This window comes from Pinus tabuliformis, chromosome 3_1 (genome assembly GCF_031772625.1).
Source record: "Pinus tabuliformis cultivar Carrire ecotype Pingquan chromosome 3_1, CPIR1, whole genome shotgun sequence".
NCBI lineage: Eukaryota > Viridiplantae > Streptophyta > Pinopsida > Pinales > Pinaceae > Pinus > Pinus tabuliformis.
Window position 1 is genome coordinate 263223472 of NC_142301.1, and position 72089 is coordinate 263295560.

General features: G+C 39.0%; 2 pseudogenes; both read right to left on the minus strand.

Annotated features, from left to right (window-relative positions):
- Nucleotides 1-13715: 13715 nt before the first annotated feature.
- LOC149186804 (L-gulonolactone oxidase 2-like) lies at nucleotides 13716-16648 on the minus strand (annotated as a pseudogene).
- A 55355-nt stretch (nucleotides 16649-72003) lies between these two features.
- The window catches only part of LOC149186805 (leucine-rich repeat receptor-like serine/threonine-protein kinase BAM1 pseudogene), a 1084-nt pseudogene continuing 998 nt past the window's right edge, over nucleotides 72004-72089 (minus strand).

Genomic DNA, 72089 nt, shown 5'->3' on the forward strand with positions numbered 1-72089 from the left:
GGTAAGTGAGCTTCAGTGCAAGTAGGCCCATGTCAGGGTGCATCTCAGAGCACTTAGGTCCACTTTGACCTGGATTGGGCGATATTGAGTGAAATACTCATACGGTTCTAGGAATATTCTTATCTTCTGGAGCCTTCTAGAATATTCCCACACTTATCATCTCCTATGAGCTCAAAATTGGATAGGGAATGAGTTAAGTAACCTCCTATCCTCTCATTCCTTCCTCCATGGAAACTAACTCTAAGTTTGGAAGGCCATTCAATACCCTCATTTATGACCAAACCTCCTCCATTTCCTATAAATTGAGCTCTCATCTAAGTGATCAATGGCTGGAATTTGAGAATTTGTAAGGAGATATTGTTGGTGTGAGGTTTGAGATTATAAGAAAGTATTGTTATGCTGTTGGAGTGTTGTGCTTTTGATGTGATGTTGGTTGGAACCCAAACTGGAGGAGTGACATTGGATCGAACTTCATAGTTGTAACTCTTCCTTCTACTTAATAAAGTTGTTTACACCTCTTCCCATATTCTTGTCTTTATGTATGATGATTATATGTGTACATTCTTTCGATTCCATTTTCTTATAGTAGATATATCTCTTTCTTTGCTTTTTGTCCTCTATTTATGATTGCGGGGACTTTTCGAGTGGATTAAGTTCAAGAAGGAGCAACGGGAACCATACAAAGGAGACAAAGGGAAAGTAAAAGATAACAAGTAGGTCCCTTGTATTATTTATATTCTATAGAAAAAGGTTAAGCTCTTTAAATTTTTTGTTCTAGCTGTAGCTACCCACCTAGGGAAATTGTGTTTATCGGTAGATGCAAAATTTCACATAACACTCCCTTTGCAACTTAGCCTCTTCATATTGGTTATGGAAGTGGACATGGACTAGTTATCCATCATCCCAAGTCTTAGAAGGATCGTGATAATATGCTTACCTAAATTCTACCACACTTCTAGTTCTAAAAATTAATGTATTCAGCCAATATCCTTCAATCAAACTCAGATGTCAACTCCTTCTTACACTAAATCAAGGTTTGACAGTTCCCTCTATCATGGAAGCAAATCCTCTTCCCATTATTGCTCCCTCTTCATGTAAGTCCTTCTTCTCCATAAAAAACAAGTTGTGTAGTAACAAGATCAACCAAGACTCATCATATTTCCATCAATCCAATAATGCCAACACCAAATCCCTAGGGTAGCTCTATGTACACTTCTTCTTCCTCAATTAATCCATTGAGAAAGGTCATCTCTTCATCTACTTTGTGTAATTTTCAAATCAATAGAAATGATAATAGTTCTAATAGAAGTGTACCTGAAAACTGAAGAAAACGACTTGCCATAGTATTCTCCCTTTTTCTAGGAGAATCCTTAAATCTTTCTTTGTAATTCTCTATGTTGACATCTATCTGATGTAGTAGCTACAACACCCTCCAAAATTTTGGCTTGCATGCAAATTTCAAAGACTACCTTGGATCTTGCAATTAATCATCCTTGGTTACTTGTTTGTAAGTTGATGATCTCAAGCTTCCCCTCCTTGACCTTAAGAGTTGTTCATGTTCTCATCTGTATGCAGGATGTGTCATCTTTGGGCATAGGGATTTTTGTTTGTCATGCAAAGGGAATGTTGTTTTTCTTCGAGGGAAATCATGTGCACATGAGTTGTTATCATCACATAGACATGTTTCACACTCACTTCACGCGCTCTTCTCGTGAAGGTTGTTTCATCAAGCAGAGTATCTTTTATCCATTCTAGATGGTGTTCGTTGTATCACTAAGTGGCCGTGTGTGATCATAGTCGATTCCTATCACTGCTTACATATGTGTCATTGATATCACACTTAGCCATTTCTCGAGAAACCTAGCCTCATCTAGCTTCCCAAAATTGTACACTTTGCTTCTTCAACCCTCAAGATTTATCCCTTGCCTTCTGGAAATGCATAGTGCATAGAGAACCAAGCCTCCCTTGGCATCCAAAATTGTGCAGTGATTTCCCCCAGTTTCTTTTCCCCAGCCAGAATCCGTTGTCTCTAGAAATTGCATAGTATTGTCCCTCAGTTGCTCAATTTGCCCTACAACCTGAAACTACGTAGGTATGTCCTCCGGGAACTCATCCCGTGGCAGTGCCTTGTATCCAGAAACTGCACAATATTTTCTCTCAGCTTCCCAGGCTTCACTGCACTCAGAAATTGCACAAAGGTGTCATGTGCCTCAAAACTGCGCAGTGTTTTCCAAGCTGCCCTGTATGTCTTACATACAAAAACTGCGCAGTGTTTTCCAAGCTACCCTGTATGTCTTGCATACAAAAACTGCACAGTTGGGCCTCCGAGGGCCTCATCCCGGCAGTGGTCACTGCGCACTGAAGCTGCGTTGATATATCTCTCAATGGCTACAAGAAAAGGTGACATGCTGAGATCACTCCCAAGGAATTGAGAAGAAGGATCAACAGACTAAGTGATGGTAAAGGATCAAGACCGCATGTAAAATCTGTGAGATGCATGATCATCTCGGAAGTAAGAATGGTAAGTACAAAATACCTTTCAAAGTACACCTCCTAGTTGAGTTTACAAGATTTTGTGTCACTATCATATCATCCCATCTTCAATAACATGCATGTGTGGAAACAAAAAATTCATTTCATGTGTTTCCTCTAAAAGTCTTGCTTCCTTTTCGCTTGTTTGATCAACATCGTCTTCGGCATCTTGATTGTTATTTAATGCTTGTGAACTTGTTCTAGTGATATCAAAGGTTTTTCTTTGCATGTATAAGTCGTGTTCTTTATGTAAACATCTATCACATTCACAAACGAATTTGTAAACAATGTAGCACGTGTCATCATGGTCGTTCAATGATCTATCTCAAGTGTCGCACTTGTTGCTCTCAACCTTTAGACAGTCACACTGAGACATGTTGTCTTGTTGGTTTGAGGTGTCTTGTCATTGAGTCATGTTGAGTGTGTTTTCACAAGGTCATGTATACACAATCTCACTCGCTCACACATTTTTCCGAAAAATTGTCGATCAGACCACGCTCCATCAGCTGAACCTCCACTAAGTTGCATTGTGCAACATCAGCCCTCCGTGACCAAGCATCGTTGCCTAGAACTGCACAAAGATTGAGGGTGCCCTCTAGGTAGTGTGCACTACACAATCCTAGAATCAACTTGGCTGACTATCACCCAGAATAGTGTAGAAGTTGCCCAAGAATCCATCTCAATTTCCGCTTCCCTCAAGCCTACCTACCACACCTCCCGCTAGTCAACTAGAGAATTTGATTTAAGCAGTGACCTAGGGCTGCACTCATCCCCAAAACTACACAAAAGTTGTCAACCTGCCTACCTGCAATTCCTGAAGAAATTGCACAAATGTGAGGGACAGACACCCACTGCCTGTCACTGCACTTTCCTAGGAAATTGCACAGTTTTTTCAGGCAATCCCCTGCTGGCTTGCTCGCCATTCCTCCCAAAAATTGCGTAGTTTTTTCAATCAATCCACCTATTTCCCAACACCCTACTCAACTTGGAAACAACATAGACATCAACCTGCTTGACTGCCTCCCAGATCTGCACAATTTTGACCAGCAAACTCCCACAGCTCGTTCTCAGCCTCCTCTAGAAATCAGCACAATTTTCACTACCAGTGGTCCTTGCTACCCACACTTCCTTCCTAGAAAAAATGTGCAATTCTACCTCCTAGCTAAGCCATATCTCGTATATGTGACTGTTATCCTGAACTACTCATCACAGCCTCCTAGTGACGTCTATGTAGTTTTTCTTGATAGTGTCTCGGAGCCTCGGATCTTAGCCTCACATGTCATCTGCGGAGCCTCGCATCTTAGCCTCACATGTGATCTGCGTTGTTTCAGAGCCTTGTCCTATCTCCCGGCCACTTGCAACTGGAAACAAAAGACGATGCATCATGTTATACTAGGGGATTCTTTTATTTTATGTCGTATCATCACAAGTGATTGCAAAATTATGTACAGGGATGATACATGGTGCAATGACGAATGGGACGAATAAGGAGTGCATGATAGAAGACTTGCTCGGTGTTGGACGAACACATGAAGCATATGAAGTAGGAAGAAAAGGAGACACATGCACATGCATGAACCATCAAGCGAACGCCAAGAACATTAAAGACTCTGTGCACTCTGCCATGCAGAGGTGAATCTATGGTACACCACAAGCACAGTCATCACTCAGCAACATAGTAGTTCGACATGAACAACACAACCCGCATGTGCATACCAACAGTTTCATGTCGAGTTGTGTCAAGAGTCATCTCAGCCACACCACTACTTTGGGTCATACTTGTGTAATCAATGTAATGTAATGTGGAAGTCCAAGAGACCCATGTATGTAGTTAAAGAATCATGTAAGTTGAACAATAATGTAATTCGATCAATCACGAGGGAATTCGAAGAGTCATAAGGGTCAGTTTCACCCTTGGCTAAATACACCCCTCATTTTTACATGCAAAATACTTTTCGCCTTGGCTCCTCCCACATAGCCTTGAGAGTCTGTAGTCTTTTCTTTGCGGATCGAGCAATGGCTCCAACACCCCGCTATCGGGGTTAGTGATGTATGGTGTATGGATGTGTCTTGGTAATTTTTCTTAATTTAGAAGCATGTTAACATGCCAACACATTTTCACACATGTATTATATTTGTTTGTAAGACTATTCTTTGGATGCTTGTAATGCATGTTGCTTTAAACTGTACTAAGATAGTTGAACTATTTCGATTGTTTTAGTGCATATGTTGTTGGAGATTTGTTGTATAAGTTGTTAATTTTGTCTTGCCCGTGTGGACTACTTCGTCGGTCACTAGATAGATTCATTCTTGTAGACTTGTTATAATGACCGTCACACTCGTGTGGACTACTCCATTGGGTGTTGTACATGTTATCTGTTCACTTTGTGTTTGTGATTGTCACATCTGTGTGGAATACCTCCCCAGAAGCTGCGCAGATGTTGTTGTGTTGTGTTGATCTAACTAATTTGGGACTATTCCCTTTCAACTTGAGACTCATTGCGACCCTCTCCCTCTACAGTGAAAGAACTTAGATACAAGTGACACTAAGCACTCACTAGGCACATGAACCTCACTGTTTGAAGACTAAGTATACCACTCTCATGTGCTAACAATCAAGAGCTAAGGCATATCCTTAAGATAAGAGCTAAGGCATATCTTTAAGATAATGGAAACTGGGCCATCATACCAGATGGGACTCCCACACCAAACGGTGTGAGGTCTACTTGGGACTTCATACCGGGGAGATCCCCTGAATGTTGGTGGGTCTAGCACCATCAAAATTTCTGGCACTAGAAGGAGGGCCAGATGACAAGTTGAGTCCTCAAAATCAGTTTTGAGTCTTCACATATTTATCATGACTAACCACAAAATTTCTCTTCCGGAGTGTATGTCTTATGGAAACAACTTTGAAATCTCAAAAGAGCTTTGGAATAACTTGTCACGTAAAACATACAATGGTGAAGGTGAAGAATCCTTTCTTAGACACACAATTGGCATTATAGGATACTGTGAAAGGCATGAAATCTATGAAGATTACATGACCTGCGCATTGTTCACATACACGCTTCGAGGGCACCCACTGTTATGGTGTGCCATTTTGCCCAAAAAATATATTCACTCTTCCCATCATCTGCTTGCAGAGATAGCCCATGCTTTCAATCATTTTGACTGTAAAGCACTCAATCAAGAAATTCATAAATTATGGAAAGCACTTTATGAATCCATTGAACAATTTCTCATGCGCTTTCCTAATCTTGCATATAGATTCACTTTTCACGAAACAAGGTCCATACTTAGAACTAGAGTTCTACCAGTGTGTCCCCAATGTTGTAGCAGCTATACCACCCTCCAAAATTTTGGCTCGCATGCAACTTTTGGAGCCTACCTTTGATCCTGTGATTGATCGTCCTTGATCACTTTTTGGTAAGCTGATGATCTCAAGCTTCCCCTCCTTGATATTAAGAGTTTTTCATGTTCTCATATTCACGTAGCAAGTGTCATCTTTGGGCATAGGGATTGTTGTTTGTCATGCAAAGGGAATGTTGTTTTGCTTCAGGGGAAAGCATGCAAACATGATTTGTTATAATCATAGACATGTTTCACACTCACTTAACGTGCTCTTGTCACGAAGGTTGTTGCATCAAGTAGAGTATGTTTTATACATTCTAGATGGTCTATGTTGTATCACTAAGTGTTCTTGTGTGATCATAGTTGAGTCCTATCACTATTTATATATGTCTCACTAATCTCACACTTAGCCATTTCCCGAGAAACCTAGCCTTATCCACCGGAACTATGCACTTTGCTTCTGCAACCCTCAAGATTTCTCCCTTGGCTACTGGAAATGCGCAGCGCATAGAGACCCCAGCCTCCCTTGGCATCCAAAACTGTGTAGTGGTTTCCCCAAGTGTCTTTCCCCCAACCGGAACCCATTGTCTCCAAAAATTACGTAGTATTGTCCTTCAGCTACTCAGTCTTCCTGCAACCTGAAACTGCATAGATGTGTCCTCTCGGAACCAATCCCATGGCGGTACCTTACATCCAGAAACTATGCAATATTTCCTCTTAGCTACATTCCACTCAAAAATTGCGTAGAGGTGTCCTCTTAGGACCCCCACCCCGCAGCAGTGTCTTGTGCCTCAAATCTACGCAGTGTTGTCCAAGCTACCCTGTCTATCTTGCATACAAAAATTACACAGTTGGGCCTCCCAGGGCCTCATGCCGACAACAGTCACTACTAGCTGAAGCTGTGCTGATCTATCTCTCACTGACTACATGAAAAGGTGACATGTTGAGATCACTCCCAAGGAGTTGAGGAGAAGGACCAAGGGACAAAGTGATGGAAAAGGATTATGACCGCATGCAAAATCCGTTGAATGCATGATCATCTCCAGGTAAGTATGGTAAGTAAAGAAAACATTTCTAAGTACACCTCTTAGTTGATTTTACAAGATTGCTTGTCATTATCATATCATCCTGTCTTCAGTAATATTCATTTGTGCAAATGCAAAAGTCATTTCATGTGTTTCCTCTACATGTCTTGCTTCCTTTTTGCTTGTTTGACAAACTGCCATCTTCGACATGTTGATTTCTATTTCATGCTTTCGACCTTGTTCTGGTAATATCGAAGGTTTTTCTTTGTGTGTATAAGTCGTGTTCTCTATGTAAACATTTATCGCACTCACACACGAAGTTGTAAACAATGTCGCACAAGTGTCCTCACGATCGTTCAATCATTTATCTCAAGTGTCGCACTTGTCTCTCTCAACCTTTAGACAATCACACTGACACATGTTGTCTTGTTGGTTTGAGGTGTCTTGTCATTGACTCATGTTGAGTGTGTGTTCGCAAGGTCATGTATAAATGAGTTCACTCGCTCACACACTTAACCATTTTTTTGAAAATCTATCGACCGGACCACCCTCCATCAGACAGACCTCCACTGAGCTGCACTGTAGAGTCTCAGCCCTCAGTGACCAAGAATTGTTGCCCAGAACTATGCAGAGCTTGATGTTGCCCTCCAAACAATCTACACTGCACAATCCTAGAATCAACCTGGTTGAATATCACCCAGAAAAAGTGTAGAAGTTTCCCAAGAATCCATCTCAGTCTGCGCTTCCCGCAAGCCTACCTATCAAGCCTCCTGTTGGTCAACTGGAGAATTTGACTTAAGCAGTGAATCAATGCTACACTCATCCCAAAAAATGCGTAGAAGTTGTTAACCTACCTGCCTACACTTCCTGAAGAAATTGCGTAGACATGAGAGACAAGAGCACGATGGTTGTCATTGCACTATCCCAGGAAATTTCATAGTTTTGTCAAGCAATCCCACTGCCAACCTGCTTGCCACTCCTCTCGAAAATTGCACAGTTTTTTCAAGCAGTCCACCTTCTGCCCAGCATCCCACTGAGCCTGGAAACTGCACGGACATCAACCTGCTTGACTCCCTCTCGAATCTAAACACTTCTAACCAACAAGCTCCCACATCCAGACACTGGCCTCCTATGGAAATCTATGCAGTTTTCACTACCAATGCTCCTTATTACCCGCACCGCCTTCCCAAAAAAAATGTGCAATTCTGCCTTCGAGCTGAGCCATATCCCGCACATGTCACTGTTGTCCCGAACTGCTCATCCTAACCTCCTAGTGACCTCTGTGTAGTTTTTCCCGACAATGTCTCGGAGTCTCGCATCCCGGTGTGACATGTGCTCGGCGTTGTTTGAGAGCTTTGTCCTCTATCCCGGTCAACTGCACCCAAAAACGAAAGACAATGCATCATGGTAGACTAGGTTATTTCTAGATTTAATGGTACATCATGAGCACACTCATCAATCAGCAACACAACAACTCGACACAAATAGCACAACCAGCATGCGCATACCAAGAATCTCATGTCGAGTTGTGTCATGAGTCATACTTGTGTAATCAATGTAATGTAATGTGGAAGTCCAAGAGACACACAGATGAAGTTAAAGAGTCAAGTAAGTTGATTAGTCATGTAAGTCGAACAGTCATGAGGGAAGTTGAAGAGTCACAAAGCTCAATTTCACCCTTGGCTATATATACCCCTCATTTGTACATGCAAAAGACTTTTCACCTTAGATCCTCCCACATAGTCTTGAGAGTCTATAGTCTTTTCTTTGAGGAGTGAGAAATGGCTTCAACGCCCCGCTATCGAGGTTAGTGATGTATGGTGTACAAATGTTTCTTGGAACTTTCGCTTAATTCAAAAGCCTGTTAACAAGCCAGCACATTTTCACACATGTATTGTATTCGTTTGTAAGACTATTCTTGGGACACTTGTAATGCATGTTACTTTAACCTGTACTAATATAGTTGAACTATTTTGGTTGTTTTAGTGCATATGTTGCTGGAAATGTGTTGTATCAATTGTTAACGATGTCTCGCCTGTGTGGACTACTCCACCGGACACTGGATAGATTCATTCTTGTAAACTTGTTATAACGACCTTCACACTTGTGTGGACTACTCCGTTGGGTGTTGTACGTGTTACCTGTTCACTTTTGTTTGTGACTGCCGCATTCGTGTGGACTACTCTACTGGCAGTTGCACAGATCCTATTGTGTTGTGTGTCTCTAACTGAGTTTGAACTATTCCCTTTCGACTTGAGACTCACTCTCACCATGTCCCTCTGCAGTGAAAGAATTTAGATACAAGTTACAATAAACACTCCTCAGGCATACGAACCTCATTGTTGGAAGACTAAGTATACCACTGTCATGTGTTGACAAGCAAGAGTTAAGGCATATCTTTAAGATAATGGAAACTGGGCCATCATACGAGATGGGACTCCCACACTAAACAGTGTGAGGTCTAGTTGGAACTTCATACCGGGGAGATCCCATGAATGTTGGTGGGTCCAACACCGTCAACACTACCATATACTTGTAGATCCACTTGGAATTCACCATTGAATTTCTTCAAATCTTGACACAATCTTCATTATGGCATCCTTCAAACTAGTTGACCTACCTTCTTCCTCTAATATAGGAACTCTTCTAGTCATCATACATGGTTCTAGATGGTAGTACAAATTCTCCCTCTTGAGGATAAATCACTCTAGGAGAATCCTCTTGTCTCAATCTTTGCTTTGTTCTTCACAATGATTTCATCTACCACCAAATGCTTTGAAACCTTTACGATGTACTTGCAGCCCTCATTAGGACATCATGGAAGAAATGATTATAACCTAGAAAAAGGAAATTAATACAAGAAGCTAACTGATAATAAAACAATCATAATTAAGTAAGTGAGATATAAAGTACTTATATTTTGAGGATTGTAGGGAATTTTCAACTCCCTCTTGATCCTTGTCTTCTTGCATGAATGAAATCCATCTGCAATTTCATCATCCTCTTCCTCATCATCAACATGTTGTTTTTCTTTTCTTTCTTACATGCGCTAGGATTTAATCTTTCAGCGGAAACATTGATTTAGGTATAACTCTAGGGTTTTATCCACAATCTCTAGGGTTTTCTTATCAAAGAATTATAGATTTCTAGAGTTTATAAATCAATTCTTCCAAGAAGGGATCATAGAACAGGATTTATGACTTCCCTTATTTTATGTGAAAGACCCCTTCATCTCCCTCTTGCTCCTAGCCTACTTGCATAAATCAAAGATCTATTTGCAATTTTATCAACCTAGTAAAACTTGTCCTTATCATTAGTTCTTAATGATTTTGTAGTGTCATTCTTGGATTTCTCCTAATGTGGATGCTCATCATCACCATTTCCCTTCCTCTTCTTATCGCCCTTCCCTTCAGTACATTTATTTTTATAATGACCAAACTTGTGGCAATCAAAACATTAAATATCCTACTTTTGAGGGGTTGGTCTTCTACCTGCATTCCTTTGAAATTTTCTAAATTTTCTCCTTCCTCTACTATTTTTAGAGTGGGTTGTAAACGCTTAATAGTGATCATCTTGAGGACTTGGAATCTTCCCCTTTGAGAAAAGTATAGATTCTTCTTGGGTACATGAGGTACATAGATCCTCAAAACTTGGAATCTTTTCTCTACCACAAATACTAGATGCAAACAAGTTCCATGAGCTAGGAAAACCATTAAGTGTTGTAGCTGCAAGTTCTTTATAAGAAATAATTGCTCGAAGTTGATCTCTTAGATGAGAGATCCTTATAAAATATGAGGCCACAATATCATCTCTTATCATTTTAACATCATGAAGCTCATTCTTCAATCACATTACTTAACCAATGTTGTTGATAGTATATAATCCAGCCAGGGCATCAAAAGCCTTCTTTGAAGTGTCAAGATTTGAGACATATGGAATCAAATGATATTTAATAGAATCCACAATAATACTCATGGTTGTGATGCCATCCTTCATGTATTCTTTTTCCGTTCATTATTTGAAGGTTTAGTAACATTTCCCTTCACAATATCCAAAACATCATTGTTTGCAAGAATGAGATCAATCGTTATTTTCCAAGCCCTAAAATTTCTAGATCCTTCCAACTTGTTCTCTAACTTCATAGTGGAACCCATGTTTATAGATAAACAATTGAACTGTAAATATAGGTCTCTTCAAAAGTCATATTAGTGCCCTTTTTTTCACCAAAAATCTGACACTATGTTGATTTTTCAAGTGCAATAGATACAAGCACTATTTTCGGAAAACTAATAATTACTTCTAATGATATAGATATTATTTTAGCACTTTTAGTTTATCATTAAGCAATTACACTTTAGAAACTCAACCATAAAAGAAATAGGACAGTAGAGATAATAATGCACAAAGACAATGCAAGATTTACCATAAGAAAACCCAACAACCTTTTCCTTGGATAAATTCTTCATTTCAACAAGAGATACATCTATTTCTTCTTGTTGGGTTGTGTTATATTCTTTCCACAACTAGCCGCCCTAGTTAATCGGGGGTTAGAGGGGGGGCGAAGCCCCCCCTTCATTATGCCAACTGCGCAGTCGGGGGGTCACACGGGGTTTGAGGAGGGTGGTTAGCCCCCCTCTATGGGGTCCAAGGTAGCACCCTAGGTAAAAAAATTTAGACCCTATATTAGTTTGGGCGGAGCTACCTATGGTTTTGTGCATGGTTTTCGCACATGGTTTTGGGCGCGATGGTTTTTGATCCATGATATTGGATGCTTCGGCATGTATATATGTGTATTGTAACATTGAAAGGAACATAATGAAAAATCAATTTGGTAGTCCGGGTTTTGGGATGTAGGGGAAAACCTCTGTGTATGTTTGTTTTACGTGTTATTCTCTCGCTATTGTTTATTTTCTATGTTTTAGAATTTGTATGCAGGTAATTTCTATGCGGGGTTAAAACCTACACTTCTAGTCAAATACAAAGTCAAAATGGTGAGTAATACAACCCTGGTCAAACCTAGTCAAAGTTCTCATAATAGTCGACTCTAGTAAGTCATGTGAACTTCTTGTTACTCATGCACACATTTTTTTACTCATGCACACTTCTTGTGACTGATGTGTAGTTCTTGTGACTCGTGTGCACTTCTTGTTCCCTCCCTAGACCTCGACTAGTAATATAACCTTGGTCAAACCTTGGTCAAATTGACTAGCAATATAACCTTGGTCAAACCTAGTCAAACTTCCCATGATACTCGACTTCAGTAAGTCATGTGAACTATGCGTTACTCATGCACACATGCACATTTCTTGTTACTCATGCACACTTCTTGTGACTCATGCATGGTTCTTGTGACTCGTGTGCACTTCTTGTTCCCTATGTCCTTCGCATAGATAAACAACAGAATAGATGAGTGATCTGAATTATGTGTCAAGAGAAAGAGGTCGAGTGCCTTATTTATAGTATTTTGGGAGGCTGAATGGGTGTCACCTCAACTGGGATCGATTTGACTTGATGGAGGGCCGACTTGATTATCTTGGAGCCAAAATTTTAAAATTTTCCCTTTTGAAACTAACATGAAGAACATGTGTTATATTTATCATTACATATATTTGAATGGCTAAAATATTAATTATGAAGACATGCCATATCTATAGAATTCAATAGAAAGTACTTGTAATTTCGATTTGTTAGTTCAATTTTCGCACGCAACGTTATATTTGTTTATGTACCTCTTGGGTTTGAACCAAAAATGTTGCTTAATGGAAGAAATTCCATAATTTATGTGTTACTGAATGCCTCAAAGTTTTTGTTAAATTCCTAGACCTCATAATTGCTATGAGCCAAATCAACCCTCTAGTAGTTAGGTCAGTTATCAGTCGTGGACAGTGTATCGTATGAAAAAAAAGTCAATTATTCTTTTCATGGAGAGAAATGCATAAATCACCAAGTCATTAACAAATTCAGAGTAGTGAGTGAATTCCTGGATGATAACCAATATTGTTTCATCACATGTCTACTTGGAAGTATCAACATGTCAATTGTAAGCATGATAGCATATGTTGACCTTGAATATTGCTGACATCTCAGAGTTAGGAGAATTTATTAGTGAGACTAAAACATATGGCATTAAAATTGAAATGAGACATTAATTTTTTTTTCCAATCAAGTATTTACAAATTAATTTTTTTAATTCGAATAAAAATGTATTATTTATTTCTAAAGTTTAACATTAAAATTTACATAAGTCAAAATTAAACTAATAGCAATCAAATCACAAATAGATTAGTAGAAGCCTACTAATAACAATACATATACAACTATACACAAAACTTTTATCAGGATAAAAATATAAAAATAATTCATATATTATGTTTTCATATTTTTATTTTTTAATAAAAAAATATTTACTTTTTAAATTAATTAAAAATATCATATTTAAATTTAGATGATGAGGTTAGATTATTTTATTAATATAAATATTACACTCCAATTTAGAATATGGGTTTTATGGTAACCATCTTCATATGCCAACATGCTCATATCTGGTAAATAAATTCAATATAATATTGATCACTTAAACCGAAACTTCAAAGTCATTGTTACATAATCTTCCTAGTATATTATTAAAATGTGGGAAACCTTTCAATTATTTTTTTATTGATCAAAATAGGGATCAGATTCCATAACCTTTCCATAAAATGAACTCCTTATCGTGAGTTTAGACCGAGGGAGGATGTCACCCTTGATGGACAATGACGTCTCTTACATTTCTCTCTTTCGTCACATGGTCACATGGGAACGCCAAAATTATTGCATGGGTTTACAGAATGTGAGCATATGCACTATTTCGCGCATGGTGGGTCTGTGGACAGGTTGCTCCTCTGTGCACAGTATAGCTACGAAGAATATATGCATCGCCTCTTCCTCAGGAACGTTACTGAGTTTGGCATCAATAATCTTCATAGCTTCTTCTCTTTTCCAGCTCGTCATCTTCTTCGCCCACCCTCTTATGTTCATGCCTTCTTCATATTCTCTTTCATCCACTGATTTCTTGCCACTAATCAGCTCAAGCAGAACCACTCCGAAGCTATACACATCGCTCTTCTCGTCCACTTTCAGTGTGTACCCGTACTCTGTGTAAATTTAGGAATTAAAATTAAGAATTTGGTCCCAAAATTAAAAGGTAGGGAAAATGTGAAACAACAATTTACCTGGAGCTATGTAGCCGAAGGTGCCTGCTACTGAAGAAATGCTTTCCGATGCACCGGAATGATGCAAGATCTTGGCGAGGCCGAAATCTGCAACACGGGCTTCAAAGTTGGAGTCAAGAAGAATATTAGTGGATTTCACGTCATGATGAAGGATGAGTGGGTGGCAATCATGGTGAAGATAGCACAAACCCTTGGCAGCTTCCACTGCGATTTTGTATCTACTTTTCCAATACAAATCCCCACCATTGTTTCCATGAAGCAGTTCCCCCAGGCTTCCATTAGTCATGTATTCATACATGAGAAGATTAGTGTCGTGGTTGGAGATAATGGCCAACAATCTAACTATGTGCCGATGGTGGATTTTTCCCACTGTCTTGATCTCCACAGAGAAACCACGATCATTTGAAGAGGCTGTAGTACCCATTAATTTCTTCACTGCAATCTGTTGGCCATTAGGCATTATACCTTTATACACAACTCCCGCGAAGGTGGTCATATTGGAAGGTGGTCATATTCCACGACCTAGCGGCACTTTCTTTCTTGATGGCGGTTGCCTTAGATTTGTAAGATTTTTGAGATACACAGATCTAGATCTGCAAAACAATAAACAAGCTTGCAAGAGAAGGAAGGAAGCGAGCAAGAATTGAGAAAAGAATGAAAATTGATTCTACAATATTAGTTTTAGAATAAATACATAAAAGCAACTAAGTTAAGCTTAGTTGTACATGCAATAACTAAAGCTAACTAAAGCTAAGTGTGCTTTATCTTATGTTAATGTGTACATGTGCCACATGCAAGCAATAAGTTAACTGGAGCTAATCTAGGTGCATGTACACCAACACCCCCCTTAAGCATAACTTAGGTGAGTGTGATGCAAAATGAATGAGTCCCGGCAACACGGCCATTTTAGGTACCCATATACAATGCATAAAAAAGGAGGAAAGAGGGAAAACCAAGTGGGAAGAAAACCCCCCCTCAAAATATAATGCAAAAGTAGAGAAAAGACAACTGCTAGGCAGTTGTGTCCTTCACCCCGAGACGATCTCGCAGGAATCGAAACTTCTGCTCAGTGAAAGTCTTGGTGAAGAGGTCAGCAGTTTGCTCTATCTCTTTGTACACATTTTCGTTCCATTTGGGCGTCTTGGCTTCTCTCGGACGATAATATATCAATTCCAGTGTCACCAAATCCTCTGCTGGTCCCAAATATGCATCAGATTTCTTAATAGACCGAAAAGACACATAGATTTCACACATGCTTTGAGGATTTAAATCTCTGAGCTTCTTTATATCGATAATTGTTTCTGGGAGGCGTGAAATGGGTACTCTCAGTTCCACGTCGAAATCGAAGGTAGTCGGAACCCGGCGGTCCCACGAACAAACAGTCTCATTGTTATCTAAAATCTTGTTGGGAGTGCAACCAGTGTGATTGTAATCGTGGTTGTTATAGGTGCCCTGGCATCCTCCAGAAGACTGCATGCGATGATTGAATCCGATGACCGGGTACCCTGTGAAGCCTTTAATTTCGTCGTTCCAAAACCCGCTGCCGTTAAACGTCAGTTGCTTAATTTCTTCTCCCATGAAAGAGCACAATCCGGCAGAATCTTCTGTAGATTGGATTATGCCATTCAGATGATCAGAATATTCAAGGCTGGCTACGCTAGATGGAAAATGCCCAATTGCAATGTTAAGGCCGTCACCAGGAACTTCAACAGAAACTCGATCGAATGGTCTAAACAGCGCCTTTTGATGAAAGGGAAACCAGAATAAATCTGCGAAATCATGAGCCCTCAGGAAATGGGCCGCTTTGTTTTGAAGCTCCTTATCATCGCTTAGATTCGGCCTACTTAAAGAACGCTTGAACATGGGTTGCAGAGCGAAGGTGACTTGCGAGATTACTCCCAGCGTTCCCAAAGATAATCTCGCAGCGTTGAGCTCATCTTCATCTATTTCGGTACTCAAGCTGAGGACTTTGCTGTACCCCTCTGATGGAGATGTAGGCACCACCAATCTCATACCCACCACATATTCATAAACATCGCTCCCTCTGCCCACCAGACCGCTGTCGTGGGCTCCCGTAGAAACAACGCCCGCCGCAGAGACTCCGTTCTAGTAAATCATGGCGGGAAGAGCCAGGCCTTCCTTCGCTGCTTCCTCCATAACGTCTCTCATCATGGCGCCACCTTGGACTATAATAGTCATGGCACCCTTGTTCACTCCAATGACAGATGCATAGTTTTCGGTTGAGATAATCAATCCATGGTCTCCAACACACACTAGCTTTGAGAGGCTATGAGCCAGAGTGCTTACCACTTTGATCTTCTGCTTCTTTTTCACAGCCCGGGCAACAGCATGCAGAATCTCGGCTCCTGTTTTGGGTGAGACAGCCTCTGCAGCTCTGCAAATGCTGCGATCCTCCCAAATGCCTTGATAATTAAAGATCTGGCATCCTCCTCCATTGCTTTTGCATTCGACTGAGGGAGGAGGCGGGCACAACGCCTTGCCAGATGCAATCTTCAAGTTGGTTTGCATGTCATAAATGCTCACGGAATCTGGGGTAAATTCCACTTTCCTTCTGCTGCCTGTGTGTGTCATCTGATACACTGAGAGAATATTCACAGAAAGCCTTGGAATATGCAAGACATTTTCAAAACTTCCATCTTCGAATTGCACTCTTCCTTGTCCAGTTGCTGCAACTGCAGAATTATCCCCCATGAGAATGGGAGGACCTGAGTATGCATGTAGAGAAGAAAAGGATTCCTTTGAAGAAGCCATATGATGTGAAGCTCCTGAATTGATGATCCATTCTTGTGGTGCAGAATGAAGAGCAATCAAAGCATGCCCATTACCTCTTGGATCTGGTGCTTTTTCTCCAGACTTCTTCTTAGCATTCTCAGGAATGTGGTCTCCAAGATTGTGTTGCTGGAGTGTCTGTGCCATAAGATCTATAGTCTTCTTCATGCATGCAGATTCAGGATGAAAACCACGGTGGCAATAATTGCACATTGATTGCCCTTTCGTTCCTTTCCTTTCCTTTGAGCCAGATGATCCATCAAGGGGTTTGGGATGTCCTCCCTTTCTTGGATCAGGATCCTTCTTCCCTTTTCCTTTCTGATGGTCTTTGGAATTTGCCTTTCCTTTTGCATGCACAGTAAGTGTATGCGCTTTGGAATTTTTAAGTGTGCCCATTTTGATGAGCTTATCTTGCTCATGCATCAAAGACTGAATAAAAGAATCCAGTGAGGGCATCTTCCAAGCTGCACCAGTTGCAGATTTGACTGTGTGGAATGTAGAGACGAATACTGCATACTCTAGACCAAGTTTTGATAAAATGGAAAGAATCAACTGATTTTCTTGCTTGGATTTGTCGATCCCACATCCTTTCAGCTGAACCAACAAGGCTTTATACCTTGTGAAAAAATCTTGAATGTTCTCAAAGTTTCTCGGATCTAATGAGTTTAACTCATTTCCGAGAATGTGACCTTGCATTTCATCCTCTTTTCCAAAAAATACTTCCAATTTTTTCCATACTTCATTTGGAGTTGAACATGATTCAACATGAAATAGCAGTTCCGGAGAAATAGATAAACATAGGATGCCGAAGGCCTCGTCCATGCGATTGAAATATCTTGTTTTCTCCATTGCCGATGTCGGTTCAACTTCCGTTTCCATGGTTATTCGAAATAAGCCTCTACTTCTGAGATGAATTTGAATCTTTGGCTTCCATTCGAAATAATTATATGGACTGAGAATTGCCGATTGTGGAAACTCCAATTTAGACTCCATTCTTTGTTGTTGCTTCAATCTTCTGAACCTGCAAATAAAATTGCTTGTGCACTGATTACAAATCCCTGTGCTCTGATACCATGTAAGATTTTTGAGATACATAGATCTAGATCTGCAAAACAATAAACAAGCTTGCAAGAGAAGGAAGGAAGCGAGCAAGAATTGAGAAAAGAATGAAAATTGATTCTACAATATTAGTTTTAGAATAAATACATAAAGCAACTAAGTTAAGCTTAGTTGTACATGCAATAACTAAAGCTAAGTGTGATTTATCTTATGTTAATGTGTACATGTGCCACATGCAAGCAATAAGTTAACTGGAGCTAATCTAGGTGCATGTACACCAACACAGCTAGTCTAAGTGCATGTACACCAACAAGATTTGACTGACAAAAATGCTAACACTAGAGAGCAGAAGAGTAAAAATCCCAGAGCTGAGAGAGCAGAAACAAGTCCAACCTCCATGTGTGCTGACCTGCAATGGCCCAACTGTGATCCACATAAGTAGGGGTTCCCTGCAAACCAGCTTTTATTGATATGTGAAAACAGACTGCTCTCTAGAATACGGCCGGACAAATTATTATAAGAGAAATCCAGATATGTCAAACTACGCATGTTCTGCAATTCTTTAGGAATGCTCCCGTTCAAATGATTTCTGGATAGGTTCAGATAGTTGAGAACGGGAATACTGACGATTTCCTGTGGGATGGTACCACTGAATTCGTTCTGGCTAAGATCAATCTGTACCAGAGAAATACAGTTGCTAATTTCTCTAGGAATTATACCAGAAAACCTGTTTTTGCTCAAATTTATAACCTCAATCTTTCCCAGTCGACCAATCTCTGGTGGAACATTGCCTGTTAATTTATTTCCATCGATCCGAAGACTAGTCAAAGTAGATAACTTACCAATCCCCGTAGGGATCATACCAGAAAGCTTGTTATTGCTGAAATCGATCTTTTCAATATTCTTCAGTTGGCAAATCTCTGGTGGAATGTGACCTGTTAATTGATTCCCACCAATCAGAAGAAAGTACAAAGAAGGTGACTTACATATTGATGAAGGAAGAGAGCCACGAAGACGATTATTGGAAATATCCATTGACCTTAGAGTGGAGGATACATTGCCCGGTATGCTCCCAGTGAGATAGTTGCTATGCAAATCGATCCATAACAGCATGGGTAAGTATAACAAGCTTGGAGGAGTTGAACCATTGAAATAGTTTTCCCCCAACCAGAGATATTCCAGAGAATTGCATGTGCCGAGAGAGTAAGGAATCGGGCCAGAGAATAAATTATTATATATATCTAAACCCCAGAGCCTTTCGCCCTTACAGAGATTCGGAGGGATGGGAGCAGTTAGCTTGTTATTGAAAGCTAACAGTGCCATTAGCTATCCACCATTGCCGAGTTGGTGAGGAAGGGAACCTGTGAAATTGTTCCCCGAAATATCTAACAACTCCAACTTTGGCAAGTCCCCAATGAAAGATGGAATCTCGCCTTGCAGTCTGTTGCTGGACAGATCCAATGCTCTCAACATTTTCAAAGCGGCGAGTTCCACGGGTATTTTGCCAGAGAGAATATTAGAATGTAGATACATGTGTTCTAAGTTCACGAGTTTGCCGAGCTCTGCAGGTATTTTTCCACTCAAATGGTTTCTAGCCAAGAAAAAAATTTCCAAATTTTTGAGCTTCCCATACTGGCTGGGAATGCTGCCTGAGAAGTAATTATATCCGAGTTCAACATGCCTGAGCTTGACGAGATAGCTCAAATCCAGCGGCAATGCCCCTGACAAATTGTTGCTCCAGACACCAAGGACCTCTAGGTTCCTCAATTCTGATATGTTGGAGGGGAGGCTTCCAGTGAGGGAGTTAAAGAAGACGTGGAGGACCTCAAGGTTCCTGAATTTTGATATGTTGGAGGGGAGGCTTCCAGTGAGGTTGTTAGAGGAGACATCTAGTGAACGGAGGGTTCGTAAATTTGTGACTTGAGTGGGGAATGGACCTGAAATACCCATGTTAGAGAGATTTAGAGCCACTACTCAACCCATATGGTCACATTGGACGCCAGCCCATGAGCAATGGACGGTGTAATTGGAGGGTCTCCAGCTATCTAAGGCATGATGAGGATCAATCATTTGTCCTTTCATTGAAATAAGTACTGCGGCATCTCCATGGAATGAAGAATTGGGAAGAGCAGATGATGGGTCTAGAAAAAGGGCAAGGAGGAACGCAGACAAGTGGAGGGCAAGTTTTGGCAGCCTCATCTTCTAATGGATGAACCTACGATATCGACAACGCTATTATTGTCACTGCAACAGAAAAGAGGTCCAACAACTAGAATCTAAAACTATAAGAATAGCAGAGTTAAAAACGATGCAGAATAAATATGAAAGAGAGCATGCAAACCTACCCAATAGTTTCTATAAAATTGTAGAAATGGACAGAGCAGAGGCGTGGTAATGAGAGAATGAGAAGAAGATACTGATCTTAATGCGGTTGCAGAGGAATGGCAACCACGTGAAAGCAGAAAAGCCGAGGTCGCAACAGATTGGCTCTTGATCCTGAAAACGGTGGAAACCAAAGACACCCAAAATCAATACGAAAGAGACACATATATACAGGGCATAGAGCCAGAGAAGTTGTAACTATGGCTAAAGAAAAGCATTGAGAACATGGGTAGTAAGTATGGTGGATTAAACAAAACTAACAAGTTGCAATCGTTGTGCTGTGCAGGCCAACGGAATCACACTAGTCATCAGAAATCTTTCTATTTCAATGCTTTCTATTTTATTTTAATTTAATTTAAGGGCGATTTTTTAATTTAAGGTAGAGGATTTGTCGACTTATTTTTTTATTTTTTAAATTGGGGAAGTCTTCTTATTTCAACTTAAGCTAGATGAGGATCTATTGACCTTTTTTTTTTTTAATTGAGGGCCTAGATTGATTCTCAATGGAATATGTTCAGCTTATGCTTAGTCTTAAGCTTATAAACCATTGTAGTGTATTAAAGAGTTTGTTAGGTTGCATTGACTTTTAATAAATTTAAAAAATTAAATTCTTGCCACCCTACCCACCAATTTCCTAGGGATTTGATATTATTAAAATTCTAATAAGTTTTTCCATGATGAACTCCTCATTATTATTTATAACATTCATTTATATATCAGGTAAATGTATGCATTAGTAAGGTATTCTTCCTGTTGCAATAGTTTTTTTGGTCATATATCAACCACATTAATATTTTTAATGTGGTTGTACTAGTTGTATACTCGGTATATATTTTGTCTGAATGTTTATCAATAGTGTGTTACAGAGTTTAATAAATTTAAAAATTTTGATGTCCAAACCCCCACCAATTTCTTAGATAAGATAAGATAATTGTATTTATGTCCAACTAATGACCACAAAGTAGGTCAAAGGCACTGTTGAGTACAATGATATCCATAAAATGCGGGAGTACCAAACGGTCTTCTATAAAAAATACAATGCATGAATATAAAAGGTACAATGCAGGAACATAAAAGATACAATGTATGGAATGCCTTGGCGAAGAGGATCAGAACCATCTCTCCTAACATTTGATACTCAGTGAAGAGTGCTGAAAAAAATTCCACAAAGTTTGTTGGCCCGATGAAGGGTCAATGTGGGGTACGGATTGTCCACTAAGTCGTTGTCTGGGGAAGTTTGTGCACTGCTGAGGTCTGGAGGACCTAGTCCATCTCCCAGGGATGGATCTGAGATGATTTAACTGTTGGGGTCTCGTGTGGTGGGGTGAGGTCCCACGAATCCTCACTGGTCTAGAGTCTAGATATGAAACAGTATAAATCGTTCTCTTTGTGCCCTTGTCTGAAGGTAGTACCCTGAAAAATGTCATGATCCTCTATGTGGGGTCTGATCTGATGGGAGGCTAAAGAATATGCGCTCAGAACCTAAGAGCCTCCTTCATATATAGGGCCAAGCATCTCTGATTGGGATACTTGAAAAAGTATGTAAGGGTCTGAGAGTCTCTGAACAAGCAATCAAACCTTCCTCTCATCTCGTAGTAGATAGGGCATCCAAAAATGAAGTGCACCTCGGTCTCTACTTTCTGTAAATGACATACGTGACATATTCTATCTGGCCTATCAATCTGGTGGTCTGTCTCTACCCGAAGACTATGAGAACCTACTCTGCACTGGCCTAGAGGAATGTGAAGAGCATGCATCCAATGGTGAAACATATACTGAGGTCGAATAATGAGCCCGTCTCTCAACTCCAAGAAGTGCTTAGCGTAGAAGGCCATCTTTGGGCGCAACCCTCCCGAAGGATTGACCCAGGCGAACTACTTGTAGATGTCCTCCCTGATGATCTTGTTCAACTCTTGTCTAGTAGGTAGAAGGTGACCAGGAGCATCCAAGGAATATTGGAAAGGAGGGAGACGATCCAACTGAATGCCCACTGACTCTAAGAAACCTGAAACTCCTGTAAACCAACATCTAGCCCCACCCGAGGGAGTAGAACGAGAAATATTCTCAGAAGAGCAATATGCCAAGTAAGGGTAAGGGTCCCTACTCTTTATCGAGTCTGCAAATCCCCGGACACAATGCAAGAATGAGACCACACTGAAGACTGTCTCAAGCCAAAAGGGTTGAGCTCCAAACTCTACAAGGATAATGTGCGAAGGTATTGTTTGTTTGCATCTAATGATGCTATGGAGAAGAAGAGTCTGGACTCTCTCAATTGAAGCCCAATCCGACTCAAGTAAAGACGGTCCCCAAATCTCTAAGCCATATAGAATAGTGGGACAAATCAAGGTGTCCATGAGGCTCATCTTGGATGAGACATCCTAGAAGTAATGTCGAAAGTATTGTCTCTCGAGAAGGGCTAAGGATCCATATCCTTTGTTGATCTGAGGCTGAAAATTGGTTGCAAACTGAAGTGGGGACCTGAGAATTGCACCCCCAAGCACGTATATGTGTTGGTGATCTCAACCTCCTCCCCTCTGAATAGGAAGTGAAGGTCTGAAGTTTTCTTCACCCCATTGAAGATTATAACCTTCGTTTTACCCAAGTTGACCATCAACTGTCGAATATTGCAAAACAAAGCTAAGGCATCCAACTGCCTCTGCAATCCTTCTGGAGATGAGGAGAGGAGGACCACGTCGTCAGCAAATAGTAGAATAGATATCATGACCTCGTGAAGAAGGCAACCATCAGTGTCCTGGATATGCTTGTGTAGAAAAGCCTCTAACTCATCAATATAGATCCCAAATAGGGTAGGAGACAATGGGCAATCCTATTTAACCCCAATAGTGCTTTGGATGAAATCAGACATCCCATGAACCACACGAAGACAACCAAGGACGGACTCATATAGAGATTTTCAAAGCAAAACTAATTTTAGAAAAATTGTCTTTTATCTTGATTGTAAAGAATAAAAAAAATTCTAACACCTTTTCTTTATCAAGACATGGGATTCTTAAGAGTATCAAAACTAATAATAATATTTTTGTTACAATAGTTAATAATAATATTTTTGTTATAATACTTTTCTTTATTATATATTTATTAATAGTAGATAAAAATGAAACTTTTAACTATATGAACCACGAGGGATAGCAATTTCTTAGTGCTGCCCTGCTGGGGGGCGGGCAGGCATTTACATGGCCAATCCAATAAAGTCAAGTGCCGGCATTTCACAAGTGAAGTGAAAGAAATGCCCTTGTATTTAAGAGAGTGCACTTGTTCCAGCGGCCTGTAGGAAATCCACACTCACTAGTTCAGTCGGCACAAGCGGCAAGCCCGTCTTCTCTCTGGCATTTACCTAGCTTGACCTTGCTACGCGGACCTCCTCATGCATGTATGCTGACCTCTATCTACCAACCTCTATCCACCCCTAGCTACCTTCATAAATTTCTACCTAGCTCCCTCTCCACTTTATTGGCTAACCCAACCAAGAGAATTGATATAATCCCATCTCTACAAGACAGGCTAGTTGGTCTAATCACTGGGCTGGTTACTATACCCTAGCTGTTCCTGCCTGCTATACCTCGCATACTCTAACTAGCTGCTTGTTGGGCTGCTAAATCTACTACTTACTTACTACGAGTGATACTTTGAATGGTACATATCCTACCTACAACCAATCGATACAAGCTATCTAGCCATACAAGCTACCTATACATCCTATCATCCACACAACAATACATACCCATCGAAAGAGAACTCACCTGAAAAGCTAGACTGATCCCAATGAATTAACCATACAAGCTAGATAGACTTAACTAGCCCTACATCCATGCTAGTTAACCCCAGAACCCTACCCATCAATCATACAAGCTATCTAACCCCCTACCCAGAGGATATGAGACCGAGATAGCTAAAGGTACAGATACAGATAATACAGGTACAGCTAGAGGTGGGACAGCTACAGCTGATGCTTCCTTTGCTTCTGGCTTTCTAACCTTGGGAGATGTTGGGCGAGGTGGCAGGTCAACCACCGGTGATACTGCTTCTCGGTCAACTGAATCCGTAACTCGGTTCGCTGTTGGTGGATCTGCTTCTCATGGCACAAGCTGGGACGCTACCTTGTGTATCTCTACACGAAGACATGAACCTGGAACAGGGGGTATGCTACATATAATCTCTAAATAGTCCAAAATTGCAGCAAAGGCAAATATGAAGGCGAACGATCCCTTGACCTTAGCTACCCTTTCTCCTGCTTGAATCCTTTATGTTATTGCTTTAACCTGGTTTAAAGAATCTGGATCCACTCGAACAGAGACTTTCGGTAAACTCAATCAATTTTTTATTCAAGTCAATCAATTGCCTTTGCTTCTTACGCTGGTGAATTAATGGGTTTTGGTTCTTCAACCGTATATGCCACTGGATGATCTGCTGGGTAATTCACTGGCTCCGGATCAATTGCACCCGGGACTGGGTATGGATAATTTTTATAATTTTTTTCTTAATAAATTATTGTATGGATGCATTAGGCTGCAATTATAATTAAGAGTTTAGTAAAATTTAACAAAATGAATAAATGCATAGATTTTCAACGCTTTTTTAGTTTATTTAATAAATTTATTTTAAATTTAAAAAATCTACTTAATCAATCTATTTTAAATTAATTCAATAAATGTATATTTATATTATATATAAAAAAATACATTTAATCAATGTATTTTAATCTAATTAAATAAATGTACATTTATTTATTTAAATTATTTTCATTATTTATTGCAATGAGGCAAGGATGAAGATTGCCTATGACCTCTTATCTATTTTGCAATCTCTGTAGCTTGGTTTTAAAATAACACAATTTTGCTTATAATTAATTCCCTGTTATAGTATATTAAAATTACATACTTCATTCTACTATCTTGTAAATGTTAGCAAAAATAATGATTCTATGATGCGGAATAAACACTTAAAAAAGAATCGAAAACCTTAATGCCCAATTAATCATACCTCCAGCCATTGATGTTATTCACACTCCGATACCAGGGTTTGCTTTGCTTGTTTTGAACGCAGAAACAACACTCAACGCTATGAATCTTTAAATATGGCTTTGGCATATGATATTACCATTGTCGCATGAAACACGCAACGCATCACAATGTTCAACAAGTGATGAGTGCGCAAAAAACCCTGATGCATAACACAGCTCTTGAAATCGTATGAAGAATTATTCAGAAGGCTGAGATGTGGAGAAACTGGATGCAAACTGTTAAGAGCCAATGCCCAAACTGAAAATTTGTTGGCCATTCAGTCACATTTATTAGAAAACACGCACAATGTATTGATCTCGTCATAGAATTCAATACGATTAGATGAATTTGAAGAGTCAATAATGGTCAAATATTGAGTCTATTTCCAAGGCAAGTACATGGCGAACAACAATGAGTTCCCTCAAAAATACCAGCATCTGAAACTTCTCCGTGGAAGAACCAAGCCAGCTTTCTGTGTGGCACTTCCAAGCTCTGCTCACTCTAACTTGATGGTGTAAAACTGAAGGGGATTGAGTTAGTGAGCTTGGGGACCAAACAGAAGTATTTGTAGCCAAGCTTCCATCAAGCTTCTGTTGGCTATGTGTCAAGTGTTCCACAGATCATGGTAGAGAACAGCAGAAGGAGTAATGGACCACTCCAAGAGCTCCCAACAAGAAATTAATTTAACTATAGTTGATTTCTGTAATTTAAGGAAATCAATGTAGTTGGTTTCAATAAATGAAGGAAATAACTGCAGTTGTTTCCAAATTATTGGCAGCAGTTGAGGAGCCATTAATCGCCGTAAAGGGATCATGCATTCTCCCACTTGGTCCATACTTCCAATATTAATGTTTCATCTTAAAACCCATTGATAATCTGTAGTAAGTAATAGATACATGAATCATGGCGATAAGTCCTCTTGATGACGAGTATTAACTTCCATGTATTACTATGTATTTATTTCTATTAAAATTTATGTGGCAACAATTTCTTAATGAATAAACCCTATGTTTATTCTTGGTCCTACACAGATGAATTCTCTCAAATCAAATTAAGGTGCACATAAATATGAGAAAAACATCACAATAATTAAGAATTTCATTAAAATAACATTGTCCATACAATGAGAAACTACATAATGGAACCAAGTCCCATATTCATTACATGATCCTTGAATTTCAACGGTGGCATGCCCTTAGTCAAAGGATCAGCGATCATCAACTCAGTGCTGACGTGCTCAATGACCACTTTCTTTTCTTTAACACGTTCCCTTATAGCTAAATACTTAATGTCGATGTGTTTATTTCGACTCCCACTTTTGTTGTTTTTAGCCATAAAAACAGCAGCTGAATTGTCGCAATACATTCTCAATGGCTTAGAGATAGAATCCATAATTCTAAGCCCAGAAATGAAACTCTTAAGCCATACACCATGTAAAGTAGCCTCAAAACAGGAGACGAACTCGGCTTCCATAGTGGAAGTGGCAATCAAGGTCTGTTTGGCACTCCTCCATGATACAGCTCCACCGGCCATCATAAAAATGTATCCTGATGTTGATTTGCGTGAATAAACACATCTAGCAAAGTCAGAATCTGAGTAGCCAATTACTTCCAAATTGTCTGTCCGTCTATACATAAGCATGTAGTTTTTGGTTCCTTGAAGGTACCTCATTATTTTCTTTGCAACTCTCCAGTGGTCTAAACCTGGATCACTCTGATATCGTCCCAACATTCCCACAACAAATGCAATGTCAGGTCTTGTGCAAACCTAAGCATACATTAGGCTTCCAACAGCAAAAGCATATGGAATGTTCTTCATTTGTTCCCTTTCAAAGTCGTTCTTTGGGCATTGGTTCAAATTGAACCTATCACCCTTCACAATGTGAGCTACACTTGGTGAACAATCCTTCATATGAAATCTCTCTAAAATTTTATTAATATAGGTTTCCTGGGACATACCCAAGAAGCCTCGAAATCTATCTCTATGGATCTCAATGCCAATGACATAAGATGCCTCACCCATATCCTTCATATCGAAATTTTTAGAGAGGAATTGTTTCACCTCATGCAACGAACCCTTATCATTGGTTGCTAGAAAAATGTCATCCACATATAAAACAAGAAAACAAACTTTACTCCCACTGACTTTCAAGTATATACATTGATCCATAATGTTTTCTACAATACCGAAAGAAGAAATTACATTATGGAATTTCAAATACCATTGGCAGGATGCTTGTTTTAAACCGTATAATGATTTCTTAAGCTTGCAAATCAATTGCTCACCATCACTAGAGGGGAATCCTTCAGGTTGTTTCATATAAACCTCCTCCTCTAGATCTCCATTGAGAAATGTCGTTTTCACATCCATTTGTTGCAGCTCCAAGTCAAAATGGGCTACTAATGCCATAATAAAATGCAAGGAATCTTTCTTAGATATAGGAGAGAAAGTCTCCGTGTAGTCGATTCCTTCTTTCTGAGTGAATCCCTTAGCAACAAGTCTTGCCTTGTATCTCTCAATGTTGCCCAATGAGTCTTTCTTTGTCTTAAAGACCCATGTACATCCAATGGCTTTTGCACCATTAGGCAACTCAACAAGATCCCAGACTTCGTTACTCTTTATAGAATTCATCTCTTCCTTCATGGCATCGTACCATAATTCTATTTCTTTGCAACTCATGGCTTGTGAAAAAGACTCGGTATCATTTTCGGCTCCAATGTTGTAGTCAGATTCTTGCAGATACACAACATAATCATCAAGAATTTCTGATCTCTTTGGTCTAGTAGATCTTCTTAATGTTGTACCATCATCTTCCTAAGAAGTTTGTGGTTCAACTACATGTTCAAAAGTTCTTGGCAACTCTTACACTAACTGATCTACTGGAATATCGTCAGCAGCTTGTGGAACTTCAACAATTGGTTGTTCAACACCAGTTTGTACTTGAGGGGTGCTGTGAACAATAACCAATCTATCACTTGAGGTGGAAGGTTGAGATTTTGAATGATCCTTCTCAGAAACTATGTTCCTGGTTTGATCACTCCCACTGATCAAGTCATTTTCAAGAAACTTTGCATTTCTTGATTCCACAATCCTATTGTTGTGAGATGGACAATAAAATCTATAACCTTTATACCTTTCAGCATATCCAATGAAATACCCACTGATGGTCCTTGGGTCCAGCTTCTTCTCTTGTGGATTATATATTCTCACTTCAGACGGGCATCTCCAAACGCGTATATGTCGCAAACTCGGTTTTCAACCTTTCTATAATTCAAATGGCGTTTTAGGAACAGCCTTGGTTGGAACTCGGTTTAATATATACATTGTCGTCTTAAGTGCTTCAATCCACAAGGATTTAGGAAGATTGGAGCTGCTAAGCATACTCTGCACCATGTCCAATAATGTTCGGTTTCTTCTTTCTGCTACACCATTCTGGTCGAGTGAACCATGCATGGTGTATTGGGCAACAATCCCATGCTCTTGAAGAAATTTTGCGAATGGCCCAGGTGCTTGTCCATCTTCTCTGTATCTACCATAATATTCTCCACCTCTATCTAATCTCACGATCTTAAATTGTTTGCCACATTGTTTCTCTACTTCAGCCTTAAATATCTTAAAGGCATCTAACGCTTCGTTCTTTTTATGAAGCATGTAGAGATACATATATCATGAGTAATCATCTATAAAAGAGATGAAGTATCTCTGACCATGTGAGTCCATGTCTGGACTGCATATATCAGTATGTATGATCTATAATATGTCTGAACTCCTATTGGCACCTTTCTTTGACTTGTTGGTCTGCTTTCCCTTTAGGCAGTCCACACAAGTCTCAAACTTGGTAAAATCCAGGGTATTAAGTACCCCTTCATTTACTAATCTTTTAATTCTTTCTATGGAGATATGACCTAATCTCCGGTGCCATAATTTATAGGAATCTTCATTAATAACACATCTTTTAATGCCAGTGTGAACATGCATTGAATCATAAGTGGCATTGTCTTGTAAATTAATGCAGTAAAGACCATTAGACAAAATACCATTCCCAACACAATCAGATTTATAAAATAAACTGAAGGATGTTTCTCAAAAGTTAAAGGAATATCCAAAAGGTACAAGTCTTGAAACTAAAATAAAGTTTCTAGAAAAACTTGGAACATAAAAGGTCTTTTCTAATTCTAAAACAAAGCCACTACTTAAAGTAAAATAGCATGTTCCTATAGCTTCCACATGCGAGCCCATCTTGTTTCCTGATAAGATGCTTTGCTCACTTCCCACTGGCTTCCTTAGGTTTTTCAAACCCTGCAAGGAATTCAAAATGTGAATTGTTGATCCATAATCAATCCACCAGGGGTTTATATTGACATTAACCATATTAGAGTCATAACAAACCAACAAGATTGGATTACCTTTGTCCGCAAGCCATTTCTAAAATTTGGCGCATTCCTTCTTCATGTGTCCCTTCTTTTCACAAAAGAAACACTTGGAATCCTTCTTGATATCAGCTTGGGGAGGTACTTTACCTTTCCCTTTCTTATTAGCTTGAGATTTTCCCTTTCCATGTGTTTCCAGCATTGCACTTTCTCCTAGTTCCATCACCAGTCTCTCTTCCTCTTGAACACACATGGTCATGAGTTCATTAATTGACCATTTATCCTTATGTGTGTTGTATGAGATTTTGAAGGGTTCGTATTGGTGTGGAAGGGTGTTCAGAATGTAGTGCACCAGGAAGGACTCTGATATTTCAACCTCGAGTTTCTTCAATTGAACCACAGTGTCCCTCATTTGCATGATGTGCTCACGCACACCTTTCACACTGGTGAGCCTTAGGGATGAGAACTTCATGATTAGGGTGCTTGCTAGTGCCTTGTCTGAAGTGACGAATTGATCATCAATGGCTTTCAGCAAGTCTCGGACCTTTTCATGCTGATCAACGGAACCACGAATACCAGCTGAAATTTTAGTCTTAATGAACATCATGTTTATACGATTAGATCGCTCCCATCGTTCATAAAGTGTGATGTCTGTTATAGTGCTGGTATTAGTGAGTTCCGTGGTTCATCTTTCCTAATAGCATAGTCTATGTCCATCCACCCCAAATGAAAGAGAACTCTCTCCTTCCAGACCTTATAATTATCTCCCTTATGTTTAGGGATATCACAACGAATTTCAGAGAAAATTGCAGGTTGTACAACTGCATAAAATTAAAGATCACATGCTTATGTTAAAAATTGAGGCCTAAATAAAGTTTCATGCTTTACCAATGTAAATCATGCTTAAAATTGAATCTAATGACATAAAAATTGTCTGTGGACTAAATTTTCAATTCAAGCAGATTCAATTATTGTTTATGATAGAATTTATCAAATTACTCGCTTAATTCATAATTCTAAAGGGTATATTATGATCATAATTTGATATAAATTCTATCTTAGAATTGAACTTTATGATAAAATTATTAATTCATAATTCCTGTGGGTAAGTTATGAATATTTTATCCTAATTAATTATATAAATATAATAAAAATTCTTGTGGGATAAAATTTATTATATTTAGTATAATTAATTACAATTAATGTCTAAATATTCTTTATGTGATCCTAATCAATCATAATATATAATATTATTTAATTAGAGACGATGTGGCTATTTTCTAATCAATTAAAATTATATGGATCACTAGATATTATTTCTTTTATGCATAAAAAATTAGCTTGAAATAAACTATAATATTCATGCATAACATTCAACGATGGGTCTCATATACTCATCCAAATAGCATGTTTTGATTTAAAACAAAAATAATCAATTCATACAAATTAAATACGAGCATAGTTAATAAATTTTGCACAACAATTTTCCAAAATGCATATAATTAAATAAATATTATAAGCAAAAATTAGACATATTTTCAAATAAATGTCTTAATTCAGAAATTTCTTAAAATATAACATTAGCATAATAGAGCATGTCTATAAACACCAAGGAAAAGATAAAAAATTGCTCTGATACCATATGTTAGCAAAAATAACGATTCTATAATGTGGAATAAATACTTAAAAAAGAATCAAAAACTTTAATGCCCAATGAATCATATCTCCGGCCATTGATGTTATTAACACTCTGATACGAGGCTTTGCTTCGCTTGTTTTGAACGCAGAAACAACACTCAACGCTATGAATCTTTAAATATGGCTTTGGCGTATGATATTACTGTTGTTGCATGAAACACGCAATGCATCACAATGTTCAACAAGTGAAGAGCATGCAGAAACACCTGATGCATAATACGGCTCTTGAAATCGTATGAAGAATTATTCAGAAGGCTGAGATGCGGAGAAACTAGATGCAAACTGTTAAAAATCAATGCCCAAACTGAAAATGTGTTGACCAGTCAATCACATTTATTAGAAAACACGCACAATGTATTGATCTCGTCACAGACTTCAATATAATCAGATGAATTTGAAGAGTCAATAATGGTCAAATATCAGGTCTATTTCCAGGGTAAGTACATGGCGGACAACAATGACTTTCCTTGAAAATACCAGCATCTGAAATTTCTCCATGGAAGAACCAGGCCAGCTTTCCATGTGGCACTTCCAAGCTCTTCTCACTCTAACTTGATGGTGTAAAACTGAAGGGAATTGAGTTAGTGAGCTTTGGGACCAAACATAAGTATTTATAGCCAAGCTTCCACCAAGCTTATGTTCGCTATGTGTCAAGTGTTCCACATATCATGGTAGAGAACTGCAGAGGGAGTAATGGACCACTCCATAAGCTCCCAACAAGAAATTAATTTAACTGCAGTTAATTTCCGTAATTTAAGGAAATGACTGCAGTTAATTTCAGTAAATGAAGGAAATAACTGCAGTTGTTTCCAAATTATCAACGGCAATTCAAGAGTCGTTAATAACCGTAAAGAAAACTTACGATAAAATTATAATATGTTTAAGCACCACACTATTAAAATAATACAGAGCTATTTATATTTATTAACCTATTACCATATATTAAAATGTATACTCCATTCAATCTTGTAAAATTATAGTATGTTTCAACACCACATTAAATTGTAAAATTATAGTATGTTTCAACACCACATTAAATTAAATTTCTACAATAGATACAATGTCACTAACTACCATGACATATGGTTGGTTTTGTGGTTAGATGTATATCTTCCCACAAATCTTCACACCAATTTTTTTTCCCTTCTTGAAATCTACGCTGCCAATGATGTGTTTAGTTTAGGGAAGAGAAACCTATTATTTAGGGAAAGCTTATTCTAATTAATTTGTGTCAAAGCTACCCTTCATGATGTATGTGTAATCTGGTGACCCTTCCAATTCTAATTTTGTCTATAAGAGACAATTCGCTACTACGTATGCTTCATGTCTTGGGAATGTCGGTTATATGGGTTGTAACATTATTTAATAAGAAAGTATTTATCATGTAACTAAAAAATAATATAGATTAATTAGATTAAAATCTTAAATAAATATAGTAAAACATTTAACTTATTTTATTATGATTTTTTTAAAATTTTCCACTTTAAAATTTAAATTTCACTTTGTATTTTAAAAATTGTAAGAACCAAAATCTCATCTGGTTAGGAAAAAATGAATCTGGAATGCTCAAAAGAATTCTATGTGTAAATTACCATTTATTGGAAATTACTATTTATGGTTTAATAATATTAGGTATAATATAATTAGTTTGGGTGACTAGCTTTAGGTTTTTTTTTATATAAGTGCTAACATTTTTTTTCATTAGGATTCTAGATTTTCTCTTTAAAATAAGTTTTAAACTATAAATTTAATAATAATAATATATTTATATTGAGATTCATTAATAATTATAATGATGATGATGATAATGATGGTGGTTAATGTCCACTGAGACCAAACTTTGGTCTATCGGATCTAAAGAAAAGAAACAAATTATTTAGTTTGATTTAAGATTTTATTCCTATGCTCAAAAAGCTTGGAGAGAAGCCTCCCGAGCTCACTATAATTTTGACATCGTAAAAGGCTAGGAAGGTTGGTATTGTGACAAAGATTATGAAACTGAGATCTAATGTGGTTGTACGCGGGGCACTCTAAGAGGAAGTGGTTTTCATCCTTGATGTCCCTATTCTCACAGAGATGGCAGATGTTACTAATTAAACATTAATACATTTATATTAATGTTTAGGTTAAAGTTAATAATATTAAAATTTATATTTATATTAAAGTAAAGATTATTAATAATAATGATTTTTGAGATTCAAAAACGGTCTATGATCGAGAGAGGAGCGAAGCGAAGGCGACTAGGGTTTCAGTTTATTGAGGAAGTTTTTCCCCATGGATGGGTGCAGAGGAGGGAGCTCCACTCCCTCCTACAAGGAAGCGGTGGCTAACAAGGGCAAGAAACCTCTGGATAAGGGCAGAGGTAATGCTGAGGAAGCAAGAAGAAACAGGGAAGACGAAACAGAAGGTACCAAATCGAAGGAGAATGATGGCACAAAAGACAAGGAGGAAAATGACAAAAAACAGGGAACAAAAGACAAAAATTAGAAGGGACCGTGTAAACCCAAGGCTGAAATCACTCCTAGAGTTGTTTTAAATGATCCGACGTTGCAGGCGCACAGGGATCACATGTGGACTTATGCAATCATATGAAAATTCATGGGATTATGGCCCACTATAAAATCTTTACAAACATAGATAAGATACCACTGGAAGCCTAAAGGGAGCATTGATCTTCATCTAGGGTCCAAGAGATTCTTCATTGTGGTGTTCACTAACATTGAAGATAAAGACAGAGTGTTTGAAGGCGGGCCCTACTTCTATGCAGCAGCAGGGCTCTATATGCAGCCATGGATGATGAATTTCCTACCGGAGCGGGAAACTTTTACTTCAGTCCCAGTTTGGGTAACAGGGAAAATTTTAAGAACCCCCCTAAATTTATAAATATAATAAATGGGCGAATCTCCATGGTATGTAGGAAAAATGGAAGGCGATTTTATCAATAATATAATATGTATATATAATTTTTTGGAGAATCTCTCACCAGGCATGGCAAATATTTTACTCAATTATAAAATATTGTAAGATCTTCGCGAGTCTTTCAGTAAATAATAAAACTTTGTAAAGTCCTAGTGAATCTTAGCATAGGCTACATGCTGGTTTAATTCCCCTATTTAAATAGGCTACATTCCAGGTGAATACCATGGGTCAATACCATGTGCCATTTTGGTGAATACCATGGGTCAATACCATGTGCCATTTTTATTTTTATTAATTCTAATATTAGGGTTAATAATGGTTTTTTTGCATGGTATTAATAACAATCTAGTCCATGGTATTTGTCCCATAGTATTTTGGCCATAGGTTTGACCTAAATATAACCCATTTTTTGAGTGTTCGTAAATATAAGGTGACTTATGGAGTAAATATAAAAAAATGTTTTATTTGTTTACCATACCTCTCGTTTATTTATATTTTTATTAATTTACTATACCTCTTTTACAAATATGGTGTTTGGCCCATAGGATTGACTTAAATAAAACCTCTTTCTTGAGCCTTCATAAATAGAACGAGGGTTATGGACTAAATATAAAAAGAGGTTTTATTTATTTACGATACGTCTAGTTTATTTATATTTTTATTTATTTACCATACCTTTTGAGTAAGTATAAAAAGACGTTTTATTTATTTACCATACCTCCACTTTACTTATATTTTTATTTGTTTACACCCTTACATGTATATAAGGTGACTTATGGAGTAAATATAAAAAATGTTTTATTTATTTACCATACCTCTCATTTATTTATATTTTTATTAATTTACCATACCTCTTTTATAAATATGGTATTTGGCCCATAGGATTCACTTAAATAAAACCTATTCTTAAAAATGGGCGAATGGATCCACTTAAATAAAACCTATTCTTGAAAATGGGCGAATGGAAGGTTCTAAGTCCTAATTTCAAGGGCTAAATTTACCTTTTTTACCCTCTCCCTTAAAATAAGGTGGGCTATTTGAGGTGATTTGTAAAAATGTACTATCATACAAAATATTCGCCCACTAAAAATTTAAAACCCCTTAATTTTGCCAAAGGGCGAACATTCGCCCCTAAAATTATCCTTGTTGGGTAAGACTCTATTCTATACCTGTTGATTATTGGCAAACGGAATCACTAGCTGCCATAGGCAATAAATTAGGACAGTTTGTCAAAGCTTCTGAAGCCACAAGGAGGGGAAAATATACCTCCTTGGCAAGGATCTGTGTGGAGATGGATCTATTTGGAGCTCTTCCAAATGAGGTCATCTTGGAGGTTTTTGATGAGGAATGGGTGTAGACAGTCGACTACAAGCATATTCCATTTAGATGTCGTAGATGCCATGAACATGGGCACCTTCTAAGAGACTACCCTCTCAATAAAGAAGAAATCAAAAGAAAAACTAACACAATGAAAGACACAGACAACTTTCACAAAGTAGTTCATAAAGGAAAAAGTGGCAAGAAAGGGCCAAAGCAACACCAAACTAAAGGACAAAAGGTTAGTCAGAATTAGTTCCAAGTTCTTGAAGAGGATGAAGAAATAGCAGTAGAAGATCAAGTAATGAATGAAGGTTATGAGAAGAAGGAGAAGGAAGAAGATAATGATCAGACATAGGAAAACAAAAAACAGAAAGGGATCATGATGAGTGATTCAGAACTAGAAATGGATCAAGAAATGACCCAGAGTGAGATGGAAACAAAGGACAATGAGCTACAGGAGATTCTTGACAGAGAAAACCTGGATCTAGAAGGGTTCTTGAATCAGGGAACAACTGGCGAGGTAGAATCACTACCACAAGAAGAGTTCAATCGAATACAACAGTTATTCTTATTAAAAACTCAGGCAAAGGGTTTGGAGGAAGTAAACAACATTGAAAGACAGAGTAATGAAGGGGTGAAAGCAGTAAAAACAACTCCGGGGTTAGCATCGAGAAATCCAGGAAAAAAAGAGGCAAGAAAAAGCAGAACGAGCTACTGATGGAATGTGGAAAGCTTATGGTAGACTCAGGTAAGATGAAAGATCTAACCAGTTACTCCTTTACCAATCTTTAATTATGAAGTTCACAACTTGGAATATTAGAGGTCTAGGCAGCAAGAGAAAACAGAGAATGCTGAATAACAGAATGAAACAAGCAGCTCTGGATATAATTTTCGTCCAAGAAACGAAATGCTCCATTCAAAAGTTAAGGAAAATCCATAGTAAATGGCTCAGTAGATTTGAGTTTCTAGAAGTTAAAGCAGAAAATACAGCAGGGGGTATCCTCACTCTCTGGAATCCCCAAAAAATTGGAATAATTGATGCGGAGGCATCAAGGAATTATTTATCAATGGTTATACAGCCTGTAGGAGACAGGGACACTTATCTAGTCACGAATGTTTATGGCCCTCAAAGGTTGGATGACAAAATCAGGTTTATAGAATCCTTGGTGGATCTCCAGGTCAGGCATGCAGGATTACCTTGGGTCATAGGAGGGGACTTCAATATGATCAGATCTCTCTCGGAGAAAAAAGGGGTACAAGAGCTCTAAATAAAGATTCCTCAACCTTCCAAACCTTTTCAGAAAACATGAAGCTTGTTGACATTGAGACAAACAATGGCCTCTGCACATGGAACAATAAAAGAGGAGGGGATTCCTAGGTAGCCTCCAAGTTAGATAGATTCATGATCTCTGAGGATCTCATGCTTATAGACAAGGAAATAATAGCAGGAATTCTCCCTTTTGGAGGCTCAGATCACTGGCTGGTTCAAATGGAGATCAAGGGCATAGGTACCCCAAGAAATTGACCTTTCAGATTTGAAAATATTTTGCTTTCACACCCTGAATTCATCAGCAACATTGAAAAATGGTGGGCGGAAGATTTGCATATTCAGGGATCAACAATGTTCCTGCTACACAAAAGATTAAAGCACATCAAGCTGAAGCTAAAAGCTTGGAACAAGAATGAATTTGGAAATATTTTTGCAGGTAAGGAATCTGTGGAAAATAAAATTTTGGAGCTCAACCAAGCTTTGATCAAGGAAGCCTTTGATAAGAACAATAATTATCAAGTAGAGAAACATCATCAAGAATGGGAAAAGTTGTGTAAACAAGAGGAAATTTTTTGGAAACAAAAATCAAGAGTTCAATGGCTAAAAGAAGGAGAGTGTAACACTAAATTTTTCCATAGATCCACCATTGCAAATAGGACTCACAATAGGATCTCTTCGATCAAGGACAAGGATGGGCAGATACATCAATCCCATGAGGAGATAGAAGTAGTGCTAGTTAAGCACTTCCGAGGTATTTCTCAGGAAAACATCTTAGTAAGGGAACCTTCCATCAAGGACTTCACTAAACACATCCCTAAGTTGGTATCCAGAGAGGATAACTGTAATCTCAATAGACCTGTAACTAAAAAGGAGGTCAGTGAGGTACTCAAGGAAATGCAAAATAGCAAGGCTCCAGGTCCAGATGGATTCAATGTGGATTAAATTATCAATCCGGGTATTGTAAACTGATGAAGTGTGGTGCACCATATGTGCTTAGTTAACCTTTTTCTTACTTCGTTGTTTTATATTTTATGTTGTTTTTGGGGTTTTTTTCTTGTTGATCTCCTAAAGTGTCTAATGCAAATGGAAATCCTATTCTAAGGTCTTAAGAATGCTTTTAAACGTCAAGTATGGATGTAGATTTTAAGACAAGGTTTATGTCCCTTATGGTAACTTCCAAAACTTAGCACTTCAAAAGATCTCAAAACATGCTATTAATACTTGAACAGGAATGTAAATATGCAGCTACTTAAATCAAACAAAATATGAAATATTGATCATGAAATCACTGTCTATGCGGCCCATCTAATTACAGAAATAAAATCTAAACTATTGCACTCAAACAAACCAAAAATTGCAGACTAACGAAAGCAAGATCAATTTACTTCACCTATAATCTGATAGCTCGCCAAGTAGCTTTTCCGGGTTAAGCCATGGCTCCAGAGATAACGTTAATAACATGAAGAATTGATATCTAAATTACCTACTTGCAAATGAAAGTAAAGTCAAGTCACTTCACTTATAATCCGATAGCTCGCCAAGTAGCTTTTCGGGTTTAAGCCATGGCTCTGGAGATAACGACAATAACATGAAGAACCTGATATCTAAATTACTTACTTGCAAATGAAAGTAAACTCAAGTCACTTCACTTATAATCTGATAGCTCGCCAAGTAGCTTTTCGAGGTTAATGTTGGAAATAATACTGAGAGGGGGGGTGAATCAGTATTATCTAGCAATTTACCAAATCTTCCTTATTTGATTCTTTAGAAATATTCTTGTATATCAGTACCATAAAACAATGAGCATGAATAAAGAAAATAGACAGTCACACCAAAGAACACAAGATGTAAGGTGGAAACCCAATGCGGGAGAAAAACCACCTGCTGCAATATGTCTCTATCTTCTTTCAAGAAATTCTTTTTACAATGATTTTGTACTGGTGCAGTCCTTTACCAGCACGCAGGCTGCAACCTGCAGAGAGCTACAACTCTCTCTCGTTTTCCAGACTCTCCTGGAAGGGAGCTACAACCCCCTACTTCTTTTCATGAAGAATCAAATGATCAACAAGTATACAACAGATACAGTCTACGACAGATATTAGATCAGTAATTACAGAAACAACCCAGAACACCTTATGAACAGAAATATACAGTCAACAGATCATCTTAAGACAGGGACGCATATTTTCTTTCTGTGGCCTGCGACTGGACGCAGTGTACCTTATGCTGTTCTGTGTGCAGACGCACTGTTCCTCTTTGCTTTTCTGCGACCGACGCACACAGAAACACTATCGCGCCGCATCTTTCGCTTCAGAGACGCACCCAATACCACAGTCGCGCCGCGCCCTTTGCCTCAGAGACGCACCTGAGCCTTTACTGTACTGCGTCCCGGCGCACTTTCCCTTCACTGAATCTGCGTCCCTTCAGATATAGAAGATAAGAGGACTTCAGAACCAACCCAAACACTCAGATCCACAGATCTGATCATACGCCATATAGATCGTAGTCCATTAGAAGATTCGCCCTTATAGATTTGGACTAGATCTCACCAAGAGATATTCAACCAAGATGATGCTTAATCCAAATGAACTCCTTTGCTTTATATAGGCAAGCTTCTCCCCAAAGCGTGGAACAATACCACGAGCCGACACCATAGAAACACAAAAACCGTCGGCTAGATACCACACAAGAAACCCCCACGTGCTTTTCTCTGCCTTGAAATGTGTGCACTGGGCGGACGCACCTCCTGAACGGCTGGCCTGCGTCCCTGGACGCGGGTTCTGTATGGTATACCTGCGGGGACGCACTTGCTGAACATATTTCCTGCGTCCTTCTTGATTTACCACCTGAATGAGTTTGCCATCAAGGACAACACCTGAATCATAATGCCAACAAACTCCCCCTTTGGACTTGATGGCAACCACATAATCTTCAGCGTCATCATTCTCCCCCTTTGACATCAAGGGCAAAGGGTATGCTCCCCCTATGCTCATGCTTCTCCAGATCTGTAACCAGAAATCCATCATGAAGGAGACAGAGACATATTGCAGCTATTTCCAAGATCTCCTTCTCCATAATGCCAACAATGCATTATGTGCTCCCCCTGAGCCTATACCATCAATAGGAAGATGATCAACAGTGAGATGATGCATCAACAACCCCCAGCTTTTGCCTGAGGTATTCAAAAGTGTCCCTGGGCAACGGTTTGGTGAAAATATCAGCAACTTGTTCCTTAGAAGGAACATACTCCAACTTGACCTTCTGTTCAAGTACTTGTTCCCGGAGAAAATGGTACTTGATTGGTATGTGCTTGGTTTTTGAATGCATAACCGGATTCTTTGAGATGCTGATTGCACTTGTGTTGTCACATAAGATAGGAATAGGAGGTGTACAAGTGATTTGATAATCCTGCAAAGTCTGCATCATCCAAAGAAGTTGGGTGCAACAAGATGCGGCAGCAACATATTCCGCTTCAGCTGTAGACAAGGCAATTGAACTTTGTTTCTTGCTGAACCAAGATACCAGTCTGGAACCCATAAAGAATGCACCACCACTTGTGCTTTTCCTGTCATCCACGCTTCCGGCCCAATCTGCATCTGTATAAGCATGAAGAGTGAGATCTGTATCTCTAGGATACCATAGGCCATAATTTTGAGTCCCTTGAAGATATTTGAAGATTCTCTTCACTGCTTGAAGATGAGTCTCCTTAGGATTTGCCTGAAATCTTCCAACTATTCCAACTGCATGCATGATGTCTGGTCGGGTACCTGTCAAATATAGTAGACTTCCAATCATAGATCTGTAGGTTGGTTGATGTACTGCTGCAGATTCATCATTTGCACTGAGACTACATCCTGTGACCATGGGTGTACATACTGGTTTTGCATCTTCCATGCCATATTTCTTCAAAATCTGCTTGAGATACTTGGTTTGAGATAAAAGGATTCCTCCTTTCTTTTGTTGGATTTGCAAACCAAGGAAGTATGTCAGTTCTCCTAGCAAGGACATCTCAAATTCTTTCTGCATGACCGAGGCAAAGCTTTGACTCATAGCTTCTTCATTACTGCCAAAAATAATGTCATCTACATACACAACAAGTATTAGTAATTTGTCATTTTCAACTTTTATATAAAGATTGCTATCTGCTGAACCTTTTGAAAAACCTTGTTGATGAAGATATTTGTCCAACCGGTAGTACCAAGCCCTTGGAGCTTGTTTGAGACCATAGAGAGCCTTTTTTAATCGGCATACAAGATTTGGATCGTTTCCAAGAATGAAACCATCTGGCTGTTCAATGTACACTTCTTCATCCAAGTCTCCATTCAGAAAGGCTGATTTCACATCCATTTGAAATACTTTGAAGTTCTGACAACTTGAGAGAGCAAGAAACATTCGAATGGCCTCAAGTCTTGCAACAGGAGCAAAAGTTTCTTCAAAGTCTATTCCTTCTTGCTGTGCATACCCTTTACAAACAAGTCTGGCTTTGTTTCTAATTACTTCTCCATTTTCATTCAATTTATTTTTGAAAACCCATTTTGTTCCGATAACATTCTTATCCTTTGGTCTAGGAACCAGCTCCCAAGTGTTGTTCTTTTCGATTTGCTCAAGTTCTTCATCCATTGCTTTCACCCAACATTCATCTTTGCATGCCTCTTTCACATTTTGTGGTTCAGTAGAGGAGAGTAATGCCAAATAACTTGAAGCTTCTGCAACTGTTCTTCTAGTTTGTATACCTGCTTCTTTTTGTCCCATGATCTGAGATTCTGGATGGTTCTTTTGAACATATCTGGATGGAGTCTTTTCTTCTATTCTTGTTCTTTCTTCTGCTTCTTCGTGAGGTCCGTCTTGAGATTGTTCTTGCGGTTCTTCTTCTTCATCATTCTGTCTTTGAGGGTAGCTTTCATCTTCTTCAATGTCTTCACGATGTATTTGCCTAGGAATGTATCCTTTCTCATCAACCACTACATCAATGCTGTCAACAATTCTGCCAAGTCTTTTATTGTAGCATTTGTATGCTTTGCTATGTGGAGAGTAGCCAAGAAGAATTCCTTCATCTGCTCTAGGATCAAGTTTGCCAAGCTGCTCCTCAGTATTCTTGATATAGCATTTGCTCCCAAAGATTTTGAAGTGCTTTACCGAAGGAGTTTTACCACTCCAGAGCTCATGAGGAGTTTGAGTGCTGTTCACTCGGACATTTGTCTTGTTGAGAATAATAACTGCCGCATGTGCAGCTTCACCCCAGAAGGTTGCAGGAGTTCCTGATTCATCAAGCATAGCACGAGCCATTTGCTGGATTGTTCTGTTCATTCTTTCCACTACTCCATTTTGCTGAGGAGTTCTAGCTGTAGAAAATTCTCTCCTTATCCCATGTTCATCACAGAAATCGAAAAATTCATTTGAAGTAAATTCTCCACCTCTGTCGGATCTGAGGCACTTAATTTTGTGACCTGATTCATTTTCAACCAAAGCTTTGAAGGATTTGAATTTTTCGAAGGCTTCATCTTTGTGCTTCATAAGTCCTAACCAAACAAACCTGGAGAAATCGTCAATAAATAATATCAAGTATTCCTCTCCTCTAGGTGTTCTTTTTCTGAATGGTCCACATACATCTGTATGTACTAGCTCAAGAGGCATGCTGGCTGATCCTTCTTTCTCTGGAAAGTTAGTTCTGGTTTGTTTTCCAAACTGACATGATCTGCATATGGTGTTGTCAGGAATTTTGATATCTGGAAGATCGCGAACTGCCTGATATTTGCAAGCTTTCCTTATTTGTGAGAAGCTTAGATGTCCCAACCTTCGATGCCATAACCAGTGCTCTTCATCCTTGCTTAGATAGCATTGTTGTTGTCCTTCATCAAATATGTATAGATTATTTGGAGTTCTTTTTCCTTTGAGAACTGTTTTACCTGTATCAAGATCACGAACAAGACATCCATTTGATCTGAATATAACCTCGGTTCTTTGATCACACATTTGGCTTACACTTAGAAGATTATGCTTTAGTCCATCAACAAACAAAACATTTCCAGCCTTAACATCTTCTTTTAAAGGAGCAATACCTTTTCCTTTTATAGTTGCAGGAGTATCATTTCCAAAAGAGACTTTCTTTCCCTTTTCTAAATTAGAATAAGATTCAAGTTTTTCTTTATCACCTGTCATATGCTTTGAACATCCACTGTCAATGTACCATAGATTTTCTTGTCCTTCTGCATAGAATGCTATCCCACATCTTTCTGTTTGAGGTTCCTTTATTTTCCATGTTTTGGTGCCTGAGGCTTGTTCTTTTTTTTTGTTCTTGTACCTTTCTTTCCGGAAACCTGCTTCTGCATTCAAAGTCTTCATGTCCAAAATTATTGCAAATAGAGCATTCAACTTCATTTTCAAGAGCTGAAAAGTTGTTATAGGTCCTTTTTGTAATCCCTGTCATACTTCTTTGTTTTTGAGCTTCCCTAGTCATGATTGTTTTATACGCAACACATTGAGCTGCTTTGTGACCAAAGTTATGGCAAGAAAAGCATTGTCCATTGAAGAAGCTTCTGCGATTATTGAATCTACCAGCCAACTGATTGTAATTTCTATTTTCATCTATTCTTGAACCAAATTGGGAAGATTTTACCTGTGGCTGGTTGTGGCTTTTGTTCACCCTTAAGCTGGATTGCCCCTGATAGTTTCTGTTTGACGTTTGTCCCTGCTTTACCTGATGATCTTCCTTGTGCTCTTGCTCATTTCTTCTTGCTGCATCAAGATAACTTTTTGAAGTGGATGCTTGAGAAGTTTCTCCATTATAGCCCAGACCTGTCTTATTTAGTGGAGACCGCTGCACACTGATAATCTCATTCAAAGTTTCAGATCCTTTGACAAACTTGAGATTGATAGTTTTTGTTTTCTCAATTTCTTTTCTAAGACCAACAATTTCACCTTCTAATTTTTCAAGATGTTTTTCCTTTTCATCAATTTGAAATTGTAGAGTATCAATAATCATGTTCTTTTCTTCTATACATCTCTTGAGTCTAGTAATTTCATCATAAAGTTTATCCACATCTACAGCATCCTCATAATCATCATCTTCAAATGCCATTAACAATCTGTATTTGTTACCTTGTTCATCTTCATCACTGTTTGATAAGCCATCACTATCTTCATGGGTGTAGTAGCTTTTCTTATTTGCACTCTGTTTCTTGTTCCATCTAACTGGTTCCTTTCCTTTATCCTTATAAGAGCATTTTGCAGCATAATGACCTACTCTTCCACAAGCAAAGCATTTGAAAGGTAGCTTACCTCTGAACCTTCCAGAACCCCTTTGAAGATTTCTGACAAAATTTGATTCTTCTTCCTCTTCTTCTGGAACATGACTTGCTTCATAGTGATCTTCTTTGCCTGATGCTTTAAAAGCAGCTTCCCTTCTGTCTGATGGACCTCCCTTTCTCATTTCATAAGCAGTTAGAATTCCATGTAGCTGAGACATAGTGAGAACACGGAGATTTTCCTTTTCCTCTACTGCAGATACTTTAGATTCAAACTTGGGGGATAAAGATCTTAGAATCTTTTGAACTACTATAGTCTCTTTTATTTCTTCACCCAAATTTTTCATACAATTAACAATCTCATCTACCCGAAGAAAATAATTAGCCACACTTTCATCATTATACATCTTGAGAGTCTCATATTGAATCCTGAGAGTTTGAAGTTTAGCTTCTTTTACCTGTTCATCTCCTTCATAGCTAGTGATCATTTTGTCCCATATCTCTTTTGCTGATTTGAAGTGCATGACCTTCATGAACTCTGTTTGGGATATACTTCCTAATAGAGTACTGACTGCTTTTGCATTTGTTTCATACTGCTTTTTCTCAGCTGGATCTGTAGGAGTAGCTGAAGGAAAGGCATAGCCTGATTCTACAATGTTCCAAACTTCTGTACCAAGAGATTGAAGATATGCAGTAACTCTTACCTTCCAATAATTGAAGTTTGTCCCATCGAAGACGGGTGGCCTGATTGATGCTTCTCTCTCGTAGTTGCTCATGATGAACGATCTACCTTCAAGCGATCAAGCTTTTCAGAAGGACCTGCTCTGATACCAATTGTTGGAAATAATACTGAGAGGGGGGGTGAATCAGTATTATCTAGCAATTTACCAAATCTTCCTTATTTGATTCTTTAGAAATATTCTTGTATATCAGTACCATAAAACAATGAGCATGAATAAAGAAAATAGACAGTCACACCAAAGAACACAAGATGTAAGGTGGAAACCCAATGCGGGAGAAAAACCACCTGCTGCAATATGTCTCTATCTTCTTTCAAGAAATTCTTTTTACAATGATTTTGTACTGGTGCAGTCCTTTACCAGCACGCAGGCTGCAACCTGCAGAGAGCTACAACTCTCTCTTGTTTTCCAGACTCTCCTGGAAGGGAGCTACAACCCCCTACTTCTTTTCATGAAGAATCAAATGATCAACAAGTATACAACAGATACAGTCTACGACAGATATTAGATCAGTAATTACAGAAACAACCCAGAACACCTTATGAACAGAAATATACAGTCAACAGATCATCTTAAGACAGGGACGCATATTTTCTTTCTGTGGCCTGCGACTGGACGCAGTGTACCTTATGCTGTTCTGCGTGCAGACGCACTGTTCCTCTTTGCTTTTCTGCGACCGACGCACACAGAAACACTATCGCGCCGTGTCTTTCGCTTCAGAGACGCACCCAATACCACAGTCGCGTCGCGCCCTTTGCCTCAGAGACGCACCTGAGCCTTTACTGTACTGCGTCCCGGCGCACTTTCCCTTCACTGAATCTGCGTCCCTTCAGATATAGAAGATAAGAGGACTTCAGAACCAACCCAAACACTCAGATCCACAGATCTGATCATACGCCATATAGATCGTAGTCCATTAGAAGATTCGCCCTTATAGATTTGGACTAGATCTCACCAAGAGATATTCAACCAAGATGATGCTTAATCCAAATGAACTCCTTTGCTTTATATAGGCAAGCTTCTCCCCAAAGCGTGGAACAATACCACGAGCCGACACCATAGAAACACAAAAACCGTCGGCTAGATACCAAACAAGAAACCCCCACGTGCTTTTCTCTGCCTTGAAATGTGTGCACTGGGCGGACGCACCTCCTGAACGGCTGGCCTGCGTCCCTGGACGCGGGTTCTGTATGGTATACCTGCGGGGACGCACTTGCTGAACATATTTCCTGCGTCCTTCTTGATTTACCACCTGAATGAGTTTGCCATCAAGGACAACACCTGAATCATAATGCCAACAGTTAAGCCATGGCTCTGGAGATAACGTCAATAACATGAAGAACCTGATATCTAATTACAGAGATGAAAGTAAAATCAAATCACTTCACTCATAATCCGATAGCTCGCCAAGTAGCTTTTCGGGGTTAAGCCATGGCTCTGGAGATAACGTCAAATGACATGAAGAATTTGATATCTAAACTAACTAACAACAGCAAATAAATAAGACTGAAATCAAAGCATAACTGAAATTGAAAAGCTTAAGAAAAAGTTCAGCAGAGAGGCAAATCTCATGTCACTATTTGATGCAAAAACATGTAAAGAAAAACTAATCTACAATCAACTGGTTGAACACACTTGCATGAATTAAAATTGCATCAATGGAAACTCTAATCTATCAAACTTGAAAGCAATCAAATGACATAATGAAATCAAAGCAAAATTACAAAATAAAATCTACTGTACCTTACATTCTAATGTGCTCCATGACATCTACTTCACATCTCCTTCCATGTTGAAAACATCGAAGCTTTATTCAAATTATTCAAAATTACAAAGTACAACAAAGCTCTCCAAAGCTTTCCAAAGCCATCAAGGAAGAACTACAAACTCCAAGCTAAAGAACTAAAAGCCAAGCTAAGCTAAGACTAACAAGCTAACAAGCTAACAAATGAAGGAGAGAGATCTCCTATTTATACAAAAAGATGAGAAGCCATCTCATTAATGAGAGTCCATGAATCTCTCCCTCTACCTATAGACTCCTAATCAAAATAGGAACTGATAAGACACATGTCTTCTTAGAGTTTCAATACAATTAGGAGATGTGACACATATCCTCATGATCCCATGATTCTTTCCACTCAAATTCTAATTTGGCCTTGGAGTGCCACATAAGGGTCTTCTAGAAGCCTCCTTTTGACCTACACATGTCAACAATCTCAACCCACTTGTTAGGTATAAGCATATGCACATTATTTTCTAATTTTTAACCACAAATTCACTTAAAAAGGCTAAGAATTAATAAATTTTGGAAAAACATAAATGTAGCCCAATGATAATGAAAGTGGGATGAATGTGGTGACATAGTAGTGAAATGGAGGTGAAATGGAGGTGATATAATGGGCATAATAATGAAAGTGTAATGGAAATGAATGACATTTTCAAGACCCAATAGCGGGTAGGCCCATGTCAGGGTGCATTTCAGAGCACTTAGGTCCACTTTGACCTGCGTTGGAAGATATTGAGCGAAATCCTCATACAGTTCTGGGAATATTCTTATCTTCTGGAGCCTTCTAGAATATTCCCACACTTATCATCTCCTATCAGCTCAAAATTGGATTGGGAATGAGTTAAGTAACCTCCTATCCTCTCATTCCTTCCTCCATGGAAACTAACTCTAAGTTTGGAAGGCCATTCAATACCCTCATTTATGACCAAACCTCCTCCATTTCCTATAAATTGAGCACTCATCTAAGTGATCAGGGGCTAGAATTTGAGAATTTGTAAGGAGATATTATTGGTGTGAGGTTTGACATTATAAGAAAGTATTGCTATGTTGCTGGAGTGTTGTGCTTTTGATGTGATGTTGGTTGGAACCCAAACTGGAGGAGTGACATTAGATCGAACTTCACAATTGTAACTCTTCCTTCTACTTAATAAAGTTGTTTACACATTTTCCCATATTCTTGTCTTTATGTATGATGATTACATGTGTACATTCTTTCGATTCCATTTTCTTATAGTAGATAGATCTCTTTCTTTAATTTCTTTTTGTCCTCTATTTATGATTGCAAGTACTTTTCGAGTGGATTAAGTTCGAAAAGGAGCGACGGGAGCCATACAAAGGAGACAAAGGGAAAGTGAAAGATAACAAGTAGGTCCCTTATCTTATTTATATTCTATAGAAAAAGGTTAAGCGCTTTAAATTTGTTGTTCTAGGTGTAGCTACCCACCTAGGGAAATTGTGTTTATCAGTACATGCAAAATTCCACATAACACTCCCTTTGCAACTTAGCCTCTTCATATTGGTTATCATGGAAGTGGACATGGACTAGTTATCCATCATCCCAAGTCTTAGAAGGATCATGATAATATGCTTACCTAAATTCTGCCGCACTTCTAGTTCTAAAAAGTAATGTATTCAACCAATATCCTTCATATCAATCTCAGATGTCAACTCCTTCTTACACTAAATCAAGGTTTGACAGTTCCCTCTATCATGGAAGCAAATCCTCTTCCCATTGTTTCTCCCTCTTCATGTAAGTCATTCTTCTCCATAAAAAACAAGTTGTGTAGTAACAAGATCAACCAAGACTCATCATATATCCATCAATCCAATAGTGCCAACACCAAATACCTAGGGTAGCTCTATGTACACTTCTTCTTCCTCAATTAATCCATTGGGAAAGGTCAACTTTGCATCTGCTTTGTGTAATTTTCAAATCAATAGAAATGTAATACTTCTAATAGAAGTGTACCTGAAAACTGAAGAAAATGCCTTGTCATAGTATTCTCCCTTTTTCTAGGAGAATCCTTAAATCTCTATGTTGACATCTATCTGATGTAGTAGCTACAACACCCTCCAAAATTTTGGCTTACATGCAAATTTCAGAGCCTACCTTGGATCTTGCAATCAATCATCCTTGGTTACTTGTTCGTAAGTTGATGATCTCAAGCTTCCCCTCCTTGATCTTAAGAGTTTTTCATGTTCTCATCTGTATGCAGGATGTGTCATCTTTGGGCATAGGGATTTTTGTTTTTCATGCAAAGGGAATGTTGTTTTTCTTCGAGGGAAATCATGTTCACATGAGTTGTTATCATCACATAGACATGTTTCACACTCACTTCACGCACTCTTTTCATGAAGGTTGTTTCATCAAGCAGAGTATCATTTATCCATTCTGGATGGTCTTCGTTGTATCATTAAGTGGCCATGTGTGATCATAGTCGATTCCTATCACTGCTTACATATGTTTCATTGATAGCACACTTAGCCATTTCTCAAGAAACCTAACCTCATCTAGCTTCCCGGAATTGTACACTTTGCTTCTTCAACCCTCAAGATTTATCCCTTGCCTTCTGGAAATGCATAGTGCATAGAGACCCAAGCCTCCCTTGGCATCCAAAATTGCACAGTGGTTTCCCCTAGTTTCTTTTCCCTAGCTAGAATCCATTGTCTCTAGAAATTGCGCAGTATTGTCCCTTAGCTGCTCAGTTTGCCTTGCAACCTGAAACTGCGTAGGTATGTCCTCCGGGAACACATCCCGTGGCAGTGCCTTACATCCAGAAACTGCACAGTATTTTCTCTTAGCTTCCCAAGCTTCACTACACTCAGAAATTGCACAAAGGTGTCATGTGCCTCAAAACTGCGCAGTGTTTTCCAAGCTACCTTGTATGTCTTACATACAAAAACTGCACAGTTGGGCCTCCCAGGGCCTCAACCCAGCAGTAGTCACTGCCCGCTGAAGCTGCATTGATCTATCTCTCAATGACTACAAGAAAAGGTGACATGCTGAGATCACTCCCAAGGAGTTGAGGAGAAGGATCAACAGACTAAGTGATGGTAAAGGATCAAGACCGCATGTAAAATCTGTGAGATGCATGATCATCTCGGGGGTAAGAATGGTAAGTAAAGAATACCTTTCAAAGTACACCTCTTAGTTGAGTTTGCAAGATTTCTTGTCATTATCATATCATCCCGTCTTCAATAACATGCATGTGTCGAAACAAAAAAGTCATTTCATATGTTTCCTCTAAAAGTCTTGCTTCCTTTTCGCTTGTTTGAACAACTATCATCTTCGGCATCTTGATTGTTATTTAATGCTTGTGACCTTGTTCTGGTGATATCAAAGGTTTTTCTTTGCATGTATAAGTCGTGTTCTTTATGTAAACATCTATCACACTCACAAACGAAGTTGTAAACAATGTAGTACGTGTCGTCATGGTCATTCAATGATCTATCTCAAGTGTCGTACTTGTCGCTCTCAACCTTTAGACAGTCACATTGAGACATGTTGTCTTGTTGGTTTGAGGTGTCTTGTCATCGAGTCATGTTGAGTGTGTTTTCACAAGGTCATGTATACACAATCTCACTCGCTCACACATTTTTCTGAAAATTTGTCGACCGAACCACACTCCATCAACCAAACCTCCACTAAGTTGCACTGTGCAACATCAGCCCTAAGTGACCAAGCATTGTTGCCTAGAACTACGCAAAGACTGAGGGTGCCCACTAGGTAGTGTGCACTACATAATCCTAGAATCAACTTGGCTGACTATCACCTAGAACAGTGTAGAAGTTGCCCAAGAATCCATCTCAATTTGCGCTTCCCTCAAGCCTACCTACCATGCCTCCCTCTAGTCAACTAGAGAATTTGATTTAAGCAGTGACCTAGGGCTGCACTCATCCCCAAAATTGCACAAAAGTTGTCAACCTGCCTGCTTGCAATGCCTGAAGAAATTGCACAGACGTGAGGGACAGACACTCGCTGCCTGTCACTGCACCTTCCTAGGAAATTGCATAGTTTTTTCAGGCAGTCCCCTGCTGTCCTGCTCGCCATTCCTCCCAAAAATTGCGCAATTTTGTCAATCAATCCACCTATTTCTTGACACCCTACTCAACTTGGAAACTGCATAGACATCAACCTGCTTGACTGCCTCCCAGATCTACGCAGTTCTGACTAGCAAAATCCCACAGCCCGTTCTCAACCTCCTCTAGAAATTAGCACAATTTTCACTATGAGTGGTCCTTGCTACCCGCACTTCCTTCCTAGAAAAAATGTGCAATTCTACCTCCCAGCTGAGCCATATCCTGTATATGTCATTGTTATCCTGAACTACTCATCAGAGCCTCCTAGTGACCTCTATGCAGCTTTTCCTGATAGTGTCTCGGAGCCTCGCATCTTAGCCTCACATGTGATCTACGTTGTTTCAGAGCCTTTTCCTATCTCTCGGCCACTTGCAACTGGAAACAAAAGACGATGCATCATGTTAGACTAGGGGATTCTTTTATTTTATGTCGTACAATCACAAGTGATTGCAAAATTATGTACAGGGATGATACATGGTGCAATGAAGAATGGGATGAATAAGGAGCACATGATAGAAGACTTTCTCGGTGTTGGACGAACACATGAAGCATATGAAGTAGGAAGCAAAGGAGACACATGCACATGCATGAACCATCAAGCAAATGCCAAGAACATTGAAGACTCTGTGTACTCTGCCATGCGGAGGTGAATCTATGGTACACCACGAGCACAGTCATCACTCAGCAACATAGTAGCTTGACATGAACAACACAACCCGCATGTGCATACCAGCAATGTCATGTCGAGTTGTTTCAAGAATCGCCTCAGCCACACCACTACTTTGGGTCATACTTGTGTAATCAATGTAATGTAATGTGGAAGTCCAAGAGACCCATGTATGTAGTTAAAGAGTCATGTAAGTTGAACAATAATGTAATTCGAACAGTCACGAGGGAATTCGAAGACTCATAAGGGTCAGTTTCACCCTTGGCTGTATATACCCCTCATTTTTACATGCCAAATACTTTTCACCTTGGCTCCTCCCACATAGCCTTGAGAGTCTGTAGTCTTTTCTTTGTGGAGCGAGTAATGGCTCCAACGCCCACTATCGGGGTTAGTGATGTATGGTGTATGGATGTGTCTTGGTAATTTTTCTTAATTCAGAAGCATGTTGACATGCTAACACATTTTCACACATGTATTGTATTTGTTTGTAAGGCTATTCTTTGTATGCTTGTAATGCATGTTGCTTTAAACTGTACTAAGATAGTTGAACTATTTCAGTTGTTTTAGTGCATATGTTGTTGGAAATTTGTTGTATAAGTTGTTAATGTTGTCTTGCCCGTGTGGACTACTCCATCGGTCACTAGACAGATTCATTCTTGTAAACTTGTTATAACGACCGTCACACTCGTGTGGACTACTCCATTGGGTGTTGTACGTGTTATCTATTCACTTTGTGTTTGTGACTATCGCATCTATGTGGAATACCTCCCCAGAAGTTGTGCAGATTTTGTTGTGTTGTGTTGATCTAACTAATTTGGGACTATTCCCTTTCAACCTGAGACTCATTGTGACCCTCTCCCTCTACAGTGAAAGAACTTAGATACAAGTGACACTAAGCACTCACTAGGCACATGAACCTCACTATTTGAAGAATAAGTATACCACTTTCATGTGCTAACAATCAAGAGCTAAGGGATATCTTTAAGATAATGGAAACTGGGCCATCGTACCAGATGGGACTCCCACACTAAACGGTGTGAGGTCTAGTTGGGACTTCATACTAGGGAGATCCCCTGAATGTTGGTGGGTCTAGCACCATCAAAATTTCTGGCGCTAGAAGGAGGGCCAGATGACAAGTTGAGTCCTCAAAATCGGTTTTGAGTCTTCACATACTTATCATGACTAACCACAAAATTTCTCTTCCGGAGTGTATGTCTTATGGAAACGACTTTGAAATCTCAGAAGAGCTTTGGAATAACTTGTCACATAAAACATACGATGGTGAAGGTGAAGAATCCTTGCTTAGACACACAGTTGGCATTATAGGATACTGCAAAAGGCATGAAATCTATGAAGATTACATGACCTGCGCATTGTTCGCATACACGCTTCGAGGGCACCCACTATTATGGTGTGCCATGCTGCCCAAAAAATATATTCACTCTTCCCATCATCTACTTGCAGAGATAGCCCATGCTTTCAATCATTTTGATTGTAAAGCACTCAATAAAGAAATTCATAAATTATGGAAAGCACTTGATGAATCCATTGAACAATTTCGCATGCGCTTTCATAATCTTGCATATCAATTTCCTGAAGATGAAATTGATTGGGAATTCCTCGATGGAAGATTTAAGTATCTTCTTTACATCTCTGAAAATCCATAATTCTTGGAATCATTCGAACCCCTCCCAGCATACCTCGGTGTTAGAACTACCAAATCTAAGATGGACGAGGTCACTCTCACAAGTGATTGTCCATCCTCTTCTCATCAAACAACTCTAGCTCTGTAGTGCGAGGTGGGAGAAGGTGCACACACATCTGTTGAACTATCACATCCTCCCACCCCACCTACTCTCAATGTATCCGCAGATTTGGCTTGCAAGTCTACTCGTTGTCACGTGAATTCGTTCCCTCAAACTTTGTTCCCACATTCCATTGATCCTCTGAATTGTACGGTGTTGTGTTCTCCCATTATAGACTCCACATCTTGTGTTCACGAGGATCAAGTTGTCGACAGAGTTGGTGTTGTGTAGACAACCTGCATTATCATTCATGATGAGTGTGTGCTGGAATCTGAAGAAGAACACACGGTGAAGGATGAATCCCTTCCATATGTGCCTCATTAGCTCTATGCTGACATCCCTTATGATTCTGCCACTTTTGGTTTCCCCTTTGAAAACTCATCTCCTAATGTTTCCACATTAGATCATTCACAAGACACATTGGATGTCAGCCTATCTGTTGGCATTTTGGCACCGGTGTGGCGCTTTGATACAGGTGTTGTCCTTGATGGCAACTCTCTTTGATGACAGATCTTCGTTCAGACTACAGAATAAAGAGAAATCTAATATACGCCGGTTAATCAAGTCCAAGTTGCGTATACACGCTGGTGATATGCATGCTAAGTCGCGTATACGCAGGAGAGCTATATACGAAGGCGCGTATACACGCAGATTCATGAACAGAAAAGGGCGTATATGTCGGGAAGTTTCCTTTTGGTCCATGGTAGTTAGTCCTCGGTACTTGTGCCCATGTCTTTGGACCAAAGTACCTCGACAGTCGTGTAGATCTCTAGTTTTGAAGTTGATGGTTTTGGATTTCTATGGTTTTGGCTCTTGGTATTGAGCAAGGCCTAAGGCTATATAAGGAGAAGAAGATCATTAGGCAAAATCATCTTTTGAAAAGGCTTGAATATCTGAAAAGGAAAGAGATCTGATATGCAGGTTCTGGGTTGCTTGATCTAAGCCAAGGAGAGATCACATCGGTTGATGGAAGACTAGATCTAAGTATAGATCGGGATCTAATGGTTTGAAATGCACTATCATGAAATGGTTGATTATGCGTAATTCTAGATCTACGTACTGTCGCAATGTTATGTTCTGGGTCTAACTGATGTCTGGTACAACTGAAAATTGAGAGAGTTTATTTTTAGATCTGTATGCAGGTTGGCTTCGGTAAAAGCGCGTGTACACGCGGGTTTCTCTCATTGAAGTAGCGTATATATTTTGGAGCTTGATTTTTGAGTTACAGTTGGGTCTGACTGTTATTACAGAGTTCTGTAGTCTGCTCTGTGTTCTGGTAACTGGTGATTGACAGGGTTCAGTGGTTCAGTGATTCAAAGTTTGGTTGTTTTATGCTTCAATGATCTGTTATGAAAGGTGAATGAATTGTGGTCTTCAGATTGTAATGTTGTGCTTCAGGAATATCCAGTCTGAAAATGTATGAAAAGTGGTACCTGAAAGAAAGAAGATTGTAGGTCAGCACCTATGTACTAGTATCTTGGCTAGTACAAGAGCAGAGGGGGTTGGAGCTCCCTTCCAAGGAAGTTTGGAGAACGAGAGAAGGTTGTAAACTAAAGTTTCATATTAAAGAAAGATAGAGACAACTTGCAGCAGGTGGTTTTCACCCACATTGGGTTTCCACCTTATATCTTGGTGTTCATGTGTGTGGCTTTTGATCTGTTCTGTTATACTGCACCTGTTTACTGTTAATGTGGTGAATAATATCCTGATGCACTTAACTGAAGAATAAGCTAACTAAATTATGAGTTTTCTTCTTATACGCTGTTTTATTTAGTCACAGTAGCGTGTACACGCTGGTTCACTTAACTGAAGTAGCGTATATGTTTCTGAGCATTGAAAAAGTTTGATTGATCTGATAATACTGATTCACCCCCCCTCTCAGTATTATTTCCAACAATTGGTATCGGAGCAGGTCCTTCAGAGAAGCTTGATCGCTTGAAGGTAGATCATTCATCATGAGCAACTACGAGAAAGAAGCATCAATCAGGCCACCGATTTTTTATGGACAAATTTCAATTATTGGAAGGTAAGAGTTACTGCATATCTTCAATCTCTTGGTACAGAAGTTTGGAACATTGTAGAAACAGGCTATGCTTTTCCTTCAGCTACTCCTACAGATCCAGCTGAGAAAAAGCAGTATGAAACAAATGCAAAAGCAGTCAGTACTCTACTAGGAAGTATATCCCAAACAGAATTCATGAAGGTCATGCACTTCAAATCAGCAAAAGAGATATGGGACAAAATGATCACTAGCTATGAAGGAGATGAACAGGTAAAACAAGCTAAACTTCAAACTCTCAGGATTCAATATGAGACTCTCAAGATGTATAATGATGAAAGTGTGGCTAATTATTTTCTTCGGGTAGATGAGATTGTTAATTGTATGAAAAATTTGGGTGAAGAAATAAAAGAGACTATAGTAGTTCAAAAGATTCTAAGATCATTATCCCCCAAGTTTGAATCTAAAGTATCTGCAATAGAAGAAAAGGAAAATCTCCGTGTTCTCACTATGTCTCAGCTACATGGAATTCTAACTGCTTATGAAATGAGAAAGGGAGGTCCATCAGACAGAAGGGAAGCTGCTTTTAAGGCATCAGGAAAAGAAGATTACTATGAAGCAAGCCATGTTCCAGAAGAAGAGGAAGAAGAATCAAATTTTGTCAGAAATCTTCAAAGGGGTTCTGGAAGGTTCAGAGGTAAGCTACCTTTCAAATGCTTTGCTTGTGGAAGAGTAGGTCATTATGCTGCAAAATGTCCTTATAAGGATAAAGGAAAGGAACCTGCTAGATGGAACAAGAAACTAAGTGCAAATAAGAAAAGCTACTACACCCATGAAGATAGTGATGGTCTATCAAACAGTGATGAAGATGAACAAGGTAATAAATATAAGTTGTTAATGGCATTTGAAGATGATGATTATGAGGATGCTGTAGATGTGAATAACCTCTATGATGAAATTACTAGACTCAAGAGATGTATAGAAGAAAAGAGTGTGATCATTGATACTCTACAATTTCAAATTGATGAAAAAGAAAAACATCTTGAAAAACTAGAAGGTGAAATTGTTGGTCTCAGAAAAGAAATTGAGAAAACAAAAGCTATTAATCTTAAGTTTGTCAAAGGATCTGAAACCTTGGATGAGATTATCAATGTGCAGCGATCTCCTCTGATCAAGACAGGTCTTGGATATAATGGAGAAACATCTCAAGCCTCTACCTCTAAAAGTTATCTTGATGCAGCAAGGAGAAGCGAGCAAAGGCCAAATAAAAGTCATCAGGTGAATCAGGGACAGTTTATCTCAAGAACAAATAAAGACCATCAAGAAATTCAGGGACAAACAGCCTTAAGGACAAACAGAAGCTACAATCAGCCACAGGTAAAATCTTCCCAATTTGCTCCAAGAATGAATAGAAGCTACAATCGGTTGGATGATAGATCTGATTATCGCAGAAGTTTCTTTAATGGCCAATGCTTTTCTTGCCATAACTTCGGTCACAAAGCAGCTCAATGTGTTGCCTACAAAACAATCATGACTAGAGAAGCTCAAAAGCAAGGGAGAATGACTGGAACCATGAAAAGGACTTATAACAATTTTTCGGTTCTTGAAAATGAAGTTGAATGCTCTATTTGTAATAACTTTGGTCATGAAGACTCTGAATGCAGGAGCAGATTCCGGAAGACAACTCAGAAGGAACAAACCTCAAATGTTAGAACATGGAGAATAAAAGAATCACAACCAGAAAGATGTGGGATAGCCTTTTATGCAGAAGGTCAAGAAAGTCTATGGTACATTGACAGCGGATGTTCGAAGCATATGACAGGGGACAAAGAAAAGCTTGAGTCATATACCGCATTAGAAAAGGGGAAGAAAGTTTCTTTCGGGAACGATATCTCTGCAGCCATAAAAGGAAAAGGTGTTGCTCCGTTGAAAGAGGAGGTCAAAGCAGGAAATGTTTTATATGTTGATGGATTGAAGCATAATCTTCTCAGTGTCAGTCAGATGTGCGATCAAGGAACTGAGGTAATATTTAGATCAAATGGATGTTGTGTTCGCGATCTTGATACAGGTAAAACAGTGATCAAAGGAAGAAGGACTCCAAATAATCTATATATCTTTGAGGAAAGACAACAATGCTACTTAAGCAAGGATGATGAACATTGGCTATGGCATCGGAGGTTGGGGCATCTAAGCTTTTCACAAATAAGGAAAGCATGCAAATATCAGGCAGTTCGTGGTCTTCCAGATATCAAAATTCCAGACAATACCATATGCAAATCTTGTCAATTTGGAAAGCAAACCAGAACTAACTTTCCAGAGAAGGAAGGATCAGCTAGCATGCCTCTCGAGCTAGTCCATACAGATGTATGTGGTCCATTTAGGAAGAGGACACCTCGAGGAGAAGAATATCTGATATTATTCATTGATGATTTCTCCAGATTTGTTTGGTTAGGGCTCATGAAGCACAAAGATGAAGCATTTGAAAAATTCAAATCCTTCAAAGCCTTGGTTGAAAATGAATCAGGACACAAAATTAAGTGCCTCAGATCTGACAGAGGTGGGGAATTTACCTCAAACGAATTTTTCGATTTCTGTGAAGAACATGGGATAAGAAGAGAATTCTCTACAGCTAGAACTCCTCAGCAAAATGGGGTTGCGGAAAGAATGAACAGAACAATCCAACAAATGGCTCGTGCTATGCTTGATGAATCAGGTACTCCCGCAACCTTCTGGGGTGAAGCTGCACATGCTGCGGTTATTATTCTTAACAAAACAAATGTCCGAGTAAACAGCACTCAAACACCTCATGAGCTCTGGAGTGGTGAGACTCCTTCGGTGAAGCACTTCAAAATCTTTGGGAGCAAATGTTATATTAAAAATACTGATGAGCAACTTGGCAAACTTGAACCAAGAGCAGATGAGGGCATTCTTCTTGGTTATTCTCCACATAGCAAAGCATACAAGTGCTACAATAAAAGACTTGGCAAAATTGTTGACAGCATTGATGTAGTGGTTGATGAGAAGGGATATATTCCTAGGTAAGTTCACCATGAAGACATTGAAGAAGATGAAGGTTACCCTCAAAGACGAAATGATGAAGAAGAAGAACCTCAAGAAGAAGAAGAACCTCAAGAAGAACTAGAGGAGCAGACAAGAATAGAAGAGAAGACTCCATCCAGATATGTTCAAAAGAATCATCCGGAATCTCAGATTGTGGGGCAGAAAGAAGCAGGAGTACAAACAAGAAGGACACTTGCAGAAGCTTCAAGCTATTTGGCATTACTCTCCTCCACTGAACCACAAAATGTGAAAGAGGCATGCAAGGATGAATGTTGGGTCAAAGCAATGGATGAAGAACTTGAGCAGATCGAAAAGAACAACACTTGGGAATTAGTTCCTAGACCAAAAGATAAAAATGTAATAGGAACAAAATGGGTCTTCAAGAATAAATTGAATGAAAATGGAGAAGTAATTAGGAACAAGGCCAGACTCGTTTGTAAAGGGTATGCACAGCAAGAAGGAATAGATTTTGAAGAGACCTTTGCTCCTGTGGCAAGACTTGAGGCTATCCGAATGTTCCTTGCTCTCTCAAGCTTTCAAAACTTCAAGGTATTTCAAATGGATGTGAAATCAGCCTTTCTGAATGGAGACTTAGAAGAAGAAGTATATATTGAGCAGCCAGATGGTTTCATTCTTGGGAATGATCCAAACCTTGTATGCAGATTAAAAAAGGCTCTCTATGGACTCAAACAAGCTCCAAGGGCTTGGTACTATCGGTTGGACAAATATCTTCACCAACAAGGCTTTTCAAAAGGATCAGCAGATAGCAATCTCTATATAAAAGTTGAAAATAACAAATTGCTAATTCTTGTTGTTTATGTAGATGATATTATCTTTGGCAGCAATGAAGAGACTATGAGTCAAAACTTTGCCTCGGTTATGCAGAAAGAATTCGAAATGTCACTACTTGGAGAATTGACATATTTTCTTGGATTGCAAATTCAACAAAATGAAGGAGGTATCTTCTTGTCTCAAACCAAATACCTCAAGCAGATCTTGAAGAAGTATGGCATGGAAGAGTCAAAGCCAGTATGTACACCCATGGTTACAGGATGCAGCCTCAGTGCAAATGATGAATCAGCAGCAGTTCACCAACCCACTTATAGATCCATGATTGGGAGTTTGCTCTATTTGACAGGTACCCGACCAGATATTACACATGCAGTAGGAATTGTTGGAAGATTTCAAGCCAACCCAAAGGAAACTCATCTTCAGGCAGTCAAAAGAATCTTCAAGTATCTTCAAGGGACCCAAAACTATGGCTTATGGTATCCTAGAAATACAGATCTCACTCTTCATGCTTACACAGATGCAGATTGGGCTGGAAGTGTGGATGATAGGAAAAGCACAAGTGGTGGTGCTTTCTTCATGGGTTCTAGATTAGTATCTTGGTTCAGCAAGAAACAGAGTTCGATTGCCTTATCTACAGCTGAAGCAGAATATGTGGCTGCGGCATCTTGTTGCACACAACTTCTTTGGATGATGCAGACCTTGCAGGACTTTCAAATCACTTGCACTCCACCAGTTTCTATCTTATGTGATAATACTAGTGCAATCAGCATTTCAAAGAATCCAGTCATGCACTCAAAGACCAAGCACATACCAATCAAGTACCATTTTCTCCGGGAACAAGTGCTTGAGCAGAAGGTCAAGTTGGAGTATGTTCCTTCTAAGGAACAAGTTGCTGATATTCTCACAAAACCACTGCCCAGGGAAACTTTTGAATATCTCAAAACAAAAGCTGGGAGTAGTTGATGCTTCATCCTGCTGTTGAAGCTTGTCTGTTCTACAGAAAAGTTGGTATACGCAAGTTACGTAAGGTATGTACGCGTATACACGCCGATTTATGCTAAGAAAGTAGCGTGTATGGTGTACGCTTGTTGCAGAGATTATATCCGCGTGCATACGCTGTTTTGTACAGTATAAATCGCGTATATGGAGTTCTGAGCAGCAAGGGCAAACTCTGGTTTGAAAAGGTCTGAGATGGGTATGTCAGAATCCTTCAGACACAGTTTCAGAAGGTGCAGCAGGCACAGGTTTAGGGGGAGCAGCTTAAAAGTCTCATAAAGCATTGTTGGCATTTAGATGTTTTGGTTATTGGTTTCAGGAGAAGGAGCTCAGAAAGAAATCCTGGTTGCTGATCTAAAAGATGTTTATCAGATGCTGCTGGTGACTTTCATAAGTCTTGGTCTAGACCTGTTGTCTCTATGTCATGTATCTCTTTTGTGATATCTCTTTTATGATGTCAAGGTCATGTAACGGCCTATGTTGGTTTCCCCACTATGCCTGGGATGATTGATGTAATATAATTGGTTGTTTCTGATGTGTCCCCTCTTGGTAGGGAGTATGGATGTATGTATTGAGTCTTTTGGTGATAGGAAGGTTCCTTATGGTGTAGAAGTCTTGGTTCTTGTTGAAGAACATCTTTTACAGATCTGGCCTACAGTCAGGGGGAGCATGATTCAGCACAGCCAAGCAGAGGTATCAGCATGTACTCAGGGGGAGCATAGTCCTTTGCCCTTGATGACAAAGGGGGAGAATGATTCTAAGGATCTTGAGGTTGCCATCAAGTCCAAAGGGGGAGATTGTTGGCATTTTGGCACCGGTGTGGCGCTTTGATACAGGTGTTGTCCTTGATGGCAACTCTCTTTGATGACAGATCTCCGTTCAGACTACAGAATAAAGAGAAATCTAATATACGCCGGTTAATCAAGTCCAAGTTGCGTATACACGCTGGTGATATGCATGCTAAGTCGCGTATACGCAGGAGAGCTATATACGAAGGCGCGTATACACGCAGATTCATGAACAGAAAAGGGCGTATATGTCGGGAAGTTTCCTTTTGGTCCATGGTAGTTAGTCCTCGGTACTTGTGCCCATGTCTTTGGACCAAAGTACCTCGACAGTCGTGTAGATCTCTAGTTTTGAAGTTGATGGTTTTGGATTTCTATGGTTTTGGCTCTTGGTATTGAGCAAGGCCTAAGGCTATATAAGGAGAAGAAGATCATTAGGCAAAATCATCTTTTGAAAAGGCTTGAATATCTGAAAAGGAAAGAGATCTGATATGCAGGTTCTGGGTTGCTTGATCTAAGCCAAGGAGAGATCACATCGGTTGATGGAAGACTAGATCTAAGTATAGATCGGGATCTAATGGTTTGAAATGCACTATCATGATATGGTTGATTATGCGTAATTCTAGATCTACGTACTGTCGCAATGTTATGTTCTGGGTCTAACTGATGTCTGGTACAGCTGAAAATTGAGAGAGTTTATTTTTAGATCTGTACGCAGGTTGGCTTCGGTAAAAGCGCGTGTACACGCGGGTTTCTCTCATTGAAGTAGCGTATATATTTTGGAGCTTGATTTTTGAGTTACAGTTGGGTCTGACTGTTATTACAGAGTTCTGTAGTCTGCTCTGTGTTCTGGTAACTGGTGATTGACAGGGTTCAGTGGTTCAGTGATTCAAAGTTTGGTTGTTTTATGCTTCAATGATCTGTTATGAAAGGTGAATGAATTGTGGTCTTCAGATTGTAATGTTGTGCTTCAGGAATATCCAGTCTGAAAATGTATGAAAAGTGGTACTTGAAAGAAAGAAGATTGTAGGTCAGCACCTACGTACTAGTATCTTGGCTAGTACAAGAGCAGAGGGGGTTGGAGCTCCCTTCCAAGGAAGTTTGGAGAACGAGAGAAGGTTGTAGCCTTCTGTAGGTTGTAGCCTGCGTACTGGTATAAGGCTGCACCAGTACAAAAAGATTGTAAACTAAAGTTTCATATTAAAGAAAGATAGAGACAACTTGCAGCAGGTGGTTTTCACCCACATTGGGTTTCCACCTTATATCTTGGTGTTCATGTGTGTGGCTTTTGATCTGTTCTGTTATACTGCACCTGTTTACTGTTAATGTGGTGAATAATATCCTGATGCACTTAACTGAAGAATAAGCTAACTAAATTATGAGTTTTCTTCTTATACGCTGTTTTATTTAGTCACAGTAGCGTGTACACGCTGGTTCACTTAACTGAAGTAGCGTATATGTTTCTGAGCATTGAAAAAGTTTGATTGATCTGATAATACTGATTCACCCCCCCTCTCAGTATTATTTCCAACACTATCATTACATTGCGGAGAGGACACATCTTCCTCTGAAAATCCATCCCATATGTCATCTGTCATTTCTGAAAACACAGAGGGTGAACATCCTTGTTTATAATATACCCCTCTACATGATTCATCAAATCATGAGGATGTTGACGAACATCCCAAATTTTCTGATCATGGTTGTCGTGGTCTCTTTACTTCTTCATTTGATCATGATGTTGATTCACTCACTGTTAATCTTCCTAAGCCACTAGCCTCCGACGATCTATCTATTGATGAAGTGGAAACCCTGCAGGTTATCGAGGCACTTTAGCTTGAGCTGATGGTTATGTCAGGCCCTCATTTTCCTGAGCTTAGTTCCACTTCCGATCAGAAAATTGTTGAAACACCTAAGGCTCATCATCACTCTCTGCTTCGCATTGAAGATCAATCTAAGACATAGTGTTCACTTCCTCCACTAGAATCACATGATCCCATCGCTAATGCATTAGAGGAATCATACACATCAAGCACACTTGCAAGGCGTAAGTTGTCTCTCTTTCTCATGTTTTCTTGTCTCTCATAGTCAAGAGAGTGCACATGCCTATCATCTACATGCAGTGTGTCACAGCATCATGTTCAGTCCACAAAATGTTTGTCTTGTGCATTCACTCTATTCTTTTTGTGGATTCTTTAGAACTCAGAACATGTTGGTCTTCGTTGATCTATCTTTCTTTTTCATTGGTTTACATGCATATCTTTCTTGTTTACCATGCCTTCGCCAGCATGGGCCAACCAATGCATCAGTGGTTGCATTAGAAGTGTCACTTCACGTGAGTAGGCCCATGCATTGTTTAGCATAGGAGTAGGAGTAGTGTTTTCCTTCTTTCTTTGCTTTGATTCTTAGTTTTCATGTTTGCTTTGCTTGCTTACCTAGTTTCGTTTCCTTGCTTGCTTGCTTTGCTTACTATTTTTTCTTTTGCTTTACTTTTTCTTTTTCTTTTTTTCTTTCTTTGCTTGCTCATGTCCATAGGTTAGCCTTACACGAAACTGTGTTTGGCTCTCAAGACAACCTGAGTAAATATAAGAGGACTTGTACAACTATCAACATATGGTTATTTATTGTCCTCTCTCTTTATGAAGAGATTTTTTTCTTCAGTCGATGATGCCTTGATGGAAAATAAGTTAGTTTTAGTGTGAGTCTTGGTGAAAGCATAATGGTTGTACTGATAACTAGTACCACCTACTCTAATCGGTTCTTTTGGGTTAACCCTTATCAAATCAGTCAAGTAGAGTAAGGTGAGGGGGGAACCTTAACAAGTATGTCAGAGGTATATATAACATACTTCTCTGAAGGAACAACCTCTTTTTCTTTCAATAAGTCAGTATCCCTCTTCTGCCTCTGAAATAAATAAGTTCCTATGCATAGTTCTTCGCAAAATGAAAAAAAATGAAAAATGAATTAGGTGAAATAAGAGAAAGGCTTCCCATGCAGATAAGTGATGCAAGTAACTCCGTCAGGGTAATAACTAGGCTCACTGGTGACGGTGCGATGCTTGTGTTCCTCCGTGACTCTGTCAGGGTATTGTCCAGGCCTGCTAGCAGCGGAGCAACACCAGAGATGAAACTTAAACTCTGATAGTTATATTACTTGGACATCAATATACCCCTCATCCCTAATTGAAACAACTAAGTTGAATTGGCTTGGAATGTGTGCTGACCGATTAAGAGAATGGTAGGAACTACATCTTTCACACAAGCTAGTGTGGAAGCCACCACGATCAAAGAATCGAACAATACTTCCGAAAGGGTTAGATTCACGTTTCACGAAACAAGGTCCATTCTTAGAACTGGAGTTCTACTAGTGTGTCACCAATGTTGTAGCAGCTATACCACCCTCCAAAAATTTGGCTCGCATGCAACTTTTGGAGCCTACCTTTGATCCTGTGATCAATCGTCCTTGATCACTTTTTGGTAAGCTGATGATCTCAAGCTTCCCCTCCTTGATATTAAGAGTTTTTCATGTTCTCATATGCACGTAGCAAGTGTCATCTTTGGGCATAGGGATTGTTGTTTGTCATGCAAAGGGAATGTTGTTTTGCTTCAAGGGAAAGCATGCGAACATGAGTTGTTATAATCATAGACATGTTTCACACTCACTTAACGTGCTCTTGTCACGAAGGTTGTTGCATCAAGCAGAGTATGTTTTATACATTCTGGATGGTCTACGTTGTATCACTAAGTGTTCTTGTGTTATAATAGTCGAGTCCTATCACCATTTATATATGTCTCACCAATCTCACACTTAGCCATTTCCCGAGAAACCTAACCTTATCCAGCTTCCTGGAACTGTGCACTTTGCTTCTTCAACCCTCAAGATTTCTCCCTTGCCTAATGGAAATGTGTAGCGCGCAGAGACCCCAGCCTCCCTTGGCATCCAAAACTGTGTAGTGGTTTCCCCAAGTGTCTTTCCCCCAACCGGAACCCGTTGTCTCCAGAAATTACGTAGTATTGTCCTTCAGCTGCTCAGTCTTCCTTGCAACCTGAAACTGCATAGATGTGTCCTCCCAAAACCAATCCCATGGCAGTGCCTTGCATCCAGAAACTGTGCAGTATTTCCTCTTAGCTGCATTGCACTCAGAAATTGCTTAGAGGTGTCCTCTTAGGACCCCCACCCCGCAGCAGTGTCTTGTGCCTCAAATCTACGCAGTGTTGTCCAAGCTACCCTGTCTATCTTGCATACAAAAATTACGTAGTTGGGCCTCCCAGGGCCTCATCCTGACAACAGTCACTACCAACTGAAGCTGTGCTAATCTATCTCTCATTGACTACATGAAAAGGTGACATGTTGAGATCACTCCCAAGGAGTTAAGGAGAAGGACCAAGGGACAAAGTGATGGTAAAGGATTATGACCGCATGCAAAATCCATTGGATGCATGATCATCTCGGGGTAAGTACGGTAAGTAAAGAAGACATTTCTAAGTGTTTCCTCTACGCAAACGCAAATGCAAAAGTCATTTCATGTGTTTCCTCTACATGCCTTGCTTCTTTTTCGCTTGTTTAACAAACTGTCATCTTCGACATGTTGATTGCTATTTGATGCTTTCGAACTTGTTCTAGTGATACCGAAGGTTTTTCTTTGTGTGTATAAGTCTTCTTCTCTATGTAAACATTTATCGCACTCACACACGAAGTTGTAAACAATGTCGTGCAAGTGTCGTCAAGATCGTTCAATCATTTATCTCAAGTTTCGCACTTGTCGCTCTCAACCTTTAGACAATCACACTTAGACATGTTGTCTTGTTGGTTTGAGGTGTCTTGTCATTGACTCATGTTGAGTGTGTGTTCGCAAGGTCATGTATAAATGAGTTCACTCCCTCACACACTTAACCATTTTTCTAAGAATCTATCGACCGGACCACCCTCCATCAAATGGACCTCCACTGAGCTGCACTGTAGAGTCTCAACCCTCAGTGACCAAGAATTGTTCCCCAGAACTACGCAGAGCTTGATGCTGCCCTCCAAACAATATACACTGCACAATCCTGGAATCAACCTGGTTGACTATCACCCAGAAAATTGTAGAAGTTTCCCAAGAATCCATCTCAATCTGCGCTTCCCGCAAGCCTACCTATCAAGCCTCCTGCTGGTCAACTGGAGAATTTGACTTAAGTAGTGAATCAGTGCTACACTCATCCCAAAAAATGCGCAGAAGTTGTTAACCTACCTACCTACACTTCCTGATGAAATTTCATAGACATGAGGGACAAGAGCACGATGGCTGTCATTGAACTATCCCATGAAATTTCATAGTTTTGTCAAGCAGTCCCACTGCTAGCCTGCTTGCCACTCCTCTTGAAAATTGCATAGTTTTTTCAAGAATTCCACCTTCTATCCAGCATCCCATTGAGCTTAGAAACAGCGTGGACATCAACCTACTTGACTGCCTCTCGGATCTAAACACTTCTAACCAGCAAGCTCCCACATCCGGATATTGGCCTCCTATGGAAATCTATGTAGTTTTCACTACTAGTGCCCCTTATTACCCGCACCACCTTCCCAAAAAAAATGTGCAAATCTGCCTTTGAGCTGAGCCATATCCCGCACATGTCATTGTTCTCCCGAACTTCTCATCCTAACCTCCCAGTGACCGTTGTGTAGTTTTTCCAGACAATTTCTGGGAGTCTCGCATGCCGGTGCGACATGTGCTCTGCATTGTTTGAGAACTTTGTCCTTTATCCTGGTCAGCTGCACCCATAAACGAAAGACAATGCATCATGGTAGACTAGGTTATTTCTAGATTTGATGGTACATCATGAGCACACTCATCACTCAGCAACACAACAACTCGACACAAATAGAACAACCAGCATGTGCATACCAGGAGTCTCATGTCGAGTTGTGTCATGAGTCACCTCGGCCACATCACTACTTTGGGTCATACTTGTGTAATCAATGTAATGTAATGTTGAAGTCCAAGAGACACACAGAAGAAGTTAAAGAGTCAAGTGAGTTGATTAGTCATGTAAGTCGAACAATCATGAGGGAAGTTGAAGAGTCATAAGGGTCAATTTCACCCTTGGCTATATATACCCCTAATTTGTATATGCAAAATACTTTTCACCTTAGATCCTCCCACATAGTCTTGAGAGTCTGTAGTCTTTTCTTTGAGGAGTGAGAAATGGCTTCAATGCCCCGCTATCGGGGTCAGTGATGTATGGTGTACAAATGTATCTTGGAACTTTCACTTAATTCAAAAGCCTGTTAACAAGCCAGCACGTTTTCACACATGTATTGTATTCGTTTGTAAGACTATTCTTGTGACACTTGTAATGCATGTTACTTTAACCTGTACTAAGATAGTTGAACTATTTTGGTTGTTTTAGTGCATATGTTGTTGGAAATGTGTTGTATTAATTGTTAACAATGTCTCACCTATGTGGACTACTCCGTCGGACACTGGATAGATTCATTCTTGTAAACTTGTCATAACAACCTTCACACTCATGTGGACTACTCTTTTGGGTGTTGTACGTGTTACTTGTTCACTTTTTGTTTGTGACTTCCACATCCGTGTGGACTACTCTACTGGAAGTTGCACAGATCCTATTGTGTTGTGTGTCTCTAACTGAGTTGGAACTATTCCCTTTCGACTTGAGACTCACACTCACCCTGTCCCTCTGCAGTGAAAGAACTTAGATACAAGTTACACTAAACACTCATCAGGCACACGAACCTCATTGTTGGAAGACTAAGTATACCACTCTCATGTGTTGACAAGCAAGAGTTAAGGCATATCTTTAAGATAATGCAAACTGGGCCATCATACGAGATGGGACTCCCACACTAAACAGTGTGAGGTCTAGTTGGAACTTCATACCGGGAAGATCCCATGAATGTTGGTGGGTCCAACGCCATCAACACTATCATATACTTGTAGATCCACTTCGAATTCACCATTGAATTTCTTCAAATCTTGACACAATCTTCATTATGGCATCCTTCAAACTAGTTGACCTACCTTCTTCCTCTAATATAGGAACTCTTCTGGTCATCATACATGGTTTTGGATGGTAGTACAAATTCTCCCTCTTGAGGATAAATCACTCTACGAGAATCCTCTTGTCTCAATCTTTGCTTTGTTCTTCACAATGATTTCATCTACTACCAAATCCTTTGAAACCTTTACGATGTACTTGCAGCCCTCATTAGGACGTCATGGAAGAAATGATTATAACCTAGAAAAAGGAAATTAATACAAGAAGCTAACTAATAATAAAACAATCATAATTAAGTAAGAGAGATATAAAGTACTTATATTTTGAGGATTGTACGGAATTTTCAACTCCCTCTTGATCCTTGTCTTCTTGCATGAATGAAATCCATCTGCAATTTCATCATCCTCATCCTCATCATCAACATGTTGTTTTTCTTTTCTTTCTTACATGAGCTAGGATTTAATCTTTCAGCGGAAACATTGATTTAGGTATAACTCTAGCGTTTTATCCACAATCTCTAGGGTTTTCTTATCGAAGAATTATAGATTTCTAGAGTTTGTAAATCAGTTCTTCCAAGAAGGGATCATAGAACAGGGTTTATGACTTCCCTTGTTTTATGTGAAAGACCCCTTCATCTCCCTCTTGCTCCTAGCCTACTTGCATAAATCAAAGATCTATTTGCAATTTTATTAACCGAGTAAAACTTGTCCCTATCATTAGTTCTTAATGATTTTGTAGTGTCATTCTTGGATTTCTCCTAATGTGGATGATCATCATCACCATTTCCCTTCCTCTTCTTATCACCCTTCCCTTTAGTACATTGATTTTTATAATGACCAAACTTGTGGCAATCAAAACATTAAATATCCTACTTTTGAGGGGTTGGTCTTCTACCTGCATTCCTTTGAAATTTTCTAAATTTTCTCCTTCCTCTACTATTTTTAGAGTGGGTTGTAAACACTTGAGAGTGATCATCTTGAGGACTTGGAATCTTCCCCTTTGAGAAAAGTATAGATTCTTCTTGGGTACATGAGGTCCATAGATCCTCAAAACTTGGAATCTTTTCTCTGCCACAAATACTAGATGCAAACAAGTTCCATGAGCCAGGAAAGCCATTAAGTGTTGTAGCTGCAAGTTCTTTATCAGAGATAATTGCTGGAAGTTGATCTCTTAGATGAGAGATCCTTATAAAATATGAGGCCACGATATCATCTCTTGTAATTTTAACATCATGAAGCTCATTCTTCAAATACATTACTTAACCAATGTTGTTGATAGTATATAATCCAGCCGGGGCATCAAAAACCTTCTTTGAAGTGTCAAGATTTGAGACATATGGAATCAAATGATATTTAATAGAATCCACAATAATACTCATGGTTGTGATGCCATCCTTCATATATTTTTTTTTCCCTTCATTATCTGAACTTTTAGTAACATTTCCCTTCACAATATCCAAAACATCATTGTTTGCAAGAATGAGATCAATCCTTATTTTCCAAGCCCTAAAATTTCTAGATCCTTCCAACTTGTTCTCTGACTTCATAGAGGAACCCATGTTTATAGATAAACAATCGAACTGTAAATATAGGTCTCTTCAAAAGTGATCTTAGTGCCCTTTTTTCACCAAAAATCTGACACTATGGTTATTTTTCAAGTGCAATAGATACAAGCACTATTTTCGGAAAACTAATAATTACTTCTAATGATATAGATATGATTTTAGCACTTTTAGTTTATCATTAAGCAATTACACTTTAGAAACTCAACCATAAAAGCAATAGGACATTAGAGATAATAATGCACAAAGACAATGCAAGATTTACCATAAGAAAACCCAACAACCTTTTCCTTAGATAAATTCTTCATTTCAACAAGAGATACATCTATTTATTCTTGTTGGGTTGTGTTATATTCTTTCCATGACTAGCCGCCCTAGTTAATCGAGGGGTTAGAAGGGGGGGGCTTCGCCCCCCCTTCATTGTGCCAATTCGCAGTCGGGGGGTCACACGGGGTTTGAGGAGGGTGGTTAGCCCCCCTCTATGGGGTCTGAGGTAGCACCCTAGGGGAAAATTTTTGGATCCTATATTAGGTTGGGCGAAGCTACCTATGGTTTTGTGCATGGTTTTCGCACATGGTTTTGGGCGCGATGGTTTTCGATCCATGGTATTGGATGCTTCGGCATGTATATATATGTATTGTAACATTGAAAGGAACATAATGAAAAATCAATCTGGTAGTCCCGGTTTTGGGATGCAAGGGAAAATCTTTGTGTATATTTGTTTTACGTGTTATTCTCTCGCTATTGTTTATTTTCTATGTTTTAGAATTTGTATGCAGGTAATTTCTATACGCGGTTAAAACCTAAACTTCTAGTCAAATACAAAGTCAAAATGGTGAGCAATACAACCCTGGTCAAACCTAGTCAAAGTTCTCACAATAGTCGACTCTAGTAAGTCATGTGAACTTCTTGTTACTCATGCACACATGCACACATTTTTTTACTCATGCACACTTCTTGTGACTGATGTGTAGTTCTTATGACTCGTGCGCACTTCTTTTTCCCTCCCTAGACCTCGACTAGCAATATAACCTTGGTCAAACTGACTAGCAATATAACCTTGGTCAAACCTAGTCAAACTTCCCACGATACTCAACTTCAGTAAGTCATGTGAACTATAGATGAGTGATCTGAATTATGTGTCAAGAGACGGAGGTCAAGTGCCTTATTTATAGTATTTTGGGAGGTTGAATGGGTGTCACTTCAACTAGGGTCAATTTGACTTGATGGAGGGCCGACTTGATTATCTTGGAGCCAAAAATTTAAAATTTTCCCTTTTGAAACTAACATGAAGAACATGTGTTATATTTATCATTACATATATTTGAATGGCTAAAATATTAGTTATGAAGACATGCCATATCTATAGAATTCAACAGAAAGTACTTGTAATTTCGATTTGTTAGTTCAATTTTCGCATGCAACGTTATATTTGTTTATGTACCTCTTGGGTTTGAACCGAAACTGTTGATTAATGGAAGCAATTCCATAATTTATGTGTTACTGAATGCCTCAAATTTTTTGTTAAATTCCTAGACCTCACAATTGCTATGAGCCAAATCAACCCTCTAGTAGTTAGGTCAGTTATCGGTCGTGGACAGTGTATCGTATGAAAAAAAAAAGTCAATTTTTCTTTTCACGAAGAGAAATGCATAAATCACCAAGTCATTAACAAATTCAGAGTAGTGAGTGAATTCCTGGATGATAACCAATATTGTTTCATCACACGTCTACTTGGAAGTATCAACATGTCAATTGTAAGCATGATAGCGTATGTTGACCTTGAATACTGCTGACATCTCAGAGTTAGGAGAATTTATTAGTGAGACTGAGACATATGGCATTAAAATTGAAATGAGACATTAATTTTTTTTTCCAATCAAGTATTTACAAATTAATTTTTTTAATTCGAATAAAAATGTATTATTTATTTCTAAAGTTCAACATTAAGATTTACATAAGTCAAAACTAAACTAATAGCAATCAAATCACAAATAGAGTAGTAGAATCCTACCAATAACAACACATATACAACTATACACAAAACTTTTATTAAGATAAAAATATAAAACTAATTCATATATTATGTTTTCATATTTTTATTTTTTAATAAAAAAATATATTTACTTTTTAAATTAATTAAAAATATCATATTTAAATTTAGATGATGAGGTTAGATTATTTTATCAATATAAATATTACACTCCAATTTAGAATATTGGGTTTTATGGTAACCATCTTCATATGCCAACATGCTCATATTTAGTAAATAAATTCAATATAATATTGATCACTTAAACCAAAACTTCAAAGTCATTGTTACTAGTATATTATCAAAACGTGGGAAACCTTTCAATTATTTTTTTATTGATCAAAATAGGGATCAGATTCCATAGCCTTTCCATAGACGGAGGTAGGATGTCACCCTTGATGGACAATGACGTCTCTTACATTTCTCTCTTTGGTCACATGGGAATGTGAAAATTAACGTCTCTAACCTTTCTTTCTTTGGTCACATGGTCACATGGGAACGTCAAAATTATTGCATGGGTTTACAGTATGTGAGCATATGCACTATTTTGCCCATGGTGGGTCTATGGATAGCTCCTATGTGCACAGTATAGC